A 72,089-nucleotide genomic window follows, 5' to 3' on the forward strand; every position below is an offset into this window, starting at 1 on the left:
ACTGTGGTTTCTTCATCACATGGATTACATATAACTTCGCTCTAAATTCAGCCATTTGTAGTGAGCGTGGAAGATATTGTCCTCTATTTAAAATGGGCAAGGCGCGTGGAAAGGGACGGGGAACTGGACGTGATGGTGAGGGTGATGGTGCATGCAGAGGCCGAGGCCGTGGAGAAGCTGAAATTGTGCCACAGCAAACACCCACAACTTCTTGCCTGACCTTCCTGTCCCAATTCCTAGGGGACCGCAGCACACCACTATTGAACCCAGAGCAGTGTCAAAAGGTTGTTGGTTGTATAGCGGATAATGCATCCAGTCACTTAGCCACCATGACCCTGTCTTCCACACGGTCAAGTCTCAGTAGCCGTGAGTCTGGACTGCATATTCCTCACCCTGATCCTCCTTCCTCCCACCATGCTGAGTGTCCGAAGACAACTGATCACACATTTGGACACTCCGAAGAGCTGTTCACTTTTCCATTTATAGATTCGGGCCTCTCGCCTGGTCCACTTGAAGCGGGGCAAGAGGAGATCGCATGTAGCGATGCAAAAAATATTTGAGCAGCCACAGTCACACGAAGGTGTCAAAGTGTCACAAGAGGTGGACGTTGATGAGACAAAATTGCCAGAAAGTCAGGAGGAGGACAAGGGTGCGGAAGTGGAAGACGAGGTGGTGGATGATATACTAACTGACCCAACGTGGCAGGAGGACATGCAGAGCGAAGACAGCATCGCACATGGGGAGGGAGGCAGAGCACCCCAACAGGCAGGAAGAAGCAGTGTGGTGGCCGCAGACAGAATGCAGACAACCGTTCCCCGTAACACCAACACGAAGGAAGTTGCCAGTACAACTGTTAGGTCTTCCCGAGTCAGGTTGTTTTTTAAAGACTCTGCCGATAACCCCAAAAAGGCCATTTGAACCACCACCTGCCAGGCCAGCTTCAGCAGGGGTGGCAAAACGACCAGCCTGACCACCACCAGCATGATCAGACACATGGCAGCAAAGCACCCAACTTTGTGGGCGAACCCCAGGGTCCAGGAACAGTGTCTGCGGGTGGAACCATTGCTTCTTCCACTGTTGTGCATGCAAGCCAATCCCCTCTCCATGGTGCATGCGAAGACGCCTCCTGCCCTGCACCTGTCGTTGCACACTCTAAAGTAGCAGCATCAGGAAGCACGTCCATGTCCTTGTCACAGCGCAGCGTTCAGTTGTCCATACCCCAGTCCTTGGAACGCAAGCGCAAATATGCAGCCAACGCACCACAGGCCACACTACTAAATGCTCACATTTCACGACTGCTTGCGCTCGAAATGTTGCCTTTTAGGCTCGTGGAGACGGAAGCATTCCGCAACCTTATGGCGGCAGCCGTCCCTCGGTACACGGTCACCACTATTTCTCCCGGTGTGCCGTCCCCGCATTACACAAGCATGTGTCCCAAAACAATAGCTGTGCCCACAACAATGCAGTTACCCGTAAAGTCCACCTAACCACGGACACGTGGACAAGTGCTTTTGGTCAGGGACGGTACATCTCGCTGACGGCACACTGGGTTAACATAGTAGAAGCCGGGACCCAGTCGGACCTTGGGATGGAAAACATCCTCCCGACGCCAAGGATTGCGGGCCCTTGGTCAATCAGGGTTGTCTCCACGGTCTACAGCTCCTGCACCTCATCCTCCTCAGCCTCCTCATCCTCTTCAGCCTCCATCTCCGAAATGACCACATCAGTCACAAGCTGAAAGCACTGCAGCACTGCCTCGGCCAAGCGGCAACAGGCTGTGCTGAAGCTAATATGCTTAGGTGAAAAACCGCACAATGCTGAAGAGTTGTGGACAGCTGTGAAAGAGCAGGCAGATCTGTGGCTCACACTGCTAAACCTACAGCCAGGCATGGTCGTATGTGACAGTGGCCGGAACATGGTGGCGGCTCTGAGACGAGGCGAGCGCACACACGTGCCATGCCTGGCCCATGTGCTTAACCTCGTGGTTCAGCGGTTTCTCAAATCCTACTCGGAGCAGCCGGATCTGCTTGTTAAAGTACACCGCCTGTGTGCCCATTTTAGAAAGTCAGCTACAGCTTCCGCCGCCCTTGCAGTGTTTCATCAGCGCTTGCAGCTTCCGGCTCACAGACTGGTGTGTGATGTCCCCACGCATTGGAACTCTACACCAGTGGCGTACTGCCAATGGCGGCAGACCACGCGGCTGCTATGGGGCCCGTGAGCCGGGGGGCCCCATAGCAGTCCAGGGGTGGGCATACCACCACCGGTGCAGCTGCGCCGGGTCCCCACCATGCACCTGCACCAAGGAGCCCACAAGGTGCAGCTGCTCACTGCATGCGGTGGTCAGGGAGTGATCCCTGGAGCTCTGCTGCTGCCAGGAGGAGAATAGCAATGGAGCTGTAGGGTTCGTCCTCTGCTTCCTACCTGACCCAGGCGCGCGCAGCTTGATGACGTCGTCATGCAGTGCACGCCTGGGTCAGGAAGAAAGCTGCCGGCAACCAGGAGGATGCAGCAGGGGAGCGAGCTGAATTAAGTTGTTTTGTTTTTTTTACTGAAATGCTGGGGAAGGGAGGTGGGGGGAGAGCAATGGTGGGATGGTGGGGCTGGGGAGAGCAATAATGGGGCTGATGGGGCTGGGGAGAGGAATGATGGGGCTGGGAAGAGCAATTATGGGGCTGGGGAGAGCAATGATGGGGATGATGGGGCTGGGGAGAGAAATGATGGGGCTGGGGAGAGGAATAATGGAGTTGATGGGGCTGGGGAGAGGAATAACGGGATGGTGGGGCTGGGGAGAGCAATTATGGGGCTGGGGAGAGGAATGACGGTGGTTGGGGAGAGCAATGATGGGGATAGTGGGGCTGGGGAGAGCAATGATGTAATGGTGGGGCTGGGGTGATCAATAATGGGGCTGGGGAGAGGAATAATGGAGTTGATGGGGCTGGGGAGAGGAATGATGGGATGATGGGGCTGTGGAGAGGAATAATGGGGCTGATGTGGCAGGGGAGAGGAATGATGGGGCTGGGGAGAGCAATAATGGGGCCGATGGGTCCAGGGAGAGGAATGATGGGGCTGATGGGGCCGGAAGAGCAATAATGGTGCTGATGGGGCTGGGAAGAGGAATGATGGGGCAGATGGGGCCGGGGAGAGCAATAATGTGGCTGTGGAGAGCAAAAATTGGGCTGATGGGGCTGGGAGGAGCAATAATGGGGCTGATGGGGCTGGGGAGAGAAATGATGGTGCTGGGGATAGAAATGATGGGGCTGATGGGGCTTGGGAGAGCAATGATGGGGTTAGGGAGAGCAATTATGGGGTTGATGGGTCTGGGAAGAGCAATAATGGGGCTGATGGGGCTGGGGAGAGGAATGATGGGGCTGGTAAGAGCAACGATGGGGCTGGGAAGAGCAATAATGGGGCTGGGGAGAGAAATGATGGGGCTGGGGAGAGGAGGAATCATGGGGCTGGGAAGAGCAATAATGGGGCTGATAGGGCTGGGGAGAGCAATGATGGGGATGGTGGGGAAGGGGAGAGCAATGACGTGTTGCTGGGAGAGAGCAATAACGGGGGTGCTGGGAGAGAGCAATGATGGGGTGGTGGGAGAGAGCAATGATTGAGGTGCTGGGACAGAGCAATGATGGGGTTGCTGGAAGAGAGCAATGATGGGGTTGCTGGGAGAGAGCAATGATGGGAGTGCTGGGAGAGAGCAATAATGGGGGTGCTGGGAGAGAGCAATGATGGGGGTGCTGGGAGAGAGCAATGATGGAGGTGCTGGGGCAGAGCAATGATAGGGGGGCTGGGAGAGAGCAATGATGGTGGTGCTGGGACAGAGCAATGATTGGGTTGCAGGGACAGAGCAAGGATGGGGTTGCAGGGACAGAGCAATGATGGGGGGCTGGGAGAGAGCAATGATGGGGTGCTGAGAGAGAGCAATGATGGGGGTGCTGGGAGAGAGCAATGACGGGGGTGCTGGGACAGAGCAATGACGAGGGTGCTGGGACAGAGCAATGACGGGAGTGCTGGGACAGAGCAATGATGGGGGTGCTGGGTGAGGGCAATGACGGGGGTGATGGGAGAGAGCAATGATGGGGGTGCTGAGAGAGAGCAATGATGGAGGTGGTGGGAGAGAGCAATGATGGGGGTGCTGGGGGAGAGCAATTATGGGGGTTTTACTTTGCTTGTACTGTGATGCCTTGTATGTTTTCCATGTGCACATAGCCTTACAGTTAATTGGAGAGAGTCACAGAGACTGAATAATTTATATTATTGGCTGATGGAGATTATAGTTAATTGGGGGCACAGTGCTGCTTATCACTTTATATTTTGATTACTAAGTGGCTAATAGTATATTAATGGGGGGGTACTGACGCGCCCCCTGGGCCTGTGCTGTGCAGGGGATACCCGGAGCCGGATCGCTGGGGGTTGTAGTTCTCCGTGGCTGTGACCCGGTCCGTGCCCAGGGCGGTCAAACCAGTGGCAGTCTAAGTGTGATAACAAATGTCCGACTACGCCACCCGTGGATTGCGGTCAGTGGGGACCGCCGCTTCGCTGCAGACCGCTGAGGCTGATGTTGTATGCACAGCCAAGTATGGGATAACTCCCCACGGGAGAAGTATTGCCTCAGGGCAGCTAGTGTGGATGATGAGAGTAATGGTGTGAGCATCCCAGTACTGATGGTGCTGGTGCAGCGATGAAACACAGAGACGTGTGGTGCAGTTCAGGGTCTTTACTGATGGAATAAAGCAGACCCTCCCGGGAGTACTGGTTAGCAGTAGGGGCCTGGTCAGTCTGTAAGCAAAAAACCAAGCAATGTGAACTGAGGTCTAAGATGGTAGACATGCAAGAAATAGGAGCATGTTCACACTAGCAAAAAGAAGCAAAACCTACAAAAGACAAAAATATATCTCATACCCTACCATCATTATATATAAATGTAAAGCAAAGTTGCATAATAAATATAGGGTACTTAGTGAACTATTTTTGATCAAAAAAAGTATACAAGCCGTCCCACCAGCGGCAAGGTGACCCTAAATTGGGACGGTACCTATACTGCCTATATTAAAAACCTTACTGTATATCAAAGTTGAAGTAATGCATATAAAAGGGTAGACAAATAGGACCGGGTCCCAATTCCAGACCACCTAGGCCCGTGGTAAGCTACATATATACTAATCAGCTCAACAAAGGGGATGCCACACCCTTAAATTGCACAGAATGCAAACAAGACAAAAAACCAAGCAATGTGAACTGAGGTCTAAGATGGTAGACATGCAAGAAATAGGAGCATGTTCACACTAGCAAAAAGAAGCAAAACCTACAAAAGACAAAAATATATCTCATACCCTACCATCATTATATATAAATGTAAAGCAAAGTTGCATAATAAATATAGGGTACTTAGTGAACTATTTTTGATCAAAAAAAGTATACAAGCCGTCCCACCAGCAGCAAGGTGACCCTAAATTGGGACGGTACCTATACTGCCTATATTAAAAACCTTACTGTATATCAAAGTTGAAGTAATGCATATAAAAGGGTAGACAAATAGGACCGGGTCCCAACTCCAGACCACCTAGGCCCGTGGTAAGCTACATATATACTAATCAGCTCAGCAAAGGGGATGCCACACCCTTAAATTGCACAGAATGCAAACAAGACAAAAAACCAAGCAATGTGAACTGAGGTCTAAGATGGTAGACATGCAAGAAATAGGAGCATGTTCACACTAGCAAAAAGAAGCAAAACCTACAAAAGACAAAAATATATCTCATACCCTACCATCATTATATATAAATGTAAAGCAAAGTTGCATAATAAATATAGGGTACTTAGTGAACTATTTTTGATCAAAAAATGTATACAAGCCGTCCCACCAGCGGCAAGGTGACCCTAAATTGGGACGGTACCTATACTGCCTATATTAAAAACCTTACTGTATATCAAAGTTGAAGTAATGCATATAAAAGGGTAGACAAATAGGACCGGGTCCCAACTCCAGACCACTTAGGCCCGTGGTAAGCTACATATATACTAATCAGCTCAACAAAGGGGATGCCACACCCTTAAATTGCATAGAATGCAAACAAGACAAAAAACCAAGCAATGTGAACTGAGGTCTAAGATGGTAGACATGCAAGAAATAGGAGCATGTTCACACTAGCAAAAAGAAGCAAAACCTACAAAAGACAAAAATATATCTCATACCCTACCATCATTATATATAAATGTAAAGCAAAGTTGCATAATAAATATAGGGTACTTAGTGAACTATTTTTGATCAAAAAAAGTATACAAGCCGTCCCACCAGCGGCAAGGTGACCATAAATTGGGACGGTACCTATACTGCCTATATTAAAAACCTTACTGTATATCAAAGTTGAAGTAATGCATATAAAAGGGTAGACAAATAGGACCGGGTCCCAACTCCAGACCACCTAGGCCCGTGGTAAGCTACATATATACTAATCAGCTCAACAAAGGGGATGCCACACCCTTAAATTGCACAGAATGCAAACAAGACAAAAAACCAAGCAATGTGAACTGAGGTCTAAGATGGTAGACATGCAAGAAATAGGAGCATGTTCACACTAGCAAAAAGAAGCAAAACCTACAAAAGACAAAAATATATCTCATACCCTACCATCATTATATATAAATGTAAAGCAAAGTTGCATAATAAATATAGGGTACTTAGTGAACTATTTTTGATCAAAAAAAGTATACAAGCCGTCCCACCAGCGGCAAGGTGACCCTAAATTGGGACGGTACCTATACTGCCTATATTAAAAACCTTACTGTATATCAAAGTTGAAGTAATGCATATAAAAGGGTAGACAAATAGGACCGGGTCCCAACTCCTGTAAGCAAGTAGGATCTCCCCTGGCCAGGTGGAGTTGTAGGCCTCCCCGACTATCTGCACTCTTTCCTGGCTACCTTGCTCTATGCGGGTAGAAGTAGCCCACGTCCCTGAGTATACCGTGTGGTGCTCACCCGTATGGCCGGTGACTTGGGGCCTTCCGTTAGCCTCCGCTTCACGATGGCGGTGCTGGTCCCTTGCTTGTGACCGTGCCTCCGGGCTTCTATGGCCAGAGGACATGGAATCCCCTGCCGGTTGGATTCTGCTGCTGGACCTGGATGTCCCCACAGCCTCGGACTACGTGTCCGGGTTTAGTGTCTTCAGCCAAGGCGAGCTATCTAGCTTCCAGCCTCTGGCACTCGCTCCTGCTCCTACAGAGCTCCTAGTTCTTGCTTTCCCTCTGTCTGCTGTCCTCCAGACCTGACTGCGTCTCTGTCTGGGACTCTCTGACTAGGCTCTGACTGACCTAATCCCGCCCCAGACCCAGTTTATAAGGGCAGATTCCTCCCCTCCCAGGTCTGGGCGGGCAGTGTTGCATGCTTAGGGCTTCTGACCAGAGAAACCTCCCACTTGCTCTCAGACATAATATTTCTATTACTGTGGCAACGAGCCCCCTGGGGTGCCACATTCCCCCCTAGTAAATTTTAGTACTCCGGGACTAAACACATTTTTAAAGAAACATAAATACAAGGGTATAAACGATAATACAATAACATATTTACAAGAAGCTTTAGTTCTTTCAAGGTCACGGCGTGTCCGCAACCGGGTGTCCATATCACCCAAGGTGAAGTTTGTGAAACAAGAGGGTGTCCATGTCACCCAAGGTGAAGCTTTAAGCGAAGTAGGGGACCTGTCCAAAGCAAACCCCTTGCGTTGGCCTTGGGCGTGGCTGCAAGGCTGAAGCTAGCTACTTTGGGCCGCAAGGAGGCCACGCCAGACAGGTTTTCTCTTCCGCGGCCTTCTTCGCAAGAGGCACAATGTGCAACTATCTACAAGATTGTTCCGGTTATCCAGCGTCCATAACCTGTTAGTCCAAATATATCTGCAGGGTAACTGACAAACATAATTAATAACAGGCAACAACAAAAACCATCAACATTTCTCAATAAACAGGTAAATTTACAGTGCATTATTTTATATTTTCCAGCGAGCGGGCATCTGACCTCTAGTGACTCTAGTGGACCTACGGAGCTCACTAAGTGGTCCTGCACTACAGGGTGTAGGAGGTGTTATGGGTAAGCTGGGCAGCTGTCTGCGCACTCTTTGGCTCACTAGGGGCACGGCAGGCTCACTACTAGCAGAGGGTTGATCCTCCTGCGCTGCTGGTGTGGACTCTTCTGCCTCCTGGGCCGGCTGCTCTTCCAGCTCTACCTGGTCTTCTGTAGGCACTTGAGGGGCTGGCTGGAGAAAGGTGAGGACGGGCACCACGATAGCGTTGTTTACTTGTGTCCAGGACCGGGAAAAGTCTCCGAGTACGGTGCTGATCGTTTCCTCCTTTTCCTCTACGGGTTGAGGGTCTTCCTGATCTTCATCCGTGCTTTGCAACTTCTCGGGGCACTTTTTCAGGTGGTCTCTGGAGACAGTGGCTGTGGTCTCACCTCCATCCTTGCTGATGACGTACACCTTTGGATTATTGTGGCTTGAGGGCAGTACGGTGTACGGGTACTTTTCCCACTGGTCGTCCAACTTATGGAGCCCCCTTTTTCTTTTCAAGACCTGCTCTCCAGGTACCAGGGGAACAGCGGGAGCATGTTGGTTATAAGTCCTCTCCTGCCTTTCTCTTGATTGGCAGAGACTTCGCTCAACGATCTCCTGTACTTTCCGGTACTGCTGCTGCCGTTCTGTATCCCAGTCTGCCTCTGGCGAGGTGTCCTCGGGTATCAGGACTCCCATATCCAGGTCAACAGGCAGCTTACCAGGTCTTGCTCGCATTAGGTAAGCCGGGGTACAGTTGGTGGAACCTACCGGGATGTGGTTATACAGGTCCACCAGATCGGGCAGTTTTTCAGGCCACAGATTGCGTTCTTCCAGGGGCAATGTTTTTAGCAGATCTATCACCACTAGTGTTGAGCCACCCCCGTAGTGTTCGAGTTCGGTTCGGTTCGTCGAACACCCGTGTGTTCGCCGAACTGTTCGTCGAACTGTTCGTCGAACACCTTCGAACACCGTTAAAACCAATGGCAGGCAAACAAAAACACATAGAAACACATAGAAAACACCTTCAAAGGTGTCCAAAAGCTGACAAACTGCTCAGAAGACATAACTAACACGTGGAAAAGTGACAAGTACATATAGTCATGCGAAAAGAAAAGAGGTGGAGGAGTAAAAGGAGGGGGAGACACAGATATAGGCATGTCATGCCCTTCTAAAATCCAAAATCTGAGAAGCCGACACGGCCAGTCCGCTCCTGCCCGTGCCACCTCAGCGTCGCCGGGTTTGTGCCAGAGCCGCGGTGAACCCTGACGGCCAGCCCCCCTCTCCCAATACTGGTGCCTGTCCGCTGGTGGGTCGAGCGAGCCCCCCTGTGGTGGAGGCAGCTCTAAGCTTTTTAATTTAAATTGTCTCTCTAATTTGAATGAATACACTTTAAATCCATTTACAAGGATCTATTGGAGGGCAAGTCTCATGCCAGCAGCTGCGTAATTCCAGCTCCAGTAACGTCCACTAAAGCTACTGCAGTTAAAAAGCTTTTATAAGGATCGAGCTCGGCTGTCCACCGCAAGGAATCCTACTGCCAGTCCCAGCCCCTATGCCTTGGTGTGCCTCCTGATGCTCTTCACTGAGTATCCCGTGGTCCCGAAGCATTTCCTTTGAAAAATTAAGTGTCCAAACTACAGGTGGTGCAGCTTGCTTAACAGCCGGGATAATCCGCTGACTAGCAGACACTTCTACTAGGCACAACGTATTTCCTGGGCTAGATGCAGTTAAAAATTTGTAATTAGATACTCTCGTTGGATGCTGAGAAAGCATTCCATAGAGTCTCCTGGCACGCGATATATTATTCTCTTAAAAAGTTTGGGGTAGGGGTCTAGGGGACCCTTTTATAGCCAAAATCACGGCCCTGTATCGCAATACGTCACCTAGGCTGAAGATAAATGGAACTGTAGCACCCTGAGGGCTCGGTTGCTACAGAGGTATTGCACCTCACCCAGAGGTGTGATATCTCACTCTCAGGTAAGGATGGAGTGTGGATCAGGACCCAACACCTGCATGCATTACACCACATTGCCATGGGGCAGGGCGACCAATATGCCCCTGAGATGGGCACGACAGTCCCTGTCCCTGGCTGGAGTGGGGGGAGGGAACACTGAGGAAGGGGAACCCTGTAGTGCAGGAGCAGGGAGAAAGCAGTTCCTGGGTGCATTGAGAAGGGAGTATAAAAGGTGGGCACCATCTTAGTTCAGTGCAGAGAAGTCTGGGCAGAAGTGACAGGGAGCAGGGGCTCTGCATGAGCTCTGCTCCGGAGGCGGGCCTAGTAACAGAGGCCCAGGCCTGAAAGAGGGAGAAGGAAGGAAGAGGAGCGGAGAAGGCTCCAGGAATGAGGAACGAAGGGATCCCAGGGGTGCGGACGGGCGAGTCGCCACCGCACGCCCGAATCCACCTGCGTGGAGGGGTCAGGCCAAAGGGGGAGACCGGTCCCCGAAACTAGTGGAGGTGGGAAACGACCCTCAGCTAGAAACCGGAGGCTGTGACATTTTATGTGGCGCAGCCCCTCGCTACACCCGCTAGGAAGGCACCACATAGGGTCAGGGAACCTGGCGCCAAGTTTACCAAGAGGAGGCCCGAGGCAGCCGGACAGAAGGGTTGGTAAGAAAGGCTAGACAAAGGACATACAAAGGGGGTCCTGTGAAGCGCTCCAAAGTTATCTGGGAGTTGTCTGAGCCCCTCACCTGGTGAGCACAGTACGATGTTGGCAGCCGTTACCTGCAGACGTGGTCTGGATAATAAGAACTGTGAGTAAAGGCCCTTGACTGCATCACTGACCCCGTGTCGTTACTGCTGCTGCCCTGCACCATCACCCCCATCCTCCGCATACACTGCCCTGAGGCTATACTCCTCCCGTGGGGAGTTATACTACGCTCTGCTGCACCCACAACACCAGCCTCAGCGGTCTGCCCTGCAGCGGCGGTTCACTCTGACTGCAATCCACGGGTGGCGTAGTCGGACATTTAAACATCAAAACCACATAAATAGTTCCGCCACTGGTTTGACCGCCCTGAGCCACGGAACCGGGTCGCCGCCACGGAGACTACAACCACCAGCATCCACCAAAAAGGGTCCGGCTCCGGGTGTCCCAAGGCCCAGGGGTCGAGTCAGAACATTTTCTTCACCTTTCATAGTCACCAATGGGACAAGGCAGGGATGTCCTCTGTCCCCTCTCTTATACATCCTAGTGACGGAGCACCTGCTCTCATCAATTCGCCATAACTCCAATATTAGGTGGATTGAGGTGGGAGGCACCGAGTACAAGTGCTCTCTATTTTCTGATGATGTTCTAGTATATATCACTCAATCACATATATCCATCCCTGCTGTTATGGCTGAAATAGATCACTTTGTTACATGGTCAAATTTTAAAATCAATGCAGCGAAGTCTGAGGCCCTCGATGTCTCACTCCCCAAATCCTTACAGGATTCCATCCAGTCCAACTTTCCCTTTGCCTGGCCCTCACAGGGTATCAAATACTTAGAAATTCCTATTCATAGAGACCTCTCCCATCTATGTTATCTTAATTTTGGGCCCTTTATTGAACAACTCCATACAGACCACGGTTGGCAAGTTAGAACTGTAAGATTCACTACGTGAACCACTGGTGTTTTGTGGAAAAGCACATGTACACTGTGTTCCAAATTATTATGCAAAAAGTGTTTAGGAGTGATAAGGGAAGAATTTGTTTGTTTGTCAGTTAAACTCATTGATGGTCATGTGTGTCAGGGCTCTTTATATCACTGTAAGCAATTGCAGACACCTGTGCTAATTAGTTTGGCAGGTGTGTCCAATGAAAGGCAAGACTACTTAAGAAGGCTGTCCCACATTATTAAGCAGCCTACATTTTCTGCCAAAATGGGAAAGAAAAAGGATGTGTCGGCTGCTGAGAAGTAACAAATTGTGGAGTGTTTAGGTCAAGGCATGACTACAATCAACATTGTGCGATGATCAGGATGAAGTGTCTTGGCAATCAAGAAGTATGTAGCTCATTCACAGTACACACGTGTGCGTGCTGATAAGGGCAAATTGAGGACTCTTTCCTACAGGCAATTACGTCAGGTTTAAAGAGCAGCGGCAAAAAAGCCTTGTCATAGCAGCAGACAAGTTTTTGAAGCTGCTGTTGCCTCCAACGTCCCCCGAACAACAAGATGCAGGGTCCTTCAGAGGTTAGCAGCTGTGCATACGCCATCCTGTCGACCTCCTCTATTCACTTCACACAAGCAGAAACGTCTCCAGTGGGCCAAACATTACATGAAGACTGATTTCAAAACTGTTTTGTTCACGGATGAGTGCCGTGCAACGCTCGATGGTCCAGATGGATGGAGTGGAGGATGGCTGGTTGATGGACACCCCACGCAAACACGGCTACAGCGCCAACAAGGAAGAGGTGGAGTAATGTTTTGGGCTGGAATCATGGGGAGAGAGATTGTCGGCCCCTTTAGGATCCCTGAAGGGGTAAAGATGAACCCCATAATGTATGTGGAGTTTCTCAAACAGCACTTCCTGCCATGGTTCAAGAAGAAGAACCGTGTATTCCACAGCAAGATCATTTTTATGCATGATAATGCACCGTCTCACGCTGCACATAACACATCTGCATCTCTGGCTGATATGGGCTTAAAAGGGGACAAAGTTATGGTGTGACCCCCATGCTCCCCTAACCTCTACCCCATTCAGAACCTCTGGAGCATCATCAAAAGGAGTATCTATGATGGCGGGAAGCAGTTCACATCTAAGCAACAGCTCTGGGAGGGTATTCTGTCCTCATGCAAAACAATTGAAGCAGAAACCATCCAAAACCTGACAAATTCAATGGACGAGAGAGTTCAGAAGCTCCTTTCGAACAAGGAGTCCTATGTGCAAATGTAACATCACCTAGAATAAAGTTTTGAGTTGAAAACTGTTTGATTTCAGTTTCTAATAACCTGCTAATGCTTATAATTTCAAAAATGACCATTTTTTTGGTCTTTATTAAAATGAAAAGGTTGATCGAAGAGTGTGGGGGATCTAAGAGTGTGGCAACCCAGTAGTCAGGATTACTTCGAATTCTGACAATCTGAGGGTCATGTTGCAGGTAGTGCAGCAAGAAGGCACTTATGTGTCTTGCGCATCTCGGAGCCCCAAAATTATTTTCCGGGCTAGATGCAGCTAAAAATTATTATTAATTTTAAATCTGGTGGAGCTTAGTATAGATGGCCTAATAGAATCAGTACTGCACACTGCTACAAAGCCCAAATTATTTTCCAGCCAAGATACAGATAAACATGATTAGTAATTTTAAATCTGATGGAGCTTAGTATAGATGGCCTAATAGAATCAGTACTGCACACTGCTACAAAGCCCAAATAATTTTCCAGCCAAGATAAAGATAAACATGATTAGTAATTTGAAAGCTTAAAATGGTTGGTGAGGTGATTTTAGCCAATCATCAAGCTTTTACTCTCCCCAGGATGACACAGGGGTAGAAAAGTCGATTCGGATCCATGATTTGTTCATCTTTATAAACGTGAGTCTGTATACATTATCAGTGGAGAGCCGCGTGCGCTTATCTGTCAGCACACCACCAGCAGCGCTGAACACACGTTCAGACAGAACGCTGGCTGCGAGGCATGACAAGATCTCCAAGGCGTAAGTGGCTAGCTCCGGCCATTTATCCAGATTGGAAGCCCAAAAAGAGCAAGGGTCCAGTGACACAGTCATGGCTTCAATGTTTACTTGGAGATAATCCTGTACCATCGTCTCTAGGCGTTGACTATGTGTCAGACTTCTTGTCTCCTGTGGCCTTGCAAAGGATGGGCTAAAAAAGTGGTGAAATGATTCCGCAAAATTGATGTTACCAGCAGATACTGTGATTCTGTTACGGTTTGAGTGCTGAACACTCGACGGTCCCATAGTTGGCAAGTTGGAACTGTGAGATTCAGTACGTGCACCACTGGTGTATTGTGGAAAAGCACATGTAAGATTCTGCAACAGTCTCTGCTGATACTCCTGCATGCGTGCATCCCTTTCTATGGCAGGAATAATTTCTGCAAATTTACTTTTGTATCGGGGATCTAACAGTGTGGCAACCCAGTAGTCAGGATTATTTCTAATTCTCACAATTCGAGGGTCATGTTGCAGGTAGTGCAGCAAGAAGGCACTCATGTGTGTTGCGCATCCAGGAGCACCAAGTCCCTGTTGTGTTGGTGGCGAGGTAACAATCATGCTTCCTTCCTCTGTCCTCTCCCCCCAACCTCGCACAACAGAAATGTGATCAAGGTCTCCCTCATCTGATGAGTCTTCCATCCGTTCGTACTCCACTTCTTCCTGGGCTCCTGTACCTTCCTCACTGGTTTGGCTGCTACCATGCGCCTTAGTAAAACCATCTCCCCCACCCTCACATGCCTGCCGCCTTGGTGCTGCCGACCTTCTGGACCTTGCAGATGTTAGCCCTTCCGCATACAACTCCTCCTCCTCTACTTCCTCCACCTCCTCTTGTGCCACCACCTGACTCCGAATTCTGTTTAACATGTGCTCCAGCATGTAAATCACCAGAATAGTCATGCTAATAATGGCATCGTCAGCAATAAAAAACATCTCCGTCGCCATTTCAAAACTCTGCAGAATTGTGCATAGGTCCCTGATCTGAGACCACTCCTCCAGTGTGATTTGCCCCACCTCTGGATCTCGTTGGCCCAGGCTATACGTCAGAACGTATTGCACCAGGGCTTGTCGGTGCTGCCACAGTCGCTGCAACATGTGCAGAGTTGAATTCCACCGGGTAGGCACATCGCATTTTAGCCGGTGAAGTGGCAGGCCCAACGACTTCTGAAGAGATGTAAGTCGCTGAGCTGCGGGATGCGAACGGCGGAAGTGAGCACACAGCGACCGTGCCCTCTGCAGAAGGCCATCTAGTCTGGGATAGTGGGCTAAAAATTGCTGGACAACCAGGTTCAACACGTGAGCCATACAAGGCACGTGTGTGACAAAGCCCCGGCGAAGGGCCTCACCCAGGTTTGCAGCATTGTCGCACACGGCCTTCTCTGGTTTCAGGTCCAGTGGAGACAACCATTCATGAAATTGGTTCTCCAGAGCTGACCACAACTCCTCAGCTGTGTGACTCACATTTCTCAGACATTTCAAAGTAAAAACCGCCTGATGACGTTGAGCCCTACTGCCAGCATAGTAAGGAGGTGTGCAGGATCCATTCTGCGCAGTTAGAAAGCTTGTGGCATGACCAGACAGGCTTTGGGTGCAGGTGGAGGACCGAGAGGAGGTTGAGGAGGCAGAAGCAGTGGAGGAACTTTGAGATAAAGAGGATTGACGCACAACTCGTGGGGACGGCAAGACTTGGACAGCAGCCCCTTGTCCTGCTGTCACCATATTTACCCAGTGCCCAGTCAGCGACATGTAACGCCCCTGTCCATGCCTACTCGTCCAAGTGTCTGTGGTGAAATGCACCCTGTCACACATAGAGTTTCTCAAAGAAGCGGTGATGTTGTGTGCGACATGCTGGTGGAGCGCAGGCACACCTTTCTTTGAGAAGTAGTGCCGACTGGGCATCTGGTACTGGGGCACTGCGACGGACATAAGGTCTCGAAAATCCTCTGTGTCCACCAGGCGGAAAGGCAGCATTTCTGTAGCCAAGAGCTTGCAGATGGTGAAATTCAACCTCTTAGCTTTCTCATGGCTAGGAGGAAATGGTCTTTTACTTGTCCACATCTGAGGGACCGATGGCTGGCTATTGTGCTTAGACGGGGTTGATAAAGGTGTCCCCGGCAAACTGCCGGTCTGTGAGGAAGATGCAGGCGGACGTGTTAGGTTGCCTTGATCCAAAGGTGGTGCTATCGATGTCGGACAGCGCTCATCACCAGCTGGTGTTACCACCTCCAAAGAAAATGATGACCTGCCAATCACGCTGGCTGTTGCGGGTAAAGAGGTGACAGGTCTGCGCCCCAAAACAGGTGTGACTGCTGTCCCCCCAGTCACAGAGGATGAAGAGGCCGCGGATGCACAAGATATGGCAGACGGTGGTTGGCATGGCCGGCTAGGCCGCATTGTAGCACAGTGAGCTTCCCACTGCAACTTATGCTTCATGTCCATGTGCCGGTTCATGCATGAAGTACTCAAACTATGTATTTTTTGGCCTCTACTTAGCTTTTACTGACAAATGTTACAGATAACACGAGTTGGGTCATCTTTATCGATCTGAAAAAATGCCCAGGCTATGCAAGGCTTAGCACCCATGCGACCTGAAGAGCCACCACGACTTGTGGTGAGAGGCAGAGTTGTGTTTGAGGATGCAGTTGTTGACGTGCTTCCAGTACTACGTCTCTGTCCAGGAAGGCGCCACCTGACCTCGTCGTCACTAGCATTCTCCTCCACCTCCTCTGCTGACCTCATCTCTTGGCTGACTGTGGGTTGACAGTAAGTGGGATCTCCAACCTCATTATCATCACCCTGTGCGTTATCACACCCGTCGTCCTCAGAGCCAACCTGTTCCTGCCCTGACAAAAAACTAAAGTTGTCGCTCCAATCAGGTATTTGAGTCTCATCATCGTCTTCCTCATTGTCTCCACCAACAGGAGTTACAGTTTGGGAATGAGGGTCTACATTATGGTCAGAAACTTCAGCGTCTGGTCCTGGATCCGACTCATAAAGATTCTGGGCATCAGTGCAGATCATTTCCTCGTCTGGTTTCACAGAAGCGCTGGAGCCGACCTCTGATTCCCAGGCTATAGTATGAGTAAACAGCTCTGCAGACTCAACCATCTGTTCTACCTCATACTCAGACGGGCAGCTGGAGATTTGGGAGCTGTGAGGAAGCAAGTGCGATTGGGGTGACACCTTTGAGGACTGGAGTATTTGTGATGTTGAAGTTGATGTGGAGGAGAGCCCACTTAAAGGAACACTTGATATACATTGAAGCACCTGCTGTTTTTATGCCTCATCTGGAATTTGTAGCGATTGGCGTGGCCGTAAGAAAAGGATCTTATCACATTGTCCGCTAAAAGAAGTAGACATTTTAGTTTGGCTGGAAGATGGTCTTTCTTCTGCAGATGTTACTGTTGCTTTAACACCTACCCCACGGACACAGCAGCAGGCCTTTTTCCACTCATTTTGGTGGTTAACTAATTCACAACTCTGGAGTTGTTTGCACAAAAAAACAATGGATGGGAACCGAGCAGAGCTGAGTGGCCAAACTGCGGTATTAGGCCAAAACTATTGGCAGGGTTAGATGCAGAAAAAAATTATATTCAACTTGCAACCTGATGGAGGTCAGTATAGATGGACTAATAGAACAAGTCCCACACACTGCTAGAAGGCCAAATATTTTTTCAGAGCTAGATGCAGACAAAAAATTATATTTAATTTGCAACCTGATGGAGGTCAGTATAGATGGACTAATAGAACAAGTCCCACACACTGCTAGAAGGCCAAATATTTTTTCAGAGCTAGATGTAGATAAAAATTATTTTTAATTTGCAAGCTGATGGAGGTCAGTATAGATGGACTAATAGAACAAGTCCCACACACTGCTAGAAGCCCAAATATTTTTTCAGAGCTAGATGCAGATAAAAATTATTTTTAATTTGCAACCTGATGGAGGTCAGTATAGATGGACTAATAGAGCAAGTCCCACACTCTGCTAGAAGGACAAATATTTTTTCAGAGCTAGATGCAGACAAAAAATTATTTTGAATTTGCAACCTGATGGAGGTCAGTATAGAAGGACTAATAAAACAAGTCCCACTCACTGCTAGAAGCCCAAATATTTTTTCAGAGCTAGATGCAGACAAAAAAATACTTTTAATTTGCAACCTGATGGAGGTCAGTATAGATGGACCAATAGAACAAGTCCCACACACTGCTAGAAGGCCAAATATTTTTTCAGAGCTAGATGCAGATAAAAATTATTTTTAATTTGCAACCTGATGGAGGTCAGTATAGATGGACCAATAGAACAAGTCCCACACACTGCTAGAAGGCCAAATATTTTTTCAGAGCTAGATGCAGATAAAAATTATTTTTAATTTGCAACCTGATGGAGGTCAGTATAGATGGACTAATAGAACAAGTCACACACACTGTTAGAAGGCCAAATATTTTTTCAGAGCTAGATGCAGATAAAAATTATTTTTAATTTGCAACCTGATGTAGGTCAGTATAGATGGACTAATAGAACAAGACCCACACACTGCTAGAAGCCCAAATATTTTTTCAGAGCTAGATGCAGATAAAAATTATTTTTAATTTCCAACCTGATGGAGGTCAGTATAGATGGACTTATAGAACAAGTCCCACACACTGCTAGAAGGCCAAATATTTTTTCAGAGCTAGATGCAGACAAAAAAATATTTTTAATTTGCAACCTGATGGAGGTCAGTATAGATGGACTAATAGACCAAGTCCCACACACTGCTAGAAGGCCAAATATTTTTTTCAGAGCTAGATGCAGACAAAAAAATATTTTTAATTTGCAATCTGATGGAGGTCAGTATAGATGGACTAATAAAACAAGTCCCACACACTGCTAGAAGCCCAAATATTTTTTCAGAGGTAGATGCAGAAAAAAATTATATACAGTTTGCAACCTGATGGAGGTCAGTATAGATGGACTAATAAAACAAGTCCCACACACTGCTAGAAGCCCAAATATTTTTTCAGAGGTAGATGCAGAAAAAAATTATATTCAGTTTGCAACCTGATGGAGGTCAGTATAGATGGTCTAATAGAACAAGTCCCACACACTGCTAGAAGGCCAAATATTTTTTCAGAGCTAGATGCAGACAAAAAATTATTTTGAATTTGCAACCTGATGGAGGTCAGTATAGATGGACTAATAGAACAGGTCCCATACACTGCTAGAAGGACAAATATTTTTTCAGAGCTAGATGCAGAAAAAAATTATATTCAATTTGCAACCTGATGGAGGTCAGTATAGATGGACTAATAGAACAAGTCCCACACACTGCTAGAAGCCCAAATTTTTTTTCAGAGCTAGATGCAGATAAAAATTATTTTTAATTTGCAACCTGATGGAGGTCAGTATAGATGGACTAATAGAGCAAGTCCCACACACTGCTAGAAAGACAAATATTTTTTCAGAGCTAGATGCAGATAAAAATTATTTTTAATTTGCAACCTGATGGAGGTCAGTATAGATGGACTAATAGAGCAAGTCCCACACACTGCTAGAAGGACAAATATTTTTTCAGAGCTAGATGCAGACAAAAAAATATTTTTAATTTGCAACCTGATGGAGGTCAGTATAGATAGACTAATAGACCAAGTCCCACACACTGCTAGAAGGCCAAATATTTTTTCAGAGCTAGATGCAGACAAAAAATATTTTTAATTTGCAACCTGATGGAGGTCAGTATAGATGGACTAATAGAAGAAGTCCCACACACTGCTAGAAGCCCAAATATTTTTCAGAGCTAGATGCAGACAAAAAATTATTTTGAATTTGCAACCTGATGGAGGTCAGTATAGAAGGACTAATAAAACAAGTCCCACTCACTGCTAGAAGCCCAAATATTTTTTCAGAGCTAGATGCAGACAAAAAAATATTTTTAATTTGCAACCTGATGGAGGTCAGTATTGATGGACCAATAGAACAAGTCCCACACACTGCTAGAAGGCCAAATATTTTTTCAGAGCTAGATGCAGATAAAAATTATTTTTAATATGCAACCTGATGGAGGTCAGTATAGATGGACTAATAGAACAAGTCCCACACACTGTTAGAAGGCCAAATATTTTTTCAGAGCTAGATGCAGATAAAAATTATTTTTAATTTGCAACCTGATGGAGGTCAGTATAGATGGACTAATAGAACAAGACCCACACACTGCTAGAAGCCCAAATATTTTTTCAGATCTAGATGCAGATAAAAATTATTTTTAATTTGCAACCTGATGGAGGTCAGTATAGATGGACTAATAGAACAAGTCCCACACACTGCTAGAAGGCCAAATATTTTTTCAGAGCTAGATGCAGATAAAAATTATTTTTAATTTGCAACCTGATGGAGGTCAGTATAGATGGACTAATAGAACAAGTCCCACACACTGCTAGAAGCCCAAATATTTTTTCAGAGCTAGATGCAGATAAAAATTATTTTTAATTTGCAACCTGATGGAGGTCAGTATAGATGGACTAATAGAGCAAGTCCCACACACTGCTAGAAGGACAAATATTTTTTCAGAGCTGGATGCAGACAAAAAAATATTTTTAATTTGCAACCTGATGGAGGTCAGTATAGATGGACTAATAGATCAAATCCCACACCCTGCTAGAAGGTCAAATATTTTTTCAGAGCTAGATGCAGACAAAAAATATTTTTAATTTGCAACCTGATGGAGGTCAGTATAGATGGACTAATAGAAGAAGTCCCACACACTGCTAGAAGCCCAAATATTTTTTCAGAGCTAGATGCAGACAAAAAATAATTTTGAATTTGCAACCTGATGGAGATCATTATAGAAGGACTAATAAAACAAGTCCCACTCACTGCTAGAAGCCCAAATATTTTTTCAGAGCTAGATGCAGACAAAAAAATATTTTTAATTTGCAACCTGATGGAGGTCAGTATAGATGGACCAATAGAACAAGTCCCACACACTGCTAGAAGGCCAAATATTTTTTCAGAGCTAGATGCAGATAAAAATTATTTTTAATTTGCAACCTGATGGAGGTCAGTATAGATGGACTAATAGAACAAGTCCCACACACTGTTAGAAGGCCAAATATTTTTTCAGAGCTAGATGCAGATAAAAAATATTTTTAATTTGCAACCAGATGGAGGTCAGTATAGATGGACTAATAGAACTAGACCCACACACTGCTAGAAGCCCAAATATTTTTTCAGAGCTAGATGCAGATAAAAATTATTTTTAATTTGCAACCTGATGGAGGTCAGTATAGATGGACTAATAGAACTAGTCCCACACACTGCTAGAAGGCCAAGTATTTTTTCAGAGCTAGATACAGACAAAAAAATATTTTTAATTTGCAACCTGATGGAGGTCAGTATAGATGGATTAATAGACCAAGTCCCACACACTGCTAGAAGGCCAAATATTTTTTTCAGAGCTAGATGCAGACAAAAAAATATTTTTAATTTGCAACCTGATGGAGGTCAGTATAGATGGACTAATAAAACAAGTCCCACACACTGCTAGAAGCCCAAATATTTTTTCAGAGGTAGATGCAGAAAATAATTATATACAGTTTGCAACCTGATGGAGGTCAGTATAGATGGACCAATAAAACAAGTCCCACACACTGCTAGAGGCCCAAATATTTTTTCAGAGGTAAATGCAGAAAAAAATTATATTCAGTTTGCAACCTGATGGAGGTCAGTATAGATGGACTAATAGAACAAGTCCCACACACTGCTAGAAGGCCAAATATTTTTTCAGAGCTAGATGCAGACAAAAAATTATTTTAAATTTGCAACCTGATGGAGGTCAGTATAGATGGACTAATAGAACAAGTCCCACACACTGCTAGAAGGACAAATATTTTTTCAGAGCTAGATGCAGAAAAAAATTATATTCAATTTGCAAATTGATGGAGGTCAGTATAGATGGACTAATAGAACAAGTCCCACACACTGCTAGAAGGACAAATATTTTTTCAGAGCTAGATGCAGAAAAAAATTATATTCAATTTGCAACCTGATGGAGGTCAGTATATATGGACTAATAGAACAAGTCCCACACACTGCTAGAAGGCCAAATATTTTTTCAGAGCTAGATGCAGAAAAAAAATTATTTTTAATTTGCAATCTGATGGAGGTCAGTATAGATGGACCAATAGAACAAGTCCCACACACTGCTAGAAGGCCAAATATTTTTTCAGAGCTAGATGCAGATAAAAATTATTTTTAATTTGCAACCTGATGGAGGTCAGTATAGATGGACTAATAGAACAAGTCCCACACACTGCTAGAAGCCCAAATATTTTTTCAGAGCTAGATGCACATGAAAATTATTTTTAATTTGCAACCTGATGGAGGTCAGTATAGATGGACTAATAGAGCAAGTCCCACACACTGCTAGAAGGACAAATATTTTTTCAGAGCTAGATGCAGACAAAAAAATATTTTTAATTTGCAACCTGATGGAGGTCAGTACAGATGGACTAATAGACCAAGTCCCACACACTGCTAGAAGGCCAAATATTTTTTCAGTGCTAGATGCAGACAAAAAATATTTTTAATTTGCAACCTGATGAAGGTCAGTATAGATGGACTAATAGAAGAAGTCCCACACACTGTTAGAAGCAAAAATATTTTTTCAGAGCTAGATGCAGACAAAAAATTATTTTGAATTTGCAACCTGATGGAGGTCAGTATAGAAGGACTAATAAAACAAGTCCCACTCACTGCTAGAAGCCCAAATATTTTTTCAGAGCTAGATGCAGACAAAAAAATATTTTTAATTTGCAACCTGATGGAGGTCAGTATAGATCGACCAATAGAACAAGTCCCACACACTGCTAGAAGGCCAAATATTTTTTCAGAGCTAGATGCAGATAAAAATTATTTTTAATATGCAACCTGATGGAGGTCAGTGTAGATGGACTAATAGAACAAGTCCCACACACTGCTAGAAGCCCAAATATTTTTTCAGAGCTAGATGCAGAAAAAAATATTTTTAATTTGCAACCTGATGGAGGTCAGTATAGATGGACTAATAGAACAAGTCCCACACACTGCTAGAAGGCCAAATATTTTTTCAGAGCTAGATGCAGACAAAAAATTATTTTAAATTTGCAACCTGATGGAGGTCAGTATAGATGTACTAATAGAACAAGTCCCACACACTGCTAGAAGGACAAATATTTTTTCAGAGCTAGATGCAGAAAAAAAATATATTCAATTTGCAACCTGATGGAGGTCAGTATAGATGGACTAATAGAACAAGTCCCACACACTGCTAGAAGGACAAATATTTTTTCAGAGCTAGATGCAGAAAAAAATTATATTCAATTTGCAACCTGATGGAGGTCAGTATATATGGACTAATAGAACAAGTCCCACACACTGCTAGAAGGCCAAATATTTTTTCAGAGCTAGATGCAGAAAAAAAATTATTTTTAATTTGCAACCTGATGGAGGTCAGTATAGATGGACCAATAGAACAAGTCCCACACACTGCTAGAAGGCCAAATATTTTTTCAGAGCTAGATGCAGATAAAAATTATTTTTATTTTGCAACCTAATGGAGGTCAGTATAGATTGACTAATAGAACAAGTCCCACACACTGCTAGAAGCCCAAATATTTTTTCAGAGCTAGATGCATATAAAAATTATTTTTAATTTGCAACCTGATGGAGTTCAGTATAGATGGACTAATAGAGAAAGCTCCACACACTGCTAGAAGGACAAATATTTTTTCAGAGCTAGATGCAGACAAAAAAATATTTTTAATTTGCAACCTGATGGAGGTCAGTATAGATGGACTAATAGACCAAGTCCCACACACTGCTAGAAGGCCAAATATTTTTTCAGTGCTAGATGCAGACAAAAAATATTTTTAATTTGCAACCTGATGGAGGTCAGTATAGATGGACTAATAGAAGAAGTCCCACACACTGCTAGAAGCCCAAATATTTTTTCATAGCTAGATGCAGACAAAAAATTATTTTAAATTTGCAACCTGATGGAGGTCAGTATAGAAGGACTAATAAAACAAGTCCCACTCACTGCTAGAAGCCCAAATATTTTTTCAGAGCTAGATACAGACAAAAAAATATTTTTAATTTGCAACCTGATGGAGGTCAGTATAGATGGACCAATAGAACAAGTCCCACACACTGCTAGAAGGCCAAATATTTTTTCAGAGCTAGATGCAGATAAAAATTATTTTTAATATGCAACCTGATGGAGGTCAGTATAGATGGACTAATAGAACAAGTCCCACACACTGTTAGAAGGCCAAATATTTTTTCAGAGCTAGATGCAGATAAAATTTTTTTTTAATTTGCAACCTGATGGAGGTCAGTATAGATGGACTAATAGAACAAGACCCACACACTGCTAGAAGCCCAAATATTTTTTCAGATCTAGATGCAGATAAAAATTATTTTTAATTTGCAACCTGATGGAGGTCAGTATAGATGGACTAATAGAACAAGTCCCACACACTGTTAGAAGGCCAAATATTTTTTCAGAGCTAGATGCAGATAAAAATTATTTTTAATTTGCAACCTGATGGAGGTCAGTATAGATGGACTAATAGAACAAGACCCACACACTGCTAGAAGCCCAAATATTTTTTCAGATCTAGATGCAGATAAAAATTATTTTTAATTTGCAACCTGATGGAGGTCAGTATAGATGGACTAATAGAACAAGTCCCACACACTGCTAGAAGCCCAAATATTTTTTCAGAGCTAGATGCAGATAAAAATTATTTTTAATTTGCAACCTGATGGAGGTCAGTATAGATGGACTAATAGAACAAGTCCCACACACTGCTAGAAGCCCAAATATTTATTCATAGCTAGATGCAGATAAAAATTATTTTTAATTTTAAACCTGATGGAGGTCAGTATAGATGGACTAATAGAGCAAGTCCCACCCACTGCTAGAAGGACAAATATTTTTTTCAGAGCTAGATGCAGACAAAAAAATATTTTTAATTTGCAACCTGATGGAGGTCAGTATAGATGGACTAATAGACCAAGTCCCACACACTGCTAGAAGGCCAAATATTTTTTCAGAGCTAGATGCAGACAAAAAATATTTTTAATTTGCAACCTGATGGAGGTCAGTATAGATGGACTAATAGAAGAAGTCCCACCCCCTGCTAGAAGCCCAAATATTTTTTCAGAGCTAGATGCAGACAAAAAATTATTTTGAATTTGCAACCTGATGGAGGTCATTATAGAAGGAATAATAAAACAAGTCCCACTCACTGCTAGAAGCCCAAATATTTTTTCAGAGCTAGATGCAGACAAAAAAATATTTTTAATTTGCAACCTGATGGAGGTCAGTATAGATGGACCAATAGAACAATTCCCACACACTGCTAGAAGGCCAAATATTTTTTCAGAGCTAGATGCAGATAAAAATTATTTTTAATTTGCAACCTGATGGAGGTCAGTATAGATTGACTAATAGAACAAGTCCCACACACTGCTAGAAGCCCAAATATTTTTTCAGAGCTAGATGCATATAAAAATTATTTTTAATTTGCAACCTGATGGAGTTCAGTATAGATGGACTAATAGAGAAAGTTCCACACACTGCTAGAAGGACAAATATTTTTTCAGAGCTAGATGCAGACAAAAAAATATTTTTAATTTGCAACCTGATGGAGGTCAGTATAGATGGACTAATAGACCAAGTCCCACACACTGCTAGAAGGCCAAATATTTTTTCAGTGCTAGATGCAGACAAAAAATATTTTTAACTTGCAACCAGATGGAGGTCAGTATAGATGGACTAATAGAAGAAGTCCCACACACTGCTAGAAGCCCAAATATTTTTTCAGAGCTAGATGCAGACAAAAAATTATTTTAAATTTGCAACCTGATGGAGGTCAGTATAGAAGGACTAATAAAACAAGTCCCACTCACTGCTAGAAGCCCAAATATTTTTTCAGAGCTAGATACAGACAAAAAAATATTTTTAATATGCAACCTGATGGAGGTCAGTATAGATGGACTAATAGAACAAGTCCCACACACTGCTAGAAGCCCAAATATTTATTCATAGCTAGATGCAGATAAAAATTATTTTTAATTTGAAACCTGATGGAGGTCAGTATAGATGGACTAATAGAGCAAGTCCCACACACTGCTAGAAGGACAAATATTTTTTTCAGAGCTAGATGCAGACAAAAAAATATTTTTAATTTTCAACCTGATGGAGGTCAGTATAGATGGACTAATAGACAAAGTCCCACACACTGCTAGAAGGCCAAATATTTTTTCAGAGCTAGATGCAGACAAAAAATATTTTTAATTTGCAACCTGATGGAGGTCAGTATAGATGGACTAATAGAAGAAGTCCCACCCCCTGCTAGAAGCCCAAATATTTTTTCAGAGCTAGATGCAGACAAAAAATTATTTTGAATTTGCAACCTGATGGAGGTCATTATAGAAGGACTAATAAAACAAGTCCCACTCACTGCTAGAAGCCCAAATATTTTTTCAGAGCTAGATGCAGATAAAAATTATTTTTAATTTGCAACCTGATGGAGGTCAGTATAGATGGACTAATAGAACAAGACCCACACACTGCTAGAAGCCCAAATATTTTTTCAGAGCTAGATGCAGATAAAAATTATTTTTAATTTGCAACCTGATGGAGGTCAGTATAGATGGACTAATAGAACAAGTCCCACACACTGTTTGAAGGCCAAATATTTTTTCAGAGCTAGATGCAGATAAAAATTATTTTTAATTTGCAACCTGATGGAGGTCAGTATAGATGGACTAATAGAACAAGACCCACACACTGCTAGAAGCCCAAATATTTTTTCAGAGCTAGATGCAGATAAAAATTATTTTTAATTTGCAACCTGATGGAGGTCAGTATAGATGGACTAATAGAACAAGTCCCACACACTGCTAGAAGGCCAAATATTTTTTCAGAGCTAGATGCAGACAAAAAAATATTTTTAATTTGCAACCTGATGGAGGTCAGTATAGATGGACTAATAGACCAAGTCCCATACACTGCTAGAAGGCCAAATATTTTTTTCAGAGCTAGATGCAGACAAAAAATTATTTTGAATTTGCAACCTGATGGAGGTCATTATAGAAGGACTAATAAAACAAGTCCCACTCACTGCTAGAAGCCCAAATATTTTTTCAGAGCTAGATGCAGACAAAAAAATATTTTTAATTTGCAACCTGATGGAGGTCAGTATAGATGGACCAATAGAACAAGTCCCACACACTGCTAGAAGGCCAAATATTTTTTCAGAGCTAGATGCAGATAAAAATTATTTTTAATTTGCAACCTGATGGAGGTCAGCATAGATGGACTAATAGAACAAGTCCCACACACTGTTAGAAGGCCAAATATTTTTTCAGAGCTAGATGCAGATAAAAATTATTTTTAATTTGCAACCTGATGGAGGTCAGTATAGATGGACTAATAGAACAAGACCCACACACTGCTAGAAGCCCAAATATTTTTTCAGAGCTAGATCCAGATAAAAATTATTTTTAATTTGCAACCTGATGGAGGTCAGTATAGATGGACTAATAGAGCAAGTCCCACACACTGCTAGAAAGACAAATATTTTTTCAGAGCTAGATGCAGATAAAAATTATTTTTAATTTGCAACCTGATGGAGTTCAGTATATATGGACTAATAGAACAAGTCCCACACACTGCTAGAAGCCCAAATATTTTTTCAGAGCTAGATGCAGATAAAAATTATTTTTAATTTGCAACCTGATGGAGGTCAGTATAGATGGACTAATAGAGCAAGTCCCACACACTGCTAGAAGGACAAATATTTTTTCAGAGCTAGATGCAGACAAAAAAATATTTTTAATTTGCAACCTGATGGAGGTCAGTATAGATGGACTAATAGACCAAGTCCCACACACTGCTAGAAGGCCAAATATTTTTTCAGAGCTAGATGCAGACAAAAAATATTTTTAATTTGCAACCTGATGGAGGTCAGTATAGATGGACTAATAGAAGAAGTCCCAAACACTGCTAGAAGCCCAAATATTTTTCAGAGCTAGATGCAGACAAAAAATTATTTTGAATTTGCAACCTGATGGAGGTCAGTATAGAAGGACTAATAAAACAAGTCCCACTCACTGCTAGAAGCCCAAATATTTTTTCAGAGCTAGATGCAGACAAAAAAATATTTTTAATTTGCAACCTGATGGAGGTCAGTATAGATGGACCAATAGAACAAGTCCCACACACTGCTAGAAGGCCAAATATTTTTTCAGAGCTAGATGCAGATAAAAATTATTTTTAATATGCAACCTGATGGAGGTCAGTATAGATGGACTAATAGAACAAGTCCCACACACTGTTAGAAGGCCAAATATTTTTTCAGAGCTAGATGCAGATAAAAATTATTTTTAATTTGCAACCTGATGGAGGTCAGTATAGATGGACTAATAGAACAAGACCCACACACTGCTAGAAGCCCAAATATTTTTTCAGATCTAGATGCAGATAAAAATTATTTTTAATTTGCAACCTGATGGAGGTCAGTATAGATGGACTAATAGAACAAGTCCCACACACTGCTAGAAGGCCAAATATTTTTTCAGAGCTAGATGCAGATAAAAATTATTTTTAATTTGCAACCTGATGGAGGTCAGTATAGATGGACTAATAGAACAAGTCCCACACACTGCTAGAAGCCCAAATATTTTTTCAGAGCTAGATGCAGATAAAAATTATTTTTAATTTGCAACCTGATGGAGGTCAGTATAGATGGACTAATAGAGCAAGTCCCACACACTGCTAGAAGGACAAATATTTTTTCAGAGCTAGATGCAGACAAAAAAATATTTTTAATTTGCAACCTGATGGAGGTCAGTATAGATGGACTAATAGATCAAGTCCCACACATTGCTAGAAGGTCAAATATTTTTTCAGAGCTAGATGCGGACAAAAAATATTTTTAATTTGCAACCTGATGGAGGTCAGTATAGATGGACTAATAGAAGAAGTCCCACACACTGCTAGAAGCCCAAATATTTTTTCAGAGCTAGATGCAGACAAAACATAATTTTGAATTTGCAACCTGATGGAGATCATTATAGAAGGACTAATAAAACAAGTCCCACTCACTGCTACAAGCCCAAATATTTTTTCAGAGCTAGATGCAGACAAAAAAATATTTTTAATTTGCAACCTGATGGAGGTCAGTATAGATGGACCAATAGAACAAGTCCCACACACTGTTAGAAGGCCAAATATTTTTTCAGAGCTAGATGCAGATAAAAATTATTTTTAATTTGCAACCTGATGGAGGTCAGTATAGATGGAATAATAGAACAAGTCCCACACACTGTTAGAAGGCCAAATATTTTTTCAGAGCTAGATGCAGATAAAAATTATTTTTAATTTGCAACCAGATGGAGGTCAGTATAGATGGACTAATAGAACTAGACCCACACACTGCTAGAAACCCAAATATTTTTTCAGAGCTAGATGCAGATAAAAATTATTTTTAATTTGCAACCTGATGGAGGTCAGTATAGATGGACTAATAGAACTAGTCCCACACACTGCTAGAAGGCCAAATATTTTTTCAGAGCTAGATACAGACAAAAAAATATTTTTAATTTGCAACCTGATGGAGGTCAGTATAGATGGACTAATAGACCAAGTCCCACACACTGCTAGAAGGCCAAATATTTTTTTCAGAGCTAGATGCAGACAAAAAAATATTTTTAATTTGCAACCTGATGGAGGTCAGTATAGATGGACTAATAAAACAAGTACCACACACTGCTAGAAGCCCAAATATTTTTTCAGAGGTAGATGCAGAAAATAATTATATACAGTTTGCAACCTGATGGAGGTCAGTATAGATGGACTAATAAAACAAGTCCCACACACTGCTAGAGGCCCAAATATTTTTTCAGAGGTAAATGCAGAAAAAAATTATATTCAGTTTGCAACCTGATGGAGGTCAGTATAGATGGACTAATAGAACAAGTCCCACACACTGCTAGAAGGCCAAATATTTTTTCAGAGCTAGATGCAGACAAAAAATTATTTTAAATTTGCAACCTGATGGAGGTCAGTATAGATGGACTAATAGAACAAGTCCCACACACTGCTAGAAGGACAAATATTTTTTCAGAGCTAGATGCAGAAAAAAATTATATTCAATTTGCAAATTGATGAAGGTCAGTATAGATGGACTAATAGAACAAGTCCCACACACTGCTAGAAGGACAAATATTTTTTCAGAGCTAGATGCAGAAAAAAATTATATTCAATTTGCAACCTGATGGAGGTCAGTATAGATGGACTAATAGAGCAAGTCCCACACACTGCTAGAAGAACAAATATTTTTTCAGTGCTAGATGCAGACAAAAAATATTTTTAATTTGCAACCTGATGGAGGTCAGTATAGATGGACTAATAGAAGAAGTCCCACACACTGTTAGAAGCCCAAATATTTTTTCAGAGCTAGATGCAGACAAAAAATTATTTTGAATTTGCAACCTGATGGAGGTCAGTATAGATGGACCAATAGAACAAGTCCCACACACTGCTAGAAGGCCAAATATTTTTTCAGAGCTAGATGCAGATAAAAATTATTTTTATTTTGCAACCTGATGGAGGTCAGTATAGATTGACTAATAGAACAAGTCCCACACACTGCTAGAAGCCCAAATATTTTTTCAGAGCTAGATGCATATAAAAATTATTTTTAATTTGCAACCTGATGGAGTTCAGTATAGATGGACTAATAGAGAAATCTATACACACTGCTAGAAGGACAAATATTTTTTCAGAGCTAGATGCAGACAAAAAAATATTTTTAATTTGCAACCTGATGGAGGTCAGTATAGATGGACTAATAGACCAAGTCCCACACACTGCTAGAAGGCCAAATATTTTTTCAGTGCTAGATGCAGACAAAAAATATTTTTAATTTGCAACCTGATGGAGGTCAGTATAGATGGACTAATAGAAGAAGTCCCACACACTGCTAGAAGCCCAAATATTTTTTCAGAGCTAGATGCAGACAAAAAATTATTTTAAATTTGCAACCTGATGGAGGTCAGTATAGAAGGACTAATAAAACAAGTCCCACTCACTGCTAGAAGCCCAAATATTTTTTCAGAGCTAGATACAGACAAAAAAATATTTTTAATTTGCAACCTGATGGAGGTCAGTATAGATGGACCAATAGAACCAGTCCCACACATTGCTAGAAGGCCAAATATTTTTTCAGAGCTAGATGCAGATAAAAAATATTTTTAATATGCAACCTGATGGAGGTCAGTATAGATGGACTAATAGAACAAGTCCCACACACTGTTAGAAGGCCAAATATTTTTTCAGAGCTAGATGCAGATAAAATTTTTTTTTAATTTGCAACCTGATGGAGGTCAGTATAGATGGACTAATAGAAAAGGACCCACACACTGCTAGAAGCCCAAATATTTTTTCAGATCTAGATGCAGATAAAAATTATTTTTAATTTGCAACCTGATGGAGGTCAGTATAGATGGACTAATAGAACATGTCCCACACACTGTTAGAAGGCCAAATATTTTTTCAGAGCTAGATGCAGATAAAAATTATTTTTAATTTGCAACCTGATGGAGGTCAGTATAGATGGACTAATAGAACAAGACCCACACACTGCTAGAAGCCCAAATATTTTTTCAGATCTAGATGAAGATAAAAATTATTTTTAATTTGCAACATGATGGAGGTCAGTATAGATGGACTAATAGAACAAGTCCCACACACTGCTAGAAGCCCAAATATTTATTCATAGCTAGATGCAGATAAAAATTATTTTTAATTTTAAACCTGATGGAGGTCAGTATAGATGGACTAATAGAGCAAGTCCCACCCACTGCTAGAAGGACAAATATTTTTTTCAGAGCTAGATGCAGACAAAAAAATATTTTTAATTTGCAACCTGATGGAGGTCAGTATAGATGGACTAATAGACCAAGTCCCACACACTGCTAGAAGGCCAAATATTTTTTCAGAGCTAGATGCAGACAAAAAATATTTTTAATTTGCAACCTGATGGAGGTCAGTATAGATGGACCAATAGAACAATTCCCACACACTGCTAGAAGGCCAAATATTTTTTCAGAGCTAGATGCAGATAAAAATTATTTTTAATTTGCAACCTGATGGAGGTCAGTATAGATTGACTAATAGAACAAGTCCCACACACTGCTAGAAGCCCAAATATTTTTTCAGAGCTAGATGCATATAAAAATTATTTTTAATTTGCAACCTGATGGAGTTCAGTATAGATGGACTAATAGAGAAAGTTCCACACACTGCTAGAAGGACAAATATTTTTTCAGAGCTAGATGCAGACAAAAAATATTTTTAATTTGCAACCTGATGGAGGTCAGTATAGATGGACTAATAGACCAAGTCCCACACACTGCTAGAAGGCCAAATATTTTTTCAGTGCTAGATGCAGACAAAAAATATTTTTAACTTGCAACCTGATGGAGGTCAGTATAGATGGACTAATAGAAGAAGTCCCACACACTGCTAGAAGCCCAAATATTTTTTCAGAGCTAGATGCAGACAAAAAATTATTTTAAATTTGCAACCTGATGGAGGTCAGTATAGAAGGACTAATAAAACAAGTCCCACTCACTGCTAGAAGCCCAAATATTTTTTCAGAGCTAGATACAGACAAAAAAATATTTTTAATTTGCAACCTGATGGAGGTCAGTATAGATGGACCAATGGAACAAGTCCCACACACTGCTAGAAGGCCAAATATTTTTTCAGAGCTAGATGCAGATAAAAATTATTTTTAATATGCAACCTGATGGAGGTCAGTATAGATGGACTAATAGAACAAGTCCCACACACTGTTAGAAGGCCAAATATTTTTTCAGAGCTAGATGCAGATAAAAATTATTTTTAATTTGCAACCTGATGGAGGTCAGTATAGATGGACTAATAGAACAAGACCCACACACTGCTAGAAGCCCAAATATTTTTTCAGATCTAGATGCAGATAAAAATTATTTTTAATTTGCAACCTGATGGAGGTCAGTATAGATGGACTAATAGAACAAGTCCCACGCACTGCTAGAAGCCCAAATATTTTTTCAGAGCTAGATGCAGATAAAAATTATTTTTAATTTGCAACCTGATGGAGGTCAGTATAGATGGACTAATAGAACAAGTCCCACACACTGCTAGAAGCCCAAATATTTATTCATAGCTAGATGCAGATAAAAATTATTTTTAATTTGAAACCTGATGGAGGTCAGTATAGATGGACTAATAGAGCAAGTCCCACACACTGCTAGAAGGCCAAATATTTTTTCAGAGCTAGATGCAGACAAAAAAATATTTTTAATTTGCAACCTGATGGAGGTCAGTATAGATGGACTAATAGACCAAGTCCCACACACTGCTAGAAGGCCAAATATTTTTTTCAGAGCTAGATGCAGACAAAAAATTATTTTGAATTTGCAACCTGATGGAGGTCATTATAGAAGGACTAATAACACAAGTCCCACTCACTGCTAGAAGCCCAAATATTTTTTCAGAGCTAGATGCAGTCAAAAAAATATTTTTAATTTGCAACCTGATGGAGGTCAGTATAGATGGACCAATAGAACAAGTCCCACACACTGCTAGAAGGCCAAATATTTTTTCAGAGCTAGATGCAGATAAAAATTATTTTTAATTTGCAACCTGATGGAGGTCAGCATAGATGGACTAATAGAACAAGTCCCACACACTGTTAGAAGGCCAAATATTTTTTCAGAGCTAGATGCAGATAAAAATTATTTTTAATTTGCAACCTGATGGAGGTCAGTATAGATGGACTAATAGAACAAGACCCACACACTGCTAGAAGCCCAAATATTTTTTCAGAGCTAGATGCAGATAAAAATTATTTTTAATTTGCAACCTGATGGAGGTCAGTATAGATGGACTAATAGAGCAAGTCCCACACACTGCTAGAAAGACAAATATTTTTTCAGAGCTAGATGCAGATAAAAATTATTTTTAATTTGCAACCTGATGGAGTTCAGTATATATGGACTAATAGAACAAGTCCCACACACTGCTAGAAGCCCAAATATTTTTTCAGAGCTAGATGCAGATAAAAATTATTTTTAATTTGCAACCTGATGGAGGTCAGTATAGATGGACTAATAGAGCAAGTCCCACACACTGCTAGAAGGACAAATATTTTTTCAGAGCTAGATGCAGACAAAAAAATATTTTTAATTTGCAACCTGATGGAGGTCAGTATAGATGGACTAATAGACCAAGTCCCACACACTGCTAGAAGGCCAAATATTTTTTCAGAGCTAGATGCAGACAAAAAATATTTTTAATTTGCAACCTGATGGAGGTCAGTATAGATGGACTAATAGAAGAAGTCCCAAACACTTCTAGAAGCCCAAATATTTTTCAGAGCTAGATGCAGACAAAAAATTATTTTGAATTTGAAACCTGATGGAGGTCAGTATAGAAGGACTAATAAAACAAGTCCCACTCACTGCTAGAAGCCCAAATATTTTTTCAGAGCTAGATGCAGACAAAAAAATATTTTTAATTTGCAACCTGATGGAGGTCAGTATAGATGGACCAATAGAACAAGTCCCACACACTGCTAGAAGGCCAAATATTTTTTCAGAGCTAGATGCAGATAAAAATTATTTTTAATATGCAACCTGATGGAGGTCAGTATAGATGGACTAATAGAACAAGTCCCACACACTGTTAGAAGGCCAAATATTTTTTCAGAGCTAGATGCAGATAAAAATTATTTTTAATTTGCAACCTGATGGAGGTCAGTATAGATGGACTAATAGAACAAGACCCACACACTGCTAGAAGCCCAAATATTTTTTCAGATCTAGATGCAGATAAAAATTATTTTTAATTTGCAACCTGATGGAGGTCAGTATAAATGGACTAATAGAACAAGTCCCACACACTGCTAGAAGGCCAAATATTTTTTCAGAGCTAGATGCAGATAAAAATTATTTTTAATTTGCAACCTGATGGAGGTCAGTATAGATGGACTAATAGAACAAGTCCCACACACTGCTAGAAGCCCAAATATTTTTTCAGAGCTAGATGCAGATAAAAATTATTTTTAATTTGCAACCTGATGGAGGTCAGTATAGATGGACTAATAGAGCAAGTCCCACACACTGCTAGAAGGACAAATATTTTTTCAGAGCTAGATGCAGACAAAAAAATATTTTTAATTTGCAACCTGATGGAGGTCAGTATAGATGGACTAATAGATCAAGTCCCACACACTGCTAGAAGGTCAAATATTTTTTCAGAGCTAGATGCAGACAAAAAATATTTTTAATTTGCAACCTGATGGAGGTCAGTATAGATGGACTAATAGAAGAAGTCCCACACACTGCTAGAAGCCCAAATATTTTTTCAGAGCTAGATGCAGACAAAAAATAATTTTGAATTTGCAACCTGATGGAGATCATTATAGAAGGACTAATAAAACAAGTCCCACTCACTGCTAGAAGCCCAAATATTTTTTCAGAGCTAGATGCAGACAAAAAAATATTTTTAATTTGCAACCTGATGGAGGTCAGTATAGATGGACCAATAGAACAAGTCCCACACACTGCTAGAAGCCCAAATATTTTTTCAGATCTAGATGCAGATAAAAATTATTTTTAATTTGCAACCTGATGGAGGTCAGTATAGATGGACTAATAGAACAAGTCCCACACACTGTTAGAAGGCTAAATATTTTTTCAGAGCTAGATGCAGATAAAAATTATTTTTAATTTGCAACCTGATGGAGGTCAGTATAGATGGACTAATAGAACAAGACCCACACACTGCTAGAAGCCCAAATATTTTTTCAGATCTAGATGAAGATAAAAATTATTTTTAATTTGCAACCTGATGGAGGTCAGTATAGATGGACTAATAGAACAAGTCCCACACACTGCTAGAAGCCCAAATATTTTTTCAGAGCTAGATGCAGATAAAAATTATTTTTAATTTGCAACCTGATGGAGGTCAGTATAGATGGACTAATAGAACAAGTCCCACACACTGCTAGAAGCCCAAATATTTATTCATAGCTAGATGCAGATAAAAATTATTTTTAATTTTAAACCTGATGGAGGTCAGTATAGATGGACTAATAGAGCAAGTCCCACCCACTGCTAGAAGGACAAATATTTTTTTCAGAGCTAGATGCAGACAAAAAAATATTTTTAATTTGCAACCTGATGGAGGTCAGTATAGATGGACTAATAGACCAAGTCCCACACACTGCTAGAAGGCCAAATATTTTTTCAGAGCTAGATGCAGACAAAAAATATTTTTAATTTGCAACCTGATGGAGGTCAGTATAGATGGACTAATAGAAGAAGTCCCACCCCCTGCTAGAAGCCCAAATATTTTTTCAGAGCTAGATGCAGACAAAAAATTATTTTGAATTTGCAACCTGATGGAGGTCATTATAGAAGGACTAATAAAACAAGTCCCACTCACTGCTAGAAGCCCAAATATTTTTTCAGAGCTAGATGCAGACAAAAAAATATTTTTAATTTGCAACCTGATGGAGGTCAGTATAGATGGACCAATAGAACAATTCCCACACACTGCTAGAAGGCCAAATATTTTTTCAGAGCTAGATGCAGATAAAAATTATTTTTAATTTGCAACCTGATGGAGGTCAGTATAGATTGACTAATAGAACAAGTCCCACACACTGCTAGAAGCCCAAATATTTTTTCAGAGCTAGATGCATATAAAAATTATTTTTAATTTGCAACCTGATGGAGTTCAGTATAGATGGACTAATAGAGAAAGTTCCACACACTGCTAGAAGGACAAATATTTTTTCAGAGCTAGATGCAGACAAAAAAATATTTTTAATTTGCAACCTGATGGAGGTCAGTATAGATGGACTAATAGACCAAGTCCCACACACTGCTAGAAGGTCAAATATTTTTTCAGTGCTAGATGCAGACAAAAAATATTTTTAACTTGCAACCTGATGGAGGTCAGTATAGATGGACTAATAGAAGAAGTCCCACACAATGCTAGAAGCCCAAATATTTTTTCAGAGCTAGATGCAGACAAAAAATTATTTTAAATTTGCAACCTGATGGAGGTCAGTATAGAAGGACTAATAAAACAAGTCCCACTCACTGCTAGAAGCCCAAATATTTTTTCAGAGCTAGATACAGACAAAAAAATATTTTTAATTTGCAACCTGATGGAGGTCAGTATAGATGGACCAATGGAACAAGTCCCACACACTGCTAGAAGGCCAAATATTTTTTCAGAGCTAGATGCAGATAAAAATTATTTTTAATATGCAACCTGATGGAGGTCAGTATAGATGGACTAATAGAACAAGTCCCACACACTGTTAGAAGGCCAAATATTTTTTCAGAGCTAGATGCAGATAAAAATTATTTTTAATTTGCAACCTGATGGAGGTCAGTATAGATGGACTAATAGAACAAGACCCACACACTGCTAGAAGCCCAAATATTTTTTCAGATCTAGATGCAGATAAAAATTATTTTTAATTTGCAACCTGATGGAGGTCAGTATAGATGGACTAATAGAACAAGTCCCACGCACTGCTAGAAGCCCAAATATTTTTTCAGAGCTAGATGCAGATAAAAATTATTTTTAATTTGCAACCTGATGGAGGTCAGTATAGATGGACTAATAGAACAAGTCCCACACACTGCTAGAAGCCCAAATATTTATTCATAGCTAGATGCAGATAAAAATTATTTTTAATTTGAAACCTGATGGAGGTCAGTATAGATGGACTAATAGAGCAAGTCCCACACACTGCTAGAAGGCCAAATATTTTTTCAGAGCTAGATGCAGACAAAAAAATATTTTTAATTTGCAACCTGATGGAGGTCAGTATAGATGGACTAATAGACCAAGTCCCACACACTGCTAGAAGGCCAAATATTTTTTTCAGAGCTAGATGCAGACAAAAAATTATTTTGAATTTGCAACCTGATGGAGGTCATTATAGAAGGACTAATAAAACAAGTCCCACTCACTGCTAGAAGCCCAAATATTTTTTCAGAGCTAGATGCAGACAAAAAAATATTTTTAATTTGCAACCTGATGGAGGTCAGTATAGATGGACCAATAGAACAAGTCCCACACACTGCTAGAAGGCCAAATATTTTTTCAGAGCTAGATGCAGATAAAAATTATTTTTAATTTGCAACCTGATGGAGGTCAGCATAGATGGACTAATAGAACAAGTCCCACACACTGTTAGAAGGCCAAATATTTTTTCAGAGCTAGATGCAGATAAAAATTATTTTTAATTTGCAACCTGATGGAGGTCAGTTTAGATGGACTAATAGAACAAGACCCACACACTGCTAGAAGCCCAAATATTTTTTCAGAGCTAGATGCAGATAAAAATTATTTTTAATTTGCAACCTGATGGAGGTCAGTATAGATGGACTAATAGAGCAAGTCCCACACACTGCTAGAAAGACAAATATTTTTTCAGAGCTAGATGCAGATAAAAATTATTTTTAATTTGCAACCTGATGGAGTTCAGTATATATGGACTAATAGAACAAGTCCCACACACTGCTAGAAGCCCAAATATTTTTTCAGAGCTAGATGCAGATAAAAATTATTTTTAATTTGCAACCTGATGGAGGTCAGTATAGATGGACTAATAGAGCAAGTCCCACACACTGCTAGAAGGACAAATATTTTTTCAGAGCTAGATGCAGACAAAAAAATATTTTTAATTTGCAACCTGATGGAGGTCAGTATAGATGGACTAATAGACCAAGTCCCACACACTGCTAGAAGGCCAAATATTTTTTCAGAGCTAGATGCAGACAAAAAATATTTTTAATTTGCAACCTGATGGAGGTCAGTATAGATGGACTAATAGAAGAAGTCCCAAACACTTCTAGAAGCCCAAATATTTTTCAGAGCTAGATGCAGACAAAAAATTATTTTGAATTTGAAACCTGATGGAGGTCAGTATAGAAGGACTAATAAAACAAGTCCCACTCACTGCTAGAAGCCCAAATATTTTTTCAGAGCTAGATGCAGACAAAAAAATATTTTTAATTTGCAACCTGATGGAGGTCAGTATAGATGGACCAATAGAACAAGTCCCACACACTGCTAGAAGGCCAAATATTTTTTCAGAGCTAGATGCAGATAAAAATTATTTTTAATATGCAACCTGATGGAGGTCAGTATAGATGGACTAATAGAACAAGTCCCACACACTGTTAGAAGGCCAAATATTTTTTCAGAGCTAGATGCAGATAAAAATTATTTTTAATTTGCAACCTGATGGAGGTCAGTATAGATGGACTAATAGAACAAGACCCACACACTGCTAGAAGCCCAAATATTTTTTCAGATCTAGATGCAGATAAAAATTATTTTTAATTTGCAACCTGATGGAGGTCAGTATAGATGGACTAATAGAACAAGTCCCGCACACTGCTAGAAGGCCAAATATTTTTTCAGAGCTAGATGCAGATAAAAATTATTTTTAATTTGCAACCTGATGGAGGTCAGTATAGATGGACTAATAGAACAAGTCCCACACACTGCTAGAAGCCCAAATATTTTTTCAGAGCTAGATGCAGATAAAAATTATTTTTAATTTGCAACCTGATGGAGGTCAGTATAGATGGACTAATAGAGCAAGTCCCACACACTGCTAGAAGCCCAAATATTTTTTCAGAGCTAGATGCAGACAAAAAAATATTTTTAATTTGCAACCTGATGGAGGTCAGTATAGATGGACTAATAGAACAAGTCCCACACACTGCTAGAAGGCCAAATATTTTTTCAGAGCTAGATGCAGATAAAAATTATTTTTAATTTGCAACCTGATGGAGGTCAGTATAGATGGAATAATAGAACAAGTCCCACACACTGTTAGAAGGCCAAATATTTTTTCAGAGCTAGATGCATATAAAAATTATTTTTAATTTGCAACCAGATGGAGGTCAGTATAGATGGACTAATAGAACTAGACCCACACACTGCTAGAAGCCCAAATATTTTTTCAGAGCTAGATGCACATAAAAATTATTTTTAATTTGCAACCTGATGGAGGTCAGTATAGATGGACTAATAGAACTAGTCCCACACACTGCTAGAAGGCCAAATATTTTTTCAGAGCTAGATACAGACAAAAAAATATTTTTAATTTGCAACCTGATGGAGGTCAGTATAGATGGACTAATAGACCAAGTCCCACACACTGCTAGAAGGCCAAATATTTTTTTCAGAGCTAGATGCAGACAAAAAAATATTTTTAATTTGCAACCTGATGGAGGTCAGTATAGATGGACTCATAAAACAAGTCCCACACACTGCTAGAAGCCCAAATATTTTTTCAGAGGTAGATGCAGAAAATAATTATATACAGTTTGCAACCTGATGGAGGTCAGTATAGATGGACTAATAAAACAAGTCCCAGACACTGCTAGAGGCCCAAATATTTTTTCAGAGGTAAATGCAGAAAAAAATTATATTCAGTTTGCAACCTGATGGAGGTCAGTATAGATGGACTAATAGATCAAGTCCCACACACTGCTAGAAGGTCAAATATTTTTTCAGAGCTAGATGCAGACAAAAAATATTTTTAATTTGCAACCTGATGGAGGTCAGTATAGATGGACTAATAGAAGAAGTCCCACACACTGCTAGAAGCCCAAATATTTTTTCAGAGCTAGATGCAGACAAAAAATAATTTTGAATTTGCAACCTGATGGAGATCATTATAGAAGTACTAATAAAACAAGTCCCACTCACTGCTAGAAGCCCAAATATTTTTTCAGAGCTAGATGCAGACAAAAAAATATTTTTAATTTGCAACCTGATGGAGGTCAGTATAGATGGACCAATAGAACAAGTCCCACACACTGCTAGAAGGCCAAATATTTTTTCAGAGCTAGATGCAGATAAAAATTATTTTTAATTTGCAACCTGATGGAGGTCAGTATAGATGGAATAATAGAACAAGTCCCACACACTGTTAGAAGGCCAAATATTTTTTCAGAGCTAGATGCAGATAAAAATTATTTTTAATTTGCAACCAGATGGAGGTCAGTATAGATGGACTAATAGAACTAGACCCACACACTGCTAGAAGCCCAAATATTTTTTCAGAGCTAGATGCAGATAAAAATTATTTTTAATTTGCAACCTGATGGAGGTCAGTATAGATGGACTAATAGAACTAGTCCCACACACTGCTAGAAGGCCAAATATTTTTTCAGAGCTAGATACAGACAAAAAAATATTTTTAATTTGCAACCTGATGGAGGTCAGTATAGATGGACTCATAAAACAAGTCCCACACACTGCTAGAAGCCCAAATATTTTTTCAGAGGTAGATGCAGAAAATAATTATATACAGTTTGCAACCTGATGGAGGTCAGTATAGATGGACTAATAAAACAAGTCCCAGACACTGCTAGAGGCCCAAATATTTTTTCAGAGGTAAATGCAGAAAAAAATTATATTCAGTTTGCAACCTGATGGAGGTCAGTATAGATGGACTAATAGAACAAGTCCCACACACTGCTAGAAGGCCAAATATTTTTTCAGAGCTAGATGCAGACAAAAAATTATTTTAAATTTGCAACCTGATGGAGGTCAGTATAGATGGACTAATAGAACAAGTCCCACACACTGCTAGAAGGACAAATATTTTTTCAGAGCTAGATGCAGAAAAAAATTATATTCAATTTGCAAATTGATGGAGGTCAGTATAGATGGACTAATAGAACAAGTCCCACACACTGCTAGAAGGACAAATATTTTTTCAGAGCTAGATGCAGAAAAAAATTATATTCAATTTGCAACCTGATGGAGGTCAGTATAGATGGACTAATAGAGCAAGTCCCACACACTGCTAGAAGAACAAATATTTTTTCAGTGCTAGATGCAGACAAAAAATATTTTTAATTTGCAACCTGATGGAGGTCAGTATAGATGGACTAATAGAAGAAGTCCCACACACTGTTAGAAGCCCAAATATTTTTTCAGAGCTAGATGCAGACAAAAAATTATTTTGAATTTGCAACCTGATGGAGGTCAGTATAGAAGGACTAATAAAACAAGTCCCACTCACTGCTAGAAGCCCAAATATTTTTTCAGAGCTAGATGCAGACAAAAAAATATTTTTAATTTGCAACCTGATGGAGGTCAGTATAGATCGACCAATAGAACAAGTCCCACACACTGCTAGAAGGCCAAATATTTTTTCAGAGCTAGATGCAGATAAAAATTATTTTTAATATGCAACCTGATGGAGGTCAGTGTAGATGGACTAATAGAACAAGTCCCACACACTGCTAGAAGCCCAAATATTTTTTCAGAGCTAGATGCAGATAAAAATTATTTTTAATTTGCAACCTGATGGAGGTCAGTATAGATGGACTAATAGAACAAGTCCCACACACTGCTAGAAGGCCAAATGTTTTTTCAGAGCTAGATGCAGACAAAAAAATATTTTTAATTTGCAACCTGATGGAGGTCAGTATAGATGGACTAATAGACCAAGTCCCACACACTGCTAGAAGGCCAAATATTTTTTTCAGAGCTAGATGCAGACAAAAAAATATTTTTAATTTGCAACCTCATGGAGGTCAGTATAGATGGACTTATAAAACAAGTCCCACACACTGCTAGAAGCCCAAATATTTTTTCAGAGGTAGATGCAGAAAAAAATTATATACAGTTTGCAACCTGATGGAGGTCAGTATAGATGGACTAATAAAACAAGTCCCACACACTGCTAGAAGCCCAAATATTTTTTCAGAGGTAGATGGAGAAAAAAATTATATTCAGTTTGCAACCTGATGGAGGTCAGTATAGATGGACTAATAGAACAAGTCCCACACACTGCTAGAAGGCCAAATATTTTTTCAGAGCTAGATGCAGACAAAAAATTATTTTAAATTTGCAACCTGATGGAGGTCAGTATAGATGGACTAATAGAACAAGTCCCACACACTGCTAGAAGGACAAATATTTTTTCAGAGCTAGATGCAGAAAAAAATTATATTCAATTTGCAACCTGATGGAGGTCAGTATAGATGGACTAATAGAACAAGTCCCACACACTGCTAGAAGGACGAATATTTTTTCAGAGCTAGATGCAGAAAAAAATTATATTCAATTTGCAACCTGATGGAGGTCAGTATATATGGACTAATAGAACAAGTCCCACACACTGCTAGAAGTCCAAATATTTTTTCAGAGCTAGATGCAGAAAAAAAATTATTTTTAATTTGCAACCTGATGGAGGTCAGTATAGATGGACCAATAGAACAAGTCCCACACAATGCTAGAAGGCCAAATATTTTTTCAGAGCTAGATGCAGATAAAAATTATTTTTATTTTGCAACCTGATGGAGGTCAGTATAGATTGACTAATAGAACAAGTCCCACACACTGCTAGAAGCCCAAATATTTTTTCAGAGCTAGATGCATATAAAAATTATTTTTAATTTGCAACCTGATGGAGTTCAGTATAGATGGACTAATAGAGAAAGCTCCACACACTGCTAGAAGGACAAATATTTTTTCAGAGCTAGATGCAGACAAAAAAATATTTTTAATTTGCAACCTGATGGAGGTCAGTATAGATGGACTAATATACCAAGTCCCACACACTGCTAGAAGGCCAAATATTTTTTCAGTGTTAGATGCAGACAAAAAATATTTTAAATTTGCAACCTGATGGAGGTCAGTATAGATGGACTAATAGAAGAAGTCCCACACACTGCTAGAAGCCCAAATATTTTTTCAGAGCTAGATGCAGACAAAAAATTATTTTAAATTTGCAACCTGATGGAGGTCAGTATAGAAGGACTAATAAAACAAGTCCCACTCACTGCTAGAAGCCCAAATATTTTTTCAGAGCTAGATACAGACAAAAAAATATTTTTAATTTGCAACCTGATGGAGGTCAGTATAGATGGACCAATAGAACAAGTCCCACACACTGCTAGAAGGCCAAATATTTTTTCAGAGCTAGATGCAGATAAAAATTATTTTTAATATGCAACCTCATGGAGGTCAGTATAGATGGACTAATAGAACAAGTCCCACACACTGTTAGAAGGCCAAATATTTTTTCAGAGCTAGATGCAGATAAAAAAAATTTTTAATTTGCAACCTGATGGAGGTCAGTATAGATAGACTAATAGAACAAGACCCACACACTGCTAGAAGCCCAAATATTTTTTCAGATCTAGATGCAGATAAAAATTATTTTTAATTTGCAACCTGATGGAGGTCAGTATAGATGGACTAATAGAACAAGTCCCACACACTGTTAGAAGGCCAAATATTTTTTCAGAGCTAGATGCAGATAAAAATTATTTTTAATTTGCAACCTTATGGAGGTCAGTATAGATGGACTAATAGAAGAAGACCCACACACTGCTAGAAGACCAAATATTTTTTCAGATCTAGATGCAGATCAAAATTATTTTTAATTTGCAACCTGATGGAGGTCAGTATAGATGGACTAATAGAACAAGTCCCACACACTGCTAGAAGCCCAAATATTTTTTCAGAGCTAGATGCAGATAAAAATTATTTTTAATTTGCAACCTGATGGAGGTCAGTATAGATAGACTAATAGAACAAGTCCCACACACTGCTAGAAGCCCAAATATTTATTCATAGCTAGATGCAGATAAAAATTATTTTTAATTTTAAACCTGATGGAGGTCAGTATAGATGGACTAATAGAGCAAGTCCCACCCACTGCTAGAAGGACAAATATTTTTTTCAGAGCTAGATGCAGACAAAAAAATATTTTTAATTTGCAACCTGATGGAGGTCAGTATAGATGGACTAATAGACCAAGTCCCACACACTGCTAGAAGGCCAAATATTTTTTCAGAGCTAGATGCAGACAAAAAATATTTTTACTTTGCAACCTGATGGAGGTCAGTATAGATGGACTAATAGAAGAAGTCCCACGCCCTGCTAGAAGCCCAAATATTTTTTCAGAGCTAGATGCAGACAAAAAATTATTTTGAATTTGCAACCTGATGGAGGTCATTATAGAAGGACTAATAAAACAAGTCCCACTCACTGCTAGAAGCCCAAATATTTTTTCAGAGCTAGATGCAGACAAAAAAATATTTTTAATTTGCAACCTGATGGAGGTCAGTATAGATGGACCAATAGAACAATTCCCACACACTGCTAGAAGGCCAAATATTTTTTCAGAGCTAGATGCAGATAAAAATTATTTTTAATTTGCAACCTGATGGAGGTCAGTATAGATTGACTAATAGAACAAGTCCCACACACTGCTAGAAGCCCAAATATTTTTTCAGAGCTAGATGCATATAAAAATTATTTTTAATTTGCAACCTGATGGAGTTCAGTATAGATGGACTAATAGAGAAAGTTCCACACACTGCTAGAAGGACAAATATTTTTTCAGAGCTAGATGCAGACAAAAAAATATTTTTCATTTGCAACCTGATGGAGGTCAGTATAGATGGACTAATAGACCAAGTCCCACACACTGCTAGAAGGCCAAATATTTTTTCAGTGCTAGATGCAGACAAAAAATATTTTTAACTTGCAACCTGATGGAGGTCAGTATAGATGGACTAATAGAAGAAGTCCCTCACACTGCTAGAAGCCCAAATATTTTTTCAGAGCTAGATGCAGACAAAAAATTATTTTAAATTTGCAACCTGATGGAGGTCAGTATAGAAGGACTAATAAAACAAGTCCCACTCACTGCTAGAAGCCCAAATATTTTTTCAGAGCTAGATACAGACAAAAAAATATTTTTAATTTGCAACCTGATGGAGGTCAGTATAGATGGACCAATGGAACAAGTCCCACACACTGCTAGAAGGCCAAATATTTTTTCAGAGCTAGATGCAGATAAAAATTATTTTTAATATGCAACCTGATGGAGGTCAGTATCGATGGACTAATAGAACAAGTCCCACACACTGCTAGAAGCCCAAATATTTTTTCAGAGCTAGATGCAGATAAAAATTATTTTTAATTTGCAACCTGATGGAGGTCAGTATAGATGGACTAATAGAACAAGTCCCACACACTGCTAGAAGCCCAAATATTTATTCATAGCTAGATGCAGATAAAAATTATTTTTAATTTGAAACCTGATGGAGGTCAGTATAGATGGACTAATAGAGCAAGTCCCACACAGTGCTAGAAGGACAAATATTTTTTTGAGAGCTAGATGCAGACAAAAAAATATTTTTAATTTGCAACCTGATGGAGGTCAGTATAGATGGACTAATAGACCAAGTCCCACACACTGCTAGAAGGCCAAATATTTTTTCAGAGGTAGATGGAGAAAAAAATTATATTCAGTTTGCAACCTGATGGAGGTCAGTATAGATGGACTAATAGAACAAGTCCCACACACTGCTAGAAGGCCAAATATTTTTTCAGAGCTAGATGCAGACAAAAAATTATTTTAAATTTGCAACCTGATGGAGGTCAGTATAGATGGACTAATAGAACAAGTCCCACACACTGCTAGAAGGACAAATATTTTTTCAGAGCTAGATGCAGAAAAAAATTATATTCAATTTGCAACCTGATGGAGGTCAGTATAGATGGACTAATAGAACAAGTCCCACACACTGCTAGAAGGACAAATATTTTTTCAGAGCTAGATGCAGAAAAAAATTATATTCAATTTGCAACCTGATGGAGGTCAGTATATATGGACTAATAGAACAAGTCCCACACACTGCTAGAAGGCCAAATATTTTTTCAGAGCTAGATGCAGAAAAAAAAATATTTTTAATTTGCAACCTGATGGAGGTCAGTATAGATGGACCAATAGAACAAGTCCCACACACTGCTAGAAGGCCAAATATTTTTTCAGAGCTAGATGCATATAAAAATTATTTTTAATTTGCAACCTGATGGAGTTCAGTATAGATGGACTAATAGAGAAAGCTCCACACACTGCTAGAAGGACAAATATTTTTTCAGAGCTAGATGCAGACAAAAAAATATTTTTAATTTGCAACCTGATGGAGGTCAGTATAGATGGACTAATAGACCAAGTCCCACACACTGCTAGAAGGCCAAATATTTTTTCAGTGCTAGATGCAGACAAAAAATATTTTTAATTTGCAACCTGATGGAGGTCAGTATAGATGGACTAATAGAAGAAGTCCCACACACTGCTAGAAGCCCAAATATTTTTTCAGAGCTAGATGCAGACAAAAAATTATTTTAAATTTGCAACCTGATGGAGGTCAGTATAGAAGGACTAATAAAACAAGTCCCACTCACTGCTAGAAGCCCAAATATTTTTTCAGAGCTAGATACAGACAAAAAAATATTTTTAATTTGCAACCTGATGTAGGTCAGTATAGATGGACCAATAGAACAAGTCCCACACACTGCTAGAAGGCCAAATATTTTTTCAGAGCTAGATGCAGATAAAAATTATTTTTAATATGCAACCTGATGGAGGTCAGTATAGATGGACTAATAGAACAAGTCCCACACACTGCTAGAAGGCCAAATATTTTTTCAGAGCTAGATGCAGATAAAAATTTTTTTTAATTTGCAACCTGATGGAGGTCAGTATAGATGGACTAATAGAACAAGACCCACACACTGCTAGAAGCCCAAATATTTTTTCAGATCTAGATGCAGATAAAAATTATTTTTAATTTGCAACCTGATGGAGGTCAGTATAGATGGACTAATAGAACAATTCCCACACACTGTTAGAAGGCCAAATATTTTTTCAGAGCTAGATGCAGATAAAAATTATTTTTAATTTGCAACCTGATGGAGGTCAGTATAGATGGACTAATAGAACAAGACCCACACACTGCTAGAAGCCCAAATATTTTTTCAGATCTAGATGCAGATAAAAATTATTTTTAATTTGCAACCTGATGGAGGTCAGTATAGATGGACTAATAGAACAAGTCCCACACACTGCTAGATGCCCAAATATTTTTTCAGAGCTAGATGCAGATAAAAATTATTTTTAATTTGCAACCTGATGGAGGTCAGTATAGATGGACTAATAGAACAAGTCCCACACACTGCTAGAAGCCCAAATATTTATTCATAGCTAGATGCAGATAAAAATTATTTTTAATTTTAAACCTGATGGAGGTCAGTATAGATGGACTAATAGAGCAAGTCCCACCCACTGCTAGAAGGACAAATATTTTTTTCAGAGCTAGATGCAGACAAAAAAATATTTTTAATTTGCAACCTGATGGAGGTCAGTATAGATGGACTTATAGACCAAGTCCCACACACTGCTAGAAGGCCAAATATTTTTTCAGAGCTAGATGCAGACAAAAAATATTTTTAATTTGCAACCTGATGGAGGTCAGTATAGATGGACTAATAGAAGAAGTCCCACCCCCTGCTAGAAGCCCAAATATTTTTTCAGAGCTAGATGCAGACAAAAAATTATTTTGAATTTGCAACCTGATGGAGGTCATTATAGAAGGACTAATAAAACAAGTCCCACTCACTGCTAGAAGCCCAAATATTTTTTCAGAGCTAGATGCAGACAAAAAAATATTTTTAATTTGCAACCTGATGGAGGTCAGTATAGATGGACCAATAGAACAATTCCCACACACTGCTAGAAGGCCAAATATTTTTTCAGAGCTAGATGCAGATAAAAATTATTTTTAATTTGCAACCTGATGGAGGTCAGTATAGATTGACTAATAGAACAAGTCCCACACACTGCTAGAAGCCCAAATATTTTTTCAGAGCTAGATGCATATAAAAATTATTTTTAATTTGCAACCTGATGGAGTTCAGTATAGATGGACTAATAGAGAAAGTTCCACACACTGCTAGAAGGACAAATATTTTTTCAGAGATAGATGCAGACAAAAAAATATTTTTAATTTGCAACCTGATGGAGGTCAGTATAGATGGACTAATAGACCAAGTCCCACACACTGCTAGAAGGCCAAATATTTTTTCAGTGCTAGATGCAGACAAAAAATATTTTTAACTTGCAACCTGATGGAGGTCAGTATAGATGGACTAATAGAAGAAGTCCCACAAACTGCTAGAAGCCCAAATATTTTTTCAGAGCTAGATGCAGACAAAAAATTATTTTAAATTTGCAACCTGATGGAGGTCAGTATAGAAGGACTAATAAAACAAGTCCCACTCACTGCTAGAAGCCCAAATATTTTTTCAGAGCTAGATACAGACAAAAAAATATTTTTAATTTGCAACCTGATGGAGGTCAGTATAGATGGACCAATGGAACAAGTCCCACACACTGCTAGAAGGCCAAATGTTTTTTCAGAGCTAGATGCAGATAAAAATTATTTTTAATATGCAACCTGATGGAGGTCAGTATAGACGGACTAATAGAACAAGTCCCACACACTGTTAGAAGGCCAAATATTTTTTCAGAGCTAGATGCAGATAAAAATTATTTTTAATTTGCAACCTGATGGAGGTCAGTATAGATGGACTAATAGAACAAGACCCACACACTGCTAGAAGCCCAAATATTTTTTGAGATCTAGATGCAGATAAAAATTATTTTTAATTTGCAACCTGATGGAGGTCAGTATAGATGGACTAATAGAACAAGTCCCACACACTGCTAGAAGCCCAAATATTTTTTCAGAGCTAGATGCAGATAAAAATTATTTTTAATTTGCAACCTGATGGAGGTCAGTATAGATGGACTAATAGAACAAGTCCCACACACTGCTAGAAGCCCAAATATTTATTCATAGCTAGATGCAGATAAAAATTATTTTTAATTTGAAACCTGATGGAGGTCAGTATAGATGGACTAATAGAGCAAGTCCCACCCACTGCTAGAAGGACAAATATTTTTTTCAGAGCTAAATGCAGACAAAAAAATATTTTTAATTTGCAACCTGATGGAGGTCAGTATAGATGGACTAATAGACCAAGTCCCACACACTGCTAGAAGGCCAAATATTTTTTCAGAGCTAGATGCAGACAAAAAATATTTTTAATTTGCAACCTGATGGAGGTCAGTATAGATGGACTAATAGAAGAAGTCCCACCCCCTGCTAGAAGCCCAAATATTTTTTCAGAGCTAGATGCAGACAAAAAATTATTTTGAATTTGCAACCTGATGGAGGTCATTATAGAAGGACTAATAAAACAAGTCCCACTCACTGCTAGAAGCCCAAATATTTTTTCAGAGCTAGGTGCAGACAAAAAAATATTTTTAATTTGCAACCTGATGGAGGTCAGTATAGATGGACCAATAGAACAATTCCCACACACTGCTAGAAGGCCAAATATTTTTTCAGAGCTAGATGCAGATAAAAATTATTTTTAATTTGCAACCTGATGGAGGTCAGTATAGATTGACTAATAGAACAAGTCCCACACACTGCTAGAAGCCCAAATATTTTTTCAGAGCTAGATGCATATAAAAATTATTTTTAATTTGCAACCTGATGGAGTTCAGTATAGATGGACTAATAGAGAAAGTTCCACACACTGCTAGAAGGACAAATATTTTTTCAGAGATAGATGCAGACAAAAAAATATTTTTAATTTGCAACCTGATGGAGGTCAGTATAGATGGACTAATAGACCAAGTCCCACACACTGCTAGAAGGCCAAATATTTTTTCAGTGCTAGATGCAGACAAAAAATATTTTTAACTTGCAACCTGATGGAGGTCAGTATAGATGGACTAATAGAAGAAGTCCCACACACTGCTAGAAGCCCAAATATTTTTTCAGAGCTAGATGCAGATAAAAAATTATTTTAAATTTGCAACCTGATGGAGGTCAGTATAGAAGGACTAATAAAACAAGTCCCACTGACTGCTAGAAGCCCAAATATTTTTTCAGAGCTAGATACAGACAAAAAAATATTTTTAATTTGCAACCTGATGGAGGTCAGTATAGATGGACCAATGGAACAAGTCCCACACACTGCTAGAAGGCCAAATATTTTTTCAGAGCTAGATGCAGATAAAAATTATTTTTAATATGCAACCTGATGGAGGTCAGTATAGACGGACTAATAGAACAAGTCCCACACACTGTTAGAAGGCCAAATATTTTTTCAGAGCTAGATGCAGACAAAAAATTATTTTAAATTTGCAACCTGATGGAGGTCAGTATAGAAGGACTAATAAAACAAGTCCCACTCACTGCTAGAAGCCCAAATATTTTTTCAGAGCTAGATACAGACAAAAAAATATTTTTAATTTGCAACCTGATGGAGGTCAGTATAGATGGACCAATGGAACAAGTCCCACACACTGCTAGAAGGCCAAATGTTTTTTCAGAGCTAGATGCAGATAAAAATTATTTTTAATATGCAACCTGATGGAGGTCAGTATAGACGGACTAATAGAACAAGTCCCACACACTGTTAGAAGGCCAAATATTTTTTCAGAGCTAGATGCAGATAAAAATTATTTTTAATTTGCAACCTGATGGAGGTCAGTATAGATGGACTAATAGAACAAGACCCACACACTGCTAGAAGCCCAAATATTTTTTGAGATCTAGATGCAGATAAAAATTATTTTTAATTTGCAACCTGATGGAGGTCAGTATAGATGGACTAATAGAACAAGTCCCACACACTGCTAGAAGCCCAAATATTTTTTCAGAGCTAGATGCAGATAAAAATTATTTTTAATTTGCAACCTGATGGAGGTCAGTATAGATGGACTAATAGAACAAGTCCCACACACTGCTAGAAGCCCAAATATTTATTCATAGCTAGATGCAGATAAAAATTATTTTTAATTTGAAACCTGATGGAGGTCAGTATAGATGGACTAATAGAGCAAGTCCCACCCACTGCTAGAAGGACAAATATTTTTTTCAGAGCTAAATGCAGACAAAAAAATATTTTTAATTTGCAACCTGATGGAGGTCAGTATAGATGGACTAATAGACCAAGTCCCACACACTGCTAGAAGGCCAAATATTTTTTCAGAGCTAGATGCAGACAAAAAATATTTTTAATTTGCAACCTGATGGAGGTCAGTATAGATGGACTAATAGAAGAAGTCCCACCCCCTGCTAGAAGCCCAAATATTTTTTCAGAGCTAGATGCAGACAAAAAATTATTTTGAATTTGCAACCTGATGGAGGTCATTATAGAAGGACTAATAAAACAAGTCCCACTCACTGCTAGAAGCCCAAATATTTTTTCAGAGCTAGGTGCAGACAAAAAAATATTTTTAATTTGCAACCTGATGGAGGTCAGTATAGATGGACCAATAGAACAATTCCCACACACTGCTAGAAGGCCAAATATTTTTTCAGAGCTAGATGCAGATAAAAATTATTTTTAATTTGCAACCTGATGGAGGTCAGTATAGATTGACTAATAGAACAAGTCCCACACACTGCTAGAAGCCCAAATATTTTTTCAGAGCTAGATGCATATAAAAATTATTTTTAATTTGCAACCTGATGGAGTTCAGTATAGATGGACTAATAGAGAAAGTTCCACACACTGCTAGAAGGACAAATATTTTTTCAGAGATAGATGCAGACAAAAAAATATTTTTAATTTGCAACCTGATGGAGGTCAGTATAGATGGACTAATAGACCAAGTCCCACACACTGCTAGAAGGCCAAATATTTTTTCAGTGCTAGATGCAGACAAAAAATATTTTTAACTTGCAACCTGATGGAGGTCAGTATAGATGGACTAATAGAAGAAGTCCCACACACTGCTAGAAGCCCAAATATTTTTTCAGAGCTAGATGCAGATAAAAAATTATTTTAAATTTGCAACCTGATGGAGGTCAGTATAGAAGGACTAATAAAACAAGTCCCACTGACTGCTAGAAGCCCAAATATTTTTTCAGAGCTAGATACAGACAAAAAAATATTTTTAATTTGCAACCTGATGGAGGTCAGTATAGATGGACCAATGGAACAAGTCCCACACACTGCTAGAAGGCCAAATATTTTTTCAGAGCTAGATGCAGATAAAAATTATTTTTAATATGCAACCTGATGGAGGTCAGTATAGACGGACTAATAGAACAAGTCCCACACACTGTTAGAAGGCCAAATATTTTTTCAGAGCTAGATGCAGATAAAAATTATTTTTAATTTGCAACCTGATGGAGGTCAGTATAGATGGACTAATAGAACAAGACCCACACACTGCTAGAAGCCCAAATATTTTTTCAGATCTAGATGCAGATAAAAATTATTTTTAATTTGCAACCTGATGGAGGTCAGTATAGATGGACTAATAGAACAAGTCCCACACACTGCTAGAAGCCCAAATATTTTTTCAGAGCTAGATGCAGATAAAAATTATTTTTAATTTGCAACCTGATGGAGGTCAGTATAGATGGACTAATAGAACAAGTCCCACACACTGCTAGAAGCCCAAATATTTATTCATAGCTAGATGCAGATAAAAATTATTTTTAATTTTAAACCTGATGGAGGTCAGTATAGATGGACTAATAGAGCAAGTCCCACCCACTGCTAGAAGGACAAATATTTTTTTCAGAGCTAGATGCAGACAAAAAAATATTTTTAATTTGCAACCTGATGGAGGTCAGTATAGATGGACTAATAGACCAAGTCCCACACACTGCTAGAAGGCCAAATATTTTTTCAGAGCTAGATGCAGACAAAAAATTATTTTAAATTTGCAACCTGATGGAGGTCAGTATAGAAGGACTAATAAAACAAGTCCCACTCACTGCTAGAAGCCCAAATATTTTTTCAGAGCTAGATACAGACAAAAAAATATTTTTAATTTGCAAACTGATGGAGGTCAGTATAGATGGACCAATGGAACAAGTCCCACACACTGCTAGAAGGCCAAATATTTTTTCAGAGCTAGATGCAGATAAAAATTATTTTTAATATGCAACCTGATGGAGGTCAGTATAGATGGACTAAAAGAACAAGTCCCACACACTGCTAGAAGCCCAAATATTTTTTCAGAGCTAGATGCAGATAAAAATTATTTTTAATTTGCAACCTGATGGAGGTCAGTATAGATGGACTAATAGAACAAGTCCCACACACTGCTAGAAGCCCAAATATTTATTCATAGCTAGATGCAGATAAAAATTATTTTTAATTTGAAACCTGATGGAGGTCAGTATAGATGGACTAATAGAGCAAGTCCCACACAGTGCTAGAAGGACAAATATTTTTTTGAGAGCTAGATGCAGACAAAAAAATATTTTTAATTTGCAACCTGATGGAGGTCAGTATAGATGGACTAATAGACCAAGTCCCACACACTGCTAGAAGGCCAAATATTTTTTCAGAGGTAGATGGAGAAAAAAATTATATTCAGTTTGCAACCTGATGGAGGTCAGTATAGATGGACTAATAGAACAAGTCCCACACACTGCTAGAAGGCCAAATATTTTTTCAGAGCTAGATGCAGACAAAAAATTATTTTAAATTTGCAACCTGATGGAGGTCAGTATAGATGGACTAATAGAACAAGTCCCACACACTGCTAGAAGGACAAATATTTTTTCAGAGCTAGATGCAGAAAAAAATTATATTCAATTTGCAACCTGATGGAGGTCAGTATAGATGGACTAATAGAACAAGTCCCACACACTGCTAGAAGGACAAATATTTTTTCAGAGCTAGATGCAGAAAAAAATTATATTCAAATTGCAACCTGATGGAGGTCAGTATATATGGACTAATAGAACAAGTCCCACACACTGCTAGAAGGCCAAATATTTTTTCAGAGCTAGATGCAGAAAAAAAATTATTTTTAATTTGCAACCTGATGGAGGTCAGTATAGTTGGACCAATAGAACAAGTCCCACACACTGCTAGAAGGCCAAATATTTTTTCAGAGCTAGATGCATATAAAAATTATTTTTAATTTGCAACCTGATGGAGTTCAGTATAGATGGACTAATAGAGCAAGTCCCACACACTGCTAGAAGGACAAATATTTTTTTCAGAGCTAGATGCAGACAAAAAAATATTTTTAATTTGCAACCTGATGGAGGTCAGTATAGATGGACTAATAGACCAAGTCCCACACACTGCTAGAAGGCCAAATATTTTTTCAGAGCTAGATGCAGACAAAAAATTATTTTAAATTTGCAACCTGATGGAGGTCAGTATAGAAGGACTAATAAAACAAGTCCCACTCACTGCTAGAAGCCCAAATATTTTTTCAGAGCTAGATACAGACAAAAAAATATTTTTAATTTGCAAACTGATGGAGGTCAGTATAGATGGACCAATGGAACAAGTCCCACACACTGCTAGAAGGCCAAATATTTTTTCAGAGCTAGATGCAGATAAAAATTATTTTTAATATGCAACCTGATGGAGGTCAGTATAGATGGACTAATAGAACAAGTCCCACACACTGCTAGAAGCCCAAATATTTTTTCAGAGCTAGATGCAGATAAAAATTATTTTTAATTTGCAACCTGATGGAGGTCAGTATAGATGGACTAATAGAACAAGTCCCACACACTGCTAGAAGCCCAAATATTTATTCATAGCTAGATGCAGATAAAAATTATTTTTAATTTGAAACCTGATGGAGGCCAGTATAGATGGACTAATAGAGCAAGTCCCACACAGTGCTAGAAGGACAAATATTTTTTTGAGAGCTAGATGCAGACAAAAAAATATTTTTAATTTGCAACCTGATGGAGGTCAGTATAGATGGACTAATAGACCAAGTCCCACACACTGCTAGAAGGCCAAATATTTTTTCAGAGGTAGATGGAGAAAAAAATTATATTCAGTTTGCAACCTGATGGAGGTCAGTATAGATGGACTAATAGAACAAGTCCCACACACTGCTAGAAGGCCAAATATTTTTTCAGAGCTAGATGCAGACAAAAAATTATTTTAAATTTGCAACCTGATGGAGGTCAGTATAGATGGACTAATAGAACAAGTCCCACACACTGCTAGAAGGACAAATATTTTTTCAGAGCTAGATGCAGAAAAAAATTATATTCAATTTGCAACCTGATGGAGGTCAGTATAGATGGACTAATAGAACAAGTCCCACACACTGCTAGAAGGACAAATATTTTTTCAGAGCTAGATGCAGAAAAAAATTATATTCAAATTGCAACCTGATGGAGGTCAGTATATATGGACTAATAGAACAAGTCCCACACACTGCTAGAAGGCCAAATATTTTTTCAGAGCTAGATGCAGAAAAAAAATTATTTTTAATTTGCAACCTGATGGAGGTCAGTATAGTTGGACCAATAGAACAAGTCCCACACACTGCTAGAAGGCCAAATATTTTTTCAGAGCTAGATGCATATAAAAATTATTTTTAATTTGCAACCTGATGGAGTTCAGTATAGATGGACTAATAGAGAAAGCTCCACACACTGCTAGAAGGACAAATATTTTTTCAGAGCTAGATGCAGACAAAAAAATATTTTTAATTTGCAACCTGATGGAGGTCAGTATAGATGGACTAATAGAAGAAGTCCCACACACTGCTAGAAGCCCAAATATTTTTTCAGAGCTAGATGCAGACAAAAAATTATTTTAAATGTGCAACCTGATGGAGGTCAGTATAGAAGGACTAATAAAACAAGTCCCACTCACTGCTAGAAGCCCAAATATTTTTTCAGAGCTAGATACAGACAAAAAAATATTTTTAATTTGCAACCTGATGGAGGTCAGTATAGATGGACCAATGGAACAAGTCCCACACACTGCTAGAAGGCCAAATATTTTTTCAGAGCTAGATGCAGATAAAAATTATTTTTAATATGCAACCTGATGGAGGTCAGTATAGATGGACTAATAGAACAAGTCCCACACACTGCTAGAAGCCCAAATATTTTTTCAGAGCTAGATGCAGATAAAAATTATTTTTAATTTGCAACCTGATGGAGGTCAGTATAGATGGACTAATAGAACAAGTCCCACACACTGCTAGAAGCCCAAATATTTATTCATAGCTAGATGCAGATAAAAATTATTTTTAATTTGAAACCTGATGGAGGTCAGTATAGATGGACTAATAGAGCAAGTCCCACACAGTGCTAGAAGGACAAATATTTTTTTGAGAGCTAGATGCAGACAAAAAAATATTTTTAATTTGCAACCTGATGGAGGTCAGTATAGATGGACTAATAGACCAAGTCCCACACACTGCTAGAAGGCCAAATATTTTTTCAGAGGTAGATGGAGAAAAAAATTATATTCAGTTTGCAACCTGATGGAGGTCAGTATAGATGGACTAATAGAACAAGTCCCACACACTGCTAGAAGGCCAAATATTTTTTCAGAGCTAGATGCAGACAAAAAATTATTTTAAATTTGCAACCTGATGGAGGTCAGTATAGATGGACTAATAGAACAAGTCCCACACACTGCTAGAAGGACAAATATTTTTTCAGAGCTAGATGCAGAAAAAAATTATATTCAATTTGCAACCTGATGGAGGTCAGTATAGATGGACTAATAGAACAAGTCCCACACACTGCTAGAAGGACAAATATTTTTTCAGAGCTAGATGCAGAAAAAAATTATATTCAATTTGCAACCTGATGGAGGTCAGTATATATGGACTAATAGAACAAGTCCCACACACTGCTAGAAGACCAAATATTTTTTCAGAGCTAGATGCAGAAAAAAAATTATTTTTAATTTGCAACCTGATGGAGGTCAGTATAGATGGACCAATAGAACAAGTCCCACACACTGCTAGAAGGCCAAATATTTTTTCAGAGCTAGATGCATATAAAAATTATTTTTAATTTGCAACCTGATGGAGTTCAGTATAGATGGACTAATAGAGAAAGCTCCACACACTGCTAGAAGGACAAATATTTTTTCAGAGCTAGATGCAGACAAAAAAATATTTTTAATTTGCAACCTGATGGAGGTCAGTATAGATGGACTAATAGACCAAGTCCCACACACTGCTAGAAGGCCAAATATTTTTTCAGTGCTAGATGCAGACAAAAAATATTTTTAATTTGCAACCTGATGGAGGTCAGTATAGATGGACTAATAGAAGAAGTCCCACACACTGCTAGAAGCCCAAATATTTTTTCAGAGCTAGATGCAGACAAAAAATTATTTTAAATGTGCAACCTGATGGAGGTCAGTATAGAAGGACTAATAAAACAAGTCCCACTCACTGCTAGAAGCCCAAATATTTTTTCAGAGCTAGATACAGACAAAAAAATATTTTTAATTTGCAACCTGATGGAGGTCAGTATAGATGGACCAATAGAACAAGTCCCACACACTGCTAGAAGGCCAAATATTTTTTCAGAGCTAGATGCAGATAAAAATTATTTTTAATATGCAACCTGATGGAGGTCAGTATAGATGGACTAATAGAACAAGTCCCACACACTGTTAGAAGGCCAAATATTTTTTCAGAACTAGATGCAGATAAATTTTTTTTTTTATTTGCAACCTGATGGAGGTCAGCATAGATGGACTAATAGAACAAGACCCACACACTGCTAGAAGCCCAAATATTTTTTCAGATCTAGATGCAGATAAAAATTATTTTTAATTTGCAACCTGATGGAGGTCAGTATAGATGGACTAATAGAACAAGTCCCACACACTGTTAGAAGGCCAAATATTTTTTCAGAGCTAGATGCAGATAAAAATTATTTTTAATTTGCAACCTGATGGAGGTCAGTATAGATGGACTAATAGAACAAGACCCACACACTGCTAGAAGCCCAAATATTTTTTCAGATCTAGATGCAGATAAAAATTATTTTTAATTTGCAACCTGATGGAGGTCAGTATAGATGGACTAATAGAACAAGTCCCACACACTGCTAGAAGCCCAAATATTTTTTCAGAGCTAGATACAGATAAAAATTATTTTTAATTTGCAACCTGATGGAGGTCAGTATAGATGGACTAATAGAACAAGTCTCACACACTGCTAGAAGCCCAAATATTTATTCATAGCTAGATGCAGATAAAAATTATTTTTAATTTTAAACCTGATGGAGGTCAGTATAGATGGACTAATAGAGCAAGTCCCACCCACTGCTAGAAGGACAAATATTTTTTTCAGAGCTAGATGCAGACAAAAAAATATTTTTAATTTGCAACCTGATGGAGGTCAGTATAGATGGACTAATAGACCAAGTCCCACACACTGCTAGAAGGCCAAATATTTTTTCAGAGCTAGATGCAGACAAAAAATATTTTTAATTTGCAACCTGATGGAGGTCAGTATAGATGGACTAATAGAAGAAGTCCCACCCCCTGCTAGAAGCCCAAATATTTTTTCAGAGCTAGATGCAGACAAAAAATTATTTTGAATTTGCAACCTGATGGAGGTCATTATAGAAGGACTAATAAAACAAGTCTCACTCACTGCTAGAAGCCCAAATATTTTTTCAGAGCTAGATGCAGACAAAAAAATATTTTTAATTTGCAACCTGATGGAGGTCAGTATAGATGGACCAATAGAACAATTCCCACACACTGCTAGAAGGCCAAATATTTTTTCAGAGCTAGATGCAGATAAAAATTATTTTTAATTTGCAACCTGATGGAGGTCAGTATAGATTGACTAATAGAACAAGTCCCACACACTGCTAGAAGCCCAAATATTTTTTCAGAGCTAGATGCATATAAAAATTATTTTTAATTTGCAACCTGATGGAGTTCAGTATAGATGGACTAATAGAGAAAGTTCCACACACTGCTAGAAGGACAAATATTTTTTCAGAGATAGATGCAGACAAAAAAATATTTTTAATTTGCAACCTGATGGAGGTCAGTATAGATGGACTAATAGACCAAGTCCCACACACTGCTAGAAGGCCAAATATTTTTTCAGTGCTAGATGCAGACAAAAAATATTTTTAACTTGCAACCTGATGGAGGTCAGTATAGATGGACTAATAGAAGAAGTCCCACACACTGCTAGAAGCCCAAATATTTTTTCAGAGCTAGATGCAGACAAAAAATTATTTTAAATTTGCAACCTGATGGAGGTCAGTATAGAAGGACTAATAAAACAAGTCCCACTCACTGCTAGAAGCCCAAATATTTTTTCAGAGCTAGATACAGACAAAAAAATATTTTTAATTTGCAACCTGATGGAGGTCAGTATAGATGGACCAATGGAACAAGTCCCACACACTGCTAGAAGGCCAAATATTTTTTCAGAGCTAGATGCAGATAAAAATTATTTTTAATATGCAACCTGATGGAGGTCAGTATAGACGGACTAATAGAACAAGTCCCACACACTGTTAGAAGGCCAAATATTTTTTCAGAGCTAGATGCAGATAAAAATTATTTTTAATTTGCAACCTGATGGAGGTCAGTATAGATGGACTAATAGAACAAGTCCCACACACAGCTAGAAGCCCAAATATTTTTTCAGAGCTAGATGCAGATAAAAATTATTTTTAATTTGCAACCTGATGGAGGTCAGTATAGATGGACCAATAGAACAAGTCCCACACACTGCTAGAAGGCCAAATATTTTTTCAGAGCTAGATGCAGATAAAAATTATTTTTAATTTGCAACCTGATGGAGGTCAGTATAGATGGACTAATAGAACAAGTCCCACACACTGCTAGAAGCCCAAATATTTTTTCAGAGCTAGATGCACATAAAAATTATTTTTAATTTGCAACCTGATGGAGTTCAGTATAGATGGACTAAAAGAGCAAGTTCCACACACTGCTAGAAGGACAAATATTTTTTCAGATCTAGATGCAGACAAAAAAATATTTTTAATTTGCAACCTGATGGAGGTCAGTATAGATGGACTAATAGACCAAGTCCCACACACTGCTAGAAGGCCAAATATTTTTTCAGTGCTAGATGCAGACAAAAAATATTTTTAATTTGCAACCTGATGGAGGTCAGTATAGATGGACTAATAGAAGAAGTCCCACACACTGCTAGAAGGACAAATATTTTTTCAGAGCTAGATGCAGACAAAAAATTATTTTAAATTTGCAACCTGATGGAGGTCAGTATAGAAGGACTAATAAAACAAGTCCCACTCACTGCTAGAAGCCCAAATATTTTTTCAGAGCTAGATGCAGACAAAAAAATATTTTTGATTTGCAACCTGATGGAGGTCAGTATAGATGGACCAATAGAACAAGTCCCACACACTGCTAGAAGGCCAAATATTTTTTCAGAGCTAGATGCAGATAAAAAATTTTTTTAATATGCAACCTGATGGAGGTCAGTATAGATGGACTAATAGAACAAGTCCCACACACTGTTAGATGGCCAAATATTTTTTCAGAGCTAGATGCAGATAATAATTATTTTTAATTTGCAACCTGATGGAGGTCAGTATAGATGGACTAATAGAACAAGACCCACACACTGCTAGAAGCCCAAATATTTTTTCAGATCTAGATGCAGATAAAAATTATTTTTAATTTGCAACCTGATGGAGGTCAGTATAGATGGACTAATAGAACAAGTCCCACACACTGCTAGAAGCCCAAATATTTTTTCAGAGCTAGATGCAGATAAAAATTATTTTTAATTTGCAACCTGATGGAGGTCAGTATAGATGGACTAATAGAACAAGTCCCACACACTGCTAGAAGCCCAAATATTTTTTCAGAGCTAGATGCAGATAAAAATTATTTTTAATTTGCAACCTGATGGAGGTCAGTATAGATGGACTAATAGAACAAGTCCCACACACTGCTAGAAGGCCAAATATTTTTTCAGAGCTAGATGCAGACAAAAAAATATTTTTAATTTGCAACCTGATGGAGGTCAGTATAGATGGACTAATAGACCAAGTCCCACACACTGCTAGAAGGCCAAATATTTTTTTCAGAGCTAGATGCAGACAAAAAATTATTTTGAATTTGCAACCTGATGGAGGTCAGTATAGATGGACCAATAGAACAAATCCCACACACTGCTAGAAGGCCAAATATTTTTTCAGAGCTAGATGCAGATAAAAATTATTTTTAATTTGCAACCTGATGGAGGTCAGCATAGATGGACTAATAGAACAAGTCCCACACACTGTTAGAAGGCCAAATATTTTTTCAGAGCTAGATGCAGATAAAAATTATTTTTAATTTGCAACCTGATGGAGGTCAGTATAGATGGACTAATAGAACAAGACCCACACACTGCTAGTAGCCCAAATATTTTTTCAGAGCTAGATGCAGATAAAAATTATTTTTAATTTGCAACCTGATGGAGGTCAGTATAGATGGACTAATAGAACAAGTCCCACACACTGCTAGAAGGCCAAATATTTTTTCAGAGCTAGATGCAGACAAAAAAATATTTTTAATTTGCAACCTGATGGAGGTCAGTATAGATGGACTAATAGACCAAGTCCCACACACTGCTAGAAGGCCAAATATTTTTTTCAGAGCTAGATGCAGACAAAAAAATATTTTAAATTTGCAACCTGATGGAGGTCAGTATAGATGGACTAATAAAACAAGTCCCACACACTGCTAGAAGCCCAAATATTTTTTCAGAGGTAGATGCAGAAACAAATTATATACAGTTTGCAACCTGATGGAGGTCAGTATAGATGGACTAATAGAACAAGTCCCACACACTGCTAGAAGGCCAAATATTTTTTCAGAGCTAGATGCAGACAAAAAATTATTTTGAATTTGCAACCTGATGGAGGTCAGTATAGATGGACTAATAGAACAAGTCCCACACACTGCTAGAAGGACAAATATTTTTTCAGAGCTAGATGCAGAAAAAAATTATATTCAATTTGCAACCTGATGGAGGTCAGTATAGATGGACTAATAGAACAAGTCCCATACACTGCTAGAAGGACAAATATTTTTTTAGAGCTAGATGCAGAAAAAATTATATTCAATTTGGAACCTGATGGAGGTCAGTATAGATGGACTAATAGAACAAGTCCCACACACTGCTAGAAGGCCAAATATTTTTTCAGAGCTAGATGCAGAAAAAAAATTCTTTTTAATATGCAGCCTGATGGAGGTCAGTATAGATGGACTAATAGAACAAGTCCCACACACTGCTAGAAGGCCAAAAATTTTTTCAGAGCTAGATTCAGATAAAAATTAATTTTAATTTGTAACCTGATGGAGGTCAGTATAGATGGACTAATAGAACAAGTCCCACACACTGCTAGAAGCCCAAATATTTTTTCAGAGCTAGATGCAGATAAAAATTATTTTTAATTTGCAACCTGATGGAGGTCAGTATAGATGGACTAATAGAACAAGTCCCACACACTGCTAGAAGGCCAAATATTTTTTCAGAGCTAGATGCAGACAAAAAAATATTTTTAATTTGCAACCTGATGGAGGTCAGTATAGATGGACTAATAGACCAAGTCGCACACACTGCTAGAAGGCCAAATATTTTTTTCAGAGCTAGAGGCAGACAAAAAAATATTTTTAATTTGCAACCTGATGGAGATCAGTATAGATGGACTAATAGAACAAGTCCCACACACTGCTAGAAGCCCACATATTTTTTCCGAGGTAGATGCAGACAAAAATTATATTCAGTTTGCAACCTGATGGAGGTCAGTATAGATGGACTAATAAAACAAGTCCCACTCACTGCTAGAAGCCCAAATATTTTTTCAGAGGTAGATGCAGAAAAAAATTATATTCAGTTTGCAACCTGATGGAGGTCAGTATAGATGGACTAATAGAACAAGTCCCACACACTGCTAGAAGGCCAAATATTTTTTCAGAGCTAGATGCGGACAAAAAATTATTTTGAATTTGCAACCTGATGGAGGTCAGTATAGATGGACTAATAGAACAAGTCCCACACACTGCTAGAAGGCCAAATATTTTTTCAGAGCTAGATGCAGACAAAAAAATATTTTTAATTTGCAACCCGATGGAGGTCAGTATCGATGGACTAATAGAACAAATCCTACACACTGCTAGAAGGCCAAATATTTTTTCAGAGCTAGATGCAGATAAAAATTATTTTTAATTTGCAACCTGATGGAGGTCAGTATTAGAGATGAGCGTTGTTCTACTCGAACTGTTCGCCAATCTCAAATTCGAGCTGTTTTGGGCGGTGTTCGAGCCGATCGGCGAACACGAACAATTTGAGAAAAATTCGGCTGTTCGAGGTTATGTTCGATAACTGTTCGTGCACCAAAGTCATAACTGGATTTTTTCTCAGTAATGATGAAAATTAATGTTAATACGCAGTTTGAGTGTACAGCGGGGCGGGGGGAGGGGCAGGGGATGGATCTCTGCAGGAACAATGAAGATCTCCATTTTTTTTTCTCTTTCCCGCATTTGCAGTGGGGAGGTGCAATCTGTCAGCCTATCAGCAGCGCACACACGGAGCGAAGTGCTTTTTTTCACACAAGCAAGGGCATGTGTGATTGGCAGTGTATGTCACATGTCCTTGCCCTATAAGACCAAGCCATTTTCCCCGTCGCCACCATTTTCTCACTGCTGCAGCTGCGTGTTAGACGGCACCGCTGTTGCTGTGTGCGCTATACCTTGTTAATTTCAAGCCAATTTTCGCACAAATATACAGATAGCTTGGGAGTAGGGAATAGTTGTGATTGCAGTCCTTTTAAGGACTAGGTTACAGCATTTCCTACGACTTTTATCAGGCAGGTCTGTGCTCTTAAATAGATAGATTGTGGGAGTAAAGACTAATTGTAATTGGAGTCCTTTTCAGGACTAGGTTACATCAGTTCCTATCAGTTTTTGCCAGGCAGGTCTGTGCCAGTGCTGTGCAAGTTTTTTTACAGTATTTGGCTGAATCTAGCAAAGCTAATCCTTTTTGGCCTATTGCAGAGTGTGTTAGTCAGTGGAGTAGCCTATCTGTGTTGCAAGATATACCACCTGTGTATAGAATACCAATTTTTTTACTGCACCTAGTGAAGTAAAATCTTTTGGGCATAGCATCATTCTATTAGTCCATCTATACTGACCTCCATCAGGTTGCAAACTGAATATAATTTTTTTCTGCATCTAGCTCTGAAAAAATATTTGGGCTTCTAGCAGTGTGTGGGACTTGGTCTATTAGTCCATCTATACTGACCTCCATCAGGTTGCAAATTAAAAATATTTTTTTTCTTCATTTAGCTCTGAAAAAATATTTGGGCTTCTAGCAGTGTGTGGGACTTGGTCTATTAGTCCATCAATACTGACCTCCATCAGGTTGCAAATTAAAAATAATTTTTTTCTGCATCTAGCTCTGAAAAAATATTTGGGCTTCTAGCAGTGTGTGGGACTTGGTCTATTAGTCCATCTATACTGACCTCCATCAGGTTGCAAATTGAATAAAAAAATTTTCTGCATCTAGCTCTGAAAAAATATTTGGGCTTCTAGCGGTGTGTGGGACTTGGTCTATTAGTCCATCTATACTGACCTCCATCAGGTTGCAAATTAAAAATATTTTTTTTCTGCATCTAGCTCTGAAAAAATATTTGGGCTTCTAGCAGTGTGTGGGACTGGGTCTATTAGTCCATCTATACTGACCTCCATCAGGTTGCAAATTAAAAATAATTTTTTTCTTCATTTAGCTCTGAAAAAATATTTGGGCTTCTAGCAGTGTGTGGGACTTGGTCTATTAGTCCATCTATACTGACCTCCATCAGGTTGCAAATTCAAAATAATTTTTTTCTTCATTTATCTCTGAAAAAATATTTGGGCTTCTAGCAGCGTGTGGGACTTGTTCTATTAGTCCATCTATACTGACCTCCATCAGGTTGCAAATTAAAAATAATTTTTTTCTGCATCTAGCTCTGAAAAAATATTTGGGCTTCTAGCAGTGTGTGGGACTTGGTCTATTAGTCCATCTATACTGACCTCCATCAGGTTGCAAATTAAAAATAATTTTTTTCTTCATTTATCTCTGAAAAAATATTTGGGCTTCTAGCAGCGTGTGGGACTTGTTCTATTAGTCCATCTATACTGACCTCCATCAGGTTGCAAATTAAAAATAATTTTTTTCTGCATCTAGCTCTGAAAAAATATTTGGGCTTCTAGCAGTGTGTGGGACTTGGTCTATTAGTCCATCTATACTGACCTCCATCAGGTTGCAAATTAAAAATAATTTTTTTCTGCATCTAGCTCTGAAAAAATATTTGGGCTTCTAGCAGTGTGTGGGACTTGGTCTATTAGTCCATCTATACTGACCTCCATCAGGTTGCAAATTAAAAATAATTTTTTTCTGCATCTAGCTCTGAAAAAATATTTGGGCTTCTAGCAGTGTGTGGGACTTGGTCTATTAGTCCATCAATACTGACCTCCATCAGGTTGCAAATTGAATAAAAAAATTTTCTGCATCTAGCTCTGAAAAAATATTTGGGCTTCTAGCGGTGTGTGGGACTTGGTCTATTAGTCCATCTATACTGACCTCCATCAGGTTGCAAATTAAAAATAATTTTTTTCTGCATCTAACCCAGCCAATAGTTTTGGCCTAATACCACAGTTTGGCCACTCAGCTCTGCTCGGTTACCATCCATTGTTTTTTTGTGCAAACAACTCCAGAGTTGTGAATTAGTTAACCACCAAAATGAGTGGAAAAAGGCCTGCTGCTGGTGGAAAGGGGAATAGGCGTGTTGGGAAGGGGAAAAAAGGTTGTGTCCGTGGGGTAGGTGCAGAAGAAAGACCATCTTCCAGCCAAACTAAAATGTCTACTTCTTTTAGCGGACAATGTGATAAGATCCCTTTCTTACGGCCACGCCAATCGCTACAAATTCCAGATGAGGCACAAAAACAGCAGGTGCTTCAACGGATATCAAGTGCTCCTTTAAGTGGGCTCTCCTCCACATCAACTTCAACATCACAAATACTCCAGTCCTCAAAGGTGTCACCCAAATCGCACTTGCTTCCTCACAGCTCCCAAATCTCCAGCTGCCCGTCTGAGTATGAGGTAGAACAGATGGTTGACTCTGCAGAGCTGTTTACTCATACTATAGCCTGGGAATCAGAGGTCGACTCCAGCGCTTCTGTGAATCCAGACGAGGAAATGATCTGCACTGATGCCCAGAATCTTTATGAGTCGGATCCAGGACCAGACGCAGAAGGTTCTGACCATAATGTAGACCCTCATTCCCAAACTGTAACTCCTGTTGGTGGAGACAATGAGGAAGACGATGATAAGACTCAAATACCTGATTGGAGCGACAACTTTAGTTTTTTGTCAGGGCAGGAACAGGTTGGCTCTGAGGACGACGGGTGTGATAACGCACAGGGTGATGATGATGAGGTCGGAGATCCCACTTACTGTCAACCCACAGTCAGCCAAGAGATGAGGTCAGCAGAGGAGGTGGAGGAAGATGCTAGTGACGACGAGGTCAGGTTGCGCCTTCCTGGACAGAGACGTAGTACTGGAAGCACGTCAACAACTGCATCCTCAAACACAACTCTGCCTCTCACCACAAGTCGTGGTGGCTCTTCAGGTCGCATGGGTGCTAAGCCTTGCATAGCCTGGGCATTTTTTCAGATCGATAAAGATGACCCAACTCGTGTTATCTGTAACATTTGTCAGCAAAAGCTAAGTAGAGGCCAAAAAATACATAGTTTGAGTACTTCATGCATGAACCGGCACATGGACATGAAGCATAAGTTGCAGTGGGAAGCTCAGTGTGCTACAATGCGGTCTAGCCGGCCGGGCCAACCACCGTCTGCCATATCTTGTGCATCCGCGGCCTCTTCATCCTCTGTGACTGGGGGGACAGCAGTCACACCTGTTTTGGGGCGCAGACCTGCCACCTCTTTACCCGCAACAGCCAGCGTGATTGGCAGGTCATCATTTTCTTTGGAGGTGGTAACACCAGCTGGTCTTGAGCGCTGTCCGACATCGATAGCACCACCTTTGGATCAAGGCAACCTAACATGTCCGCCTGCATCTTCCTCACAGACCGTCAGTTTGCCGGGGACACCCTTATCAACCCCGTCTAAGCACAATAGCCAGCCCTCGGTCCCTCAGATGTGGACAAGTAAAAGACCATTTCCTCCTAGCCATGAGAAAGCTAAGAGGTTGAATTTCACCATCTGCAAGCTCTTGGCTACAGAAATGCTGCCTTTCCGCCTGGTGGACACAGAGGATTTTCGAGACCTTATGTCCGTCGCAGTGCCCCAGTACCAGATGCCCAGTCGGCACTACTTCTCAAAGAAAGGTGTGCCTGCGCTCCACCAGCATGTCGCACACAACATCACCGCTTCTTTGAGAAACTCTGTGTGTGACAGGGTGCATTTCACCACAGACACTTGGACGAGTAGGCATGGACAGGGGCGTTACATGTCGCTGACTGGGCACTGGGTAACTATGGTGACAGCAGGACAAGGGGCTGCTGTCCAAGTCTTGCCGTCCCCACGAGTTGTGCGTCAATCCTCTTTATGTCATTTTTCCTCCACTGCTTCTGCCTCCTCAACCTCCTCTCGGTCTTCCACCTGCACCCAAAGCCTGTCTGGTCATGCCACAAGCTTTCTAACTGCGCAGAAGGGATCCTGCACACCTCCTTACTATGCTGGCAGTAGGGCTCAACGTCATCAGGCGGTTTTTACATTGAAATGTCTGGGAAATGTGAGTCACACAGCTGAGGAGTTGTGGTCAGCTCTGGAGAACCAATTTCATGAATGGTTGTCTCCACTGGACCTGAAACCAGGGAAGGCCGTGTGCGACAATGCTGCAAACCTGGGTGCGGCCCTTGGCCGGGGCAATGTCACACACGTGCCTTGTATGGCTCACGTGTTGAACCTGGTTGTCCAGCAATTTTTAGCCCACTATCCCAGACTAGATGGCCTTCTGCAGAGGGCACGGTCGCTGTGTGCTCACTTCCGCCGTTCGCATCCCGCAGCTCAGCGACTTACATCTCTACAGAAGTCGTTGGGCCTGCCACTTCACCGGCTAAAATGCGATGTGCCTACCCGGTGGAATTCAACTCTGCACATGTTGCAGCGACTGTGGCAGCACCGACAAGCCCTGGTGCAATACGTTCTGACGTATAGCCTGGGCCAACGAGATTCAGAGGTGGGGCAAATCACGCTGGAGGAGTGGTCTCAGATCAGGGACCTATGCACCCTTCTGCACAGTTTTGAAATGGCGACGAAGATGTTTAGTGCTGACGATGCCATTATCAGCATGACTATTCCGGTGATTTACATGCTGGAGCACATGTTAAACAGAATTCGGAGTCAGGTGGTGGCACAAGAGGAGGTGGAGGAAGTAGAGGAGGAGGAGTTGTATGCGGAAGGGCTAACATCTGCAAGGTCCAGACGGTCGGCAGCACCAAGGCGGCAGGCATGTGAGGGTGGGGGAGATGATTTTACCAGGGCGCATGGTAGCAGCCAAACTAGTGAGGAAGGTGCAGGAGCCCAGGAAGAAGTGGAGGACGAACTGATGGAAGACTCATCAGATGAGGGAGACCTTGATCACATTTCTGTTGTGCGAGGTTGGGGGGAGAGGACAGAGGAAGGAAGCATGATTGCTACCTCGCCACCAACACAACAGGGACTTGGTGCTCCTGGATGCGCAACACACATGAGTGCCTTCTTGCTGCACTACCTGCAACATGACCCTCGAATTGTGAGAATTAGAAATAATCCTGACTACTGGGTTGCCACACTGTTAGATCCCCGGTACAAAAGTAAATTTGCAGAAATTATTCCTGCCATAGAAAGGGATGCACGCATGCAGGAGTATCAGCAGAGACTGTTGCAGAATCTTACATGTGCTTTTCCACAAAATACCAGTGGTGCACGTAGTGAATCTCACAGTTCCAACTTGCCAACCGTGGGACCGTCAAGTGTTCAGCACTCAAACCGTAACAGAACCACAGTATCTGCTGGCAACATCAATTTTGCGGAATCATTTCACCACTTTTTTAGCCCATCCTTTGCAAGGCCACAGGAGACAAGAAGTCTGACACATAGTCAACGCCTAGAGACGATGGTACAGGAGTATCTCCAAGTAAACATTGAAGCCACGACTGTGTCACTGGACCCTTGCTCTTTTTGGGCTTCCAATCTGGATAAATGGCCGGAGCTAGCCACTTACGCCTTGGAGATCTTGTCATGCCCCGCAGCCAGCGTTCTGTCTGAACGTGTGTTCAGCGCTGCTGGTGGTGTGCTGACAGATAAGCGCACGCGGCTCTCCACTGATAATGTAGACAGACTCACGTTCATAAAGATGAACAAATCATGGATCCGAAACGACTTTTCTACCCCTGTGTCATCCTGGGGAGAGTAAAAGCTTGATGATTGGTTAAAATCACCCTACCAACCGTTTTAAGCTTTCAAATTACTAATCATGTTTATCTGTATCTTGACTGGAAAATAATTTGGGCTTTGTAGCAGTGTGCAGCACTGATCCTATTAGGCCATCTATAATAAGCTTCACCAGATTTAAAATTAAAAATAATTTTTAGCTGCATCTAGCCCGGAAAATAATTTTGGGGCTCCGAGATGCGCAAGACACATAAGTGCCTTCTTGCTGCACTACCTGCAGCATGACCCTCATATTGTCAGAATTCGAAGTAATCATGACTACTGGGTTGCCACACTCTTAGATCCCCCAAACTTTTCGATCAACCTTTTCATTTTAATAAAGACCAAAAAAATGGTCATTTTTGAAATTATAAGCATTAGCAGGTTGTTAGAAACTGAAATCAAACAGTTTTCAACTCAAAACTTTATTCTAGGTGATGTTACATTTTCACATAGGACCCCTTGTTCGAAAGGAGCTTCTGAACTCTCTCGTCCATTGAATTTGTCAGGTTTTGGATGGTTTCTGCTTCAATTGTTTTGCATGAGGACAGAATACCCTCCCAGAGCTGTTGCTTAGATGTGAACTGCCTCCCGCCATCATAGACACTCCTTTTAATGATGCTCCAAAGGTTCTGAATGGGGTAGAGGTCAGGGGAGCATGGGGGTCACACCATAAGTTTGTCCCCTTTTATGCCCATATCAGCCAGAGATGCAGATGTTTTATGTGCAGCATGAGATGGTGCATTATCATGCAGAAAAATGATCTTGCTGTGAAATACACGGTTCTTCTTCTTGAACCATGGCAGGAAGTGCTGTTTGAGAAAATCCACATACATTATGGAGTTCATCTTTAGCGCCTTCAGGGATCCTAAAGGGGCCGACAATCTCTCTCCCCATGATTCCAGCCCAAAACATTACTCCACCTCCTCCTTGTTGGCGCTGTAGCCGTGTTTGCGTGGGGTGTCCATCAACCAGCCATCCTCCACTCCATTCATCTGGACCATCGAGCGCTGCACGGCACTCATCCGTGAACAAAACAGTTTTGAAGTCAGTCTTCATGTAATGTTTGGCCCACTGGAGCCGTTTCTGCTTGTGTGAAGTGGATAGAGGAGGTCGACAGGATGGCATATGCACAGCTGCAAACCTCTGAAGGACCCTGCATCTTGTTGTTCAGGGGACGTTGGAGGCACAAGCAGCTTCAAAAACTTGTCTGCTGCTATGACAAGGCTTTTTTGCCACTGCTGTTTCAACCTGACGTAATTGCCTGTAGGAAAGAGTCCTCAATTTGCCCTTATCAGCACGCACACGTGTGTACTGTGAATCAGCTACATACTTCTTGATTGCCAAGACACTTCATCCTGATCATCGCACAATGTTGATTGTAGTCATGCCTTGACCTAAACACTCCACAATTTGTTGCTTCTCAGCAGCCGACACATCCTTTTTCTTTCCCATTTTGGCAGAAAATGTAGGCTGCTTAATAATGTGAGAGAGCCTTCTTAAGTAGTCTTGCCTTTCATTGGACACACCTGCCAAACTAATTAGCACAGGTGTCTGCAATTGCTTACAGTGATATAAAGAGCCCTGACACACATCACCATCAATGAGTTTAACTGACAAACAAACAAATTCTTCCCTTATCACTCCTAAACACTTTTTGCATAATAATTTGGAACGCGGTGTACATGTGCTTTTCCACAAAACACCAGTGGTTCACGTAGTGAATCTTACAGTTCTAACTTGCCAACCGTGGTCTGTATGGAATTGTTCAATAAAGGGCCCAAAATTAAGATAACATAGATGGGAGAGGTCTCTATGAATAGGAATTCCTAAGTATTTGATACCCTGTGAGGGCCAGGCAAAGGGAAAGTTGGACTGGATGGAATCCTATATGGATTTAGGGAGGGAGACATCGAGGGCCTCAGACTTCGCTGCATTGATTTTAAAATTTTACCATGTAACAAAGTGATCTATTTCAGCCATAACAGCAGGGATGGATATATGTGATTGAGTGATATATACTAGGACATCATCAGCAAATAGAGAGCACTTGTACTCGGTGCCTCCCACCTCAATCCACCTAATATTGGGGTTATGGCGAATTGATGAGAGCAGGTGCTCCGTCACTAGGATGTATAAGAGAGGGGACAGAGGACATCCC

This window comes from Phyllobates terribilis, unplaced genomic scaffold (assembly GCF_046119375.1).
Source record: "Phyllobates terribilis strain yellow unplaced genomic scaffold, ASM4611937v1 Scaffold_13__5_contigs__length_258822181, whole genome shotgun sequence".
Classification (NCBI taxonomy): Eukaryota; Metazoa; Chordata; class Amphibia; order Anura; family Dendrobatidae; genus Phyllobates; species Phyllobates terribilis.